The sequence below is a fragment of the Euprymna scolopes genome, chromosome 46 (genome assembly GCF_053919585.1).
Source record: "Euprymna scolopes isolate OS-2025 chromosome 46, ASM5391958v1, whole genome shotgun sequence".
In the NCBI taxonomy this organism is placed as follows: domain Eukaryota; kingdom Metazoa; phylum Mollusca; class Cephalopoda; order Sepiida; family Sepiolidae; genus Euprymna; species Euprymna scolopes.
Genome location: NC_136527.1, coordinates 64989519 through 65042018, shown reverse-complemented (window position 1 = coordinate 65042018; position 52500 = coordinate 64989519). Strand labels below are relative to the sequence as shown.

Below are 52500 nucleotides of genomic sequence, written 5' to 3'. Positions count from 1 at the left end.
TTGGGTGATAATGATGAGGGTGGAAGGAAAGAAGAAACAACAAAATGCCACACACTAAAAGTATTTAGTTCATTGTGACTGTGTGACGACCACACATACACACACATGGGGCCAGCTTCGCTTCTATTGCAGCTCAAGGGAAGACAGAGAGGCGACCTCCATGATGCTGGCTCATTGGACTGCCGTGTTTTCATTTTTTCCAAGCTCACCTTATTGTCTATCCGACTGATATTGCCTTCCTCTGCCATTGCTATTAAGCTCTTCTGTTAAGATATCATTGGTTTTATAGCTTTCCTTCATCTAGCCTTTTCCTCAAGGAAAAACCCTACAAGGCAGCAGCGGGGGACTACTTACACCAGGAAGGAAGAAAGCAAGCAGTTAGGAGGAAGACGCTGTGGAGGGCTTAAGTTTAGCTTAGCCTGAGATGCATGCAATCAGCGAAGGTATTCTGATAAGGTGGAGGTTTCACTTCAAGAACCTTCTCAATGCCTAAGCTAACATATCAGACTACCTCCTGCGAATGACCACCCTCCAACATCCTATTCATCACTGAATAGCACTACCACACTCCATCCAGGACTTCAACAAAGCTCTTAAATGCATGAGACCTGCCAAAGCCCCATGACTCGATAACATTCTACTGGAGCTCTTCACTAATACTAATCCCGACATAAAGCACTGTCTCATGCTCCTTATATTGAAGATTTGGGAGACATGGGGGGGGGGGGAAGTGCCAGGGACTGAATGAGATAGAGGAGAACAATAAACGTTATCAGACTTTAAGAAAAAGATGAGGAATTGCACAGTGAGGAGAAGAGAATACTGTAAACTACTGTCGCCTCCCTTACTGTGTCTGTAACTATTCAATCACTAACACCAGTCATGTCAAACAGAAACGTCAGCTGTGAAGATTGAGTCTTATGACAGAATCCAATACTCAGACATGGATCTGCACTGACAATATATATATATATATATATATATATATATATATATATATCTGTGGGAGAAACACATACTGTATTGAAAAATGAACTATTAAGTCAATTCATTCATCAATTATTATAGAAACAAAATATTGAATTATGACAAAAATCATTCCATCAAAAGTTTTTCTACAATATTTAATTTTTGAAAATCAGAATTTATATAAAAATGTGAATTCATAGAAAAATGTGAATTCATATAAAAATGTGAATTTAATTTTTCTCCTAAAATAATAGAAATTGTACAATTTTTCGAATTCATAACATGTTTTAAACATTTAAAAAAATTTATCGCAATGTATGTTCCTTTTCTTTTGTTTTTACAGATATCCCAGTTAAAAAATAAAGTTTGGGAAAATTCAAATGCTTTGTTATTTTCTAAATGAACAGGCGGACATGAAAAATCTCGAACATTTTAATAAATAAAAACTTATTGATTTTAAGGCTAAGAATTCAATCTTTCAAATACTTGAAGTAATTAAAACGTTCTTATTACTATATCCATGACCTTGAAATTTTAAAGCAAGAACAAGAATTACATTTCCAGTTTTTTTTTATCAAAGGTATATTCTAGTGTATGTTGCAATACACACACACGCACATATATATGTGTATATGTATGTGTGTGTGTCTGTGTATGTATGTGCACGAAATTTGTTTTTTTAAATTAACACTGAAGAATGAAATCATATTTTTAGCTCCAAGCTATTGTTCCTTTTGCCAAACTTTCACGAAAAACACTCATCTAACTGAAACCACTGTCAATTTCCCACTCTTTATCTGTGCCTAAACTTAGTGTGGCGATTATGAACAAAGAACTTCTTAGAACTGTACACCTGTAGAACTCTCTTCTGTTTTCCTGCTTTCCAACTGGTCGTATTCAAGTCCGATGTAAACAATCTCTTGAGGAGCTTAAGTAATCTAATTTACCACATTTCCACTACTAACGATTACTACGATATTGTTACATTATCTATCATACACTCATTAACCCTTATTCTTGAGTGGCTTAAGGACCTTGATAATTGGTGACATTTTTTTGTAAAAAGAGGATCATGGACAAATACCATAGCTTTTATGTTCTGACTTTACAAGAAAGAGAATAAACATCCTCTTAAAATGTCAGAGAAAGCAGAGATTACGGGGAAGACATTTTCTTGTAGTATATGTGAACAAACATTTTCTCAAAAAGGTACATTAAATCGACATATGCGAACACACACTGGAGAGAAACCATATTCTTGTGAAGTCTGTGATAAATTATTTTCAGAGAAAGGTAATTTAAATCAACATATGCGAACACACACCGGAGAGAAGCCATTTTCTTGTGAAATTTGTGGGAAATCTTTTGCAGGAAAATCACATTTCAAAAACCATATGAGAATACACACAGGAGAGAAACCATATTCATGTGAAAAATGTGGAAAATCATTTTTGCAGAAAAGCAATTTAAACCAGCATGTGAAAACACACATGGGAGAAAGGCCATTTTCTTGTGACGTTTGTGGCAATACCTTCACAAAGAAGACCAACTTACAAAAGCATATGCAAATACATAGTGAAGAAAAGGCATTTTCTTGTGAAATATGTAGTAAATCATTTTCGAATGAACACCAATTGAGACAACATGTTAGAATACACAGCGGAGAGAAGCCACATTTTTGTGAAATCTGTGGTATGTCTTTTTCGGCGAAATGTAATCTAAAGCAACATATCAGGACACATACTGGCGAGAAGCCCCATTGTTGTAAATTATGTCGATGTTCGTTTTCCGAAAAGTCAAACCTGAAAATCCATATGAGAATACACAGTGGAGAGAAGCCATTTTCTTGTGAAATTTGTGGAACGTCATTTGCAACGAATGGCAATTTAAAGAGTCACATACGCACGCATACAGGTGAGAGGCCATATCAGTGCGAAGTGTGTGACGTTTCATTTGCACAGAAATCTGTTTTAACAAATCATATGAGAATACACAGTGGAGTGAAGCCATTTCAATGTGAAATTTGTTGTTCGTCATTTGTAAGAAAATCTACCTTGCTGGCTCATATGCGGATTCATACTGGAAAAATGCTTTACCAGAATGTTGAAAGCTTATGAAGCGACACCATCATGGTTATTAAAAGGCGATACAAGCTTAATAGTTAAAAACAGGGAAACCAAAGATTCCAGCAAATATCGCCCAATATGCAACATTTGTCGGTAACTACTCAACAGATAACCCTTACAATGCAAAATCCAACAGAAGCGTATAACTCCCGATCAGGAACCCAAATACCTACAGGATCCTCTCCACAACCTTACTCTCATTATAAAGCAGATGACACATCTTCATCTCCATCAACGTGTGAAATAGCTCCCTTACCGAGAAAAAAACTCCATCTTGTGTTTTGCTTCCAGAACCAGATGATGAGCAGCTGGAAATAGAAGAAGAACTCTGTAACACAATAGAAAAAGTCAACAATATGAGCATGGAAGAAAGGCCTAGGTTACCTAAAATACAAGCCTAAAGATTCTTTAAGTCATTAATCATAAAAGTAAAAGTTACACTATAAGGCTTGTTCCCAAAGAAATAGACCTTAGGCAGCTAAATAACGTCACATACGCAGCTGGACTATACATTAGCAACAAAATACTTCCCCCGAATAAACACCAAACAAACAAAAAAACTAATGTAACTAAAGCAACACCAAAATGGAAAGTCAAGCTGCTAAAACAAATAAACACCTGTAGAAAGGAGCTTAGCCAATTAAAGCAGTTCATGAAGAATCCCACAGTGGAAGGTAGACTCAAAAACATTGTCAAAAGAATCTGTGTCAAATTTAAAACAAATTGTAAAAATATTGGAAACATAGTGAAGGAATTGGAAGGCAAAATACCAGCCATTGCCCAAAGAATTAAGCATCGCATGGCAAATATTAATGCAAAGACACAGAATAAACTTTTGCAAACAATCCCAGAACTTTCTACAGGAATCTAATAAGAGAAGAAATTAAAATCGAAGATTCCCCATGTAAACAGGAATTAGACGATTACTTCACCAGAATGTTGAAAGCTTATGAAGCGAAACAATCATGGCTATTAAAAAGCGATACAAGCGTAATAGTTAAGACGTTTCATTTGCACAGAAATCTGTTTTAACAAATCATATGAGAATACACAGTGGAGTGAAGCCATTTCAATGTGAAATTTGTTGTTCGTCATTTGTAAGAAAATCTACCTTGCTGGCTCATATGTGGATTCATACTGGAAAAATGCTTCACAAAAAATTACTAAAAGCTTAATAGTTAAAAGCAGGGAAACCAAATTCTGCCCAAAGATTCCAGCAAATATCGGCCAATATGCTGCCTAACGACGACTTACAAGCTGTTCACTGGATTAATAGCTGACAACATTTATGATCATCTTTCATCCGGAGATTATCTTGAGGAAGAACAAACAGGATACAGGAAAAACTGTCTGGGCACCAAAGATCAATTGCTGATCAATAAGACCATTTTGGAAGATTGCAGGAAAAGAAAAAGAAATCTAAATATGGCATAGGTAGATTATCAGAAAGCATTTGATAATGTGCACCATTCCTGGATACTAAAATGCCTCAAATTATACAAGATCCATCCGACCATAAGAGAAATTATTGCTGTCCAAATGAAGGAGCGGCAAACATTCATTACCTTAAACCATAACAGGGGAAAGATATCCATTGCAAATATAAAAATAAAAAAAGGAATCTTCCAAGGAGACAGTTTATCTCCTCTACTATTTTGCTTAGCAATTGAGCCTCTCAGTAAGCTCATAAAGGAATGCCAAGGTTCTTATAATCTAAGCTACAACCTCTAAAGAGAGTCTTCCAAGGTAATAAACCATTTATTTTTAATGAATGATCTTAAGTTGTACGCTAGCTCAGATAAGGATTTAGATAATCTACTAAAATTGTTCACACTTTTTCCAATGACATCAAAATGAAGCTCGGGCTGGATAAGTCTGCTAAGTGTACTTTCAAAGCTAGCAAGAAGATATCAACTGATAACATACAGAGAACTGAATGAACAGGAAACATACAAATACTTTGGCATTAATGAAAATGAGTTCATCCAGCATTCCAAGATGAGAGAGAAACTAAGCCAATTATATTTACGCAGGGCAAGGAAAATCTGTAAAACTGAAATCACAAACAAGAACAAAGTTACGTCAATTAACCAACTTGCCATCCCAGTACTAACATATTGTTTTGGCATTATTGACTGGTCTCAGAAAGACATAAATTGGTTTGACACAAAGACAAGGAAAATGTTAACCTTGTACCGAGTTATTTATTGAAATCAGTGCATGCCTCGTTTGTACCTACCCAGGCGAGAAGGAGGTATGGGACTCTTGGAAGTCAATCATCAACACAGAGCCACAATCGTCAGCATAGGTCAGTACATTATAAGCGCCTGTAACCCAAAGCTGATGAAAATTAAAGACCATCATAAAACCGAGCAAGTAGTACAACATCTATAATACAACATGCCACTGATTTTGGAAAGGATTGCCTTACAAATGATGCTGAGAACCCAAACAAGCCTGCCACTGACATAGCCCACAAAAGTCGGAAAAAATACATTAACCAGTTCCATAGTGTTAAAACAGAAGAATGGACCAACCATAAACGGGCAAATACCTACCGACTGAACTATCCCAAGAATATATTGATAGGGACTGGCTCAAAAGAGGATCCCTCCATTGCTGTCCAAATGAAGGAGTGGCAAACAGAGTTTGATATTGGCTGCACAAGACCAGGGCCTCATGACGAACACCTTCAAAAAGATGAGTGGTCGAAGCAATAATAATAAATGCAGGTTCTGCAACACTGAGGTTGAGAGTGTGCGCCACCTAATTTCTTGTTGCAACGTCCTACTTGGAGATGGTTATTATACAGATCGCCATAATGGAGTTTGCAAATACCTTCATTGGAAGATATGTAAGAAACTAAACGTTCAGTGTAGTAAAAATGTCCTGGGAACATATACCCGAACGAACAGTTGGGAATGACAACTACACCATTCACTATGACTACATGATCCCTACTGGTACATATCTAGAAAACGCAGTTGTTAAACCAGATATAGTGATTTTGGACAGAGCAAACAAAAAAGCGACCATAATAGAAGTCAGTGTACCCAATGATACAGGGCTTAACATAGCTGAGAGGGAAAAGATAACAAAGTATCAGAGACTTATGGATGATATGAAACGAAATTGGAAATTAAAAGACGTTTCAATTATACCAATCATCATAGGAGTAACTGGGCTTATGAAAAAGAACTTTAAAAAGTACATAGCAAGCATACCCGGTGAACCAAGTGCAAGTGAAATACAAACGATTGCACTGTAAGGGACGGCTAGAATCCTGAAAAGATCTCTTGGTTGGACTCACTAAAATAGGGGTAAATGTTAGACATCTGGTTGGATGTCCCATCCCTAGAAGAAAAAGATGAAGAAAAATACCAGTGTGAGTCATCTGGTATCAAGGTGCTTTTGGGGGATGGCTACTGTACAGCGAGACATGATGGAGTATGTAAGCACCTCCACTGGACCATCTGTAAAGAATTAAACATCCAATGTAACAGAAAATCTTGGAACATCAACCTGAAAGAACAGTTGGAAATTACTTATATACTATACATTACAACTATGTAATCCCGAAGACACCTACTTTGAAAATTTTGCTATAAAACCTGACAAAGTTATATGGAATAAGTCAGAGTGGTTGGTTGAAGTGAGTGTCCCTAATGATGGAGGTCTGAACAAAGCTGAAAGGGTGAAACAGACCAAACATCAAGGGCTCATGTATGATATGAAAAGAAATTGGAATCTAAGAGAGATAACAGTCATACCAGTTATTATAGGTGCCACAGAGCTTATGCAGAAGAATATGATTCATTTCTAACTAATATTTCTGGTGTACTAAGTGCAAAAGAGATCCAGACAATTGAACTTAAGGGAACAATAAGGATACTAAAAAGAGCTCTCGGTTGGTTTCAATAAAAAGCAGGGCAATGTTGGCAGCTGGTTTGGCTGCCCCATACCTAGCATTACAATCTTCAAAGAAAGAAAATTAAAAGAAAAAGAAAAAATGATTAACCACGAAATACATTTCTGTCTGTTAATGTTTTACTTGTCTACCAAGAGTATTTATTTCATCATGGCCTAATGATATGCTTTGAATGTGTACCTCTGCATGCTGTACAAATTGTCAATAAATATGACACTCAATGCTTTTTAAAAAAGACATGGTCTTTGAATGAAAATGAACATTATACTGCTTTATATGAGAGCAATTTACATAATCAAGAAAGAATCTTTAGAAATAATCAAAGTTTTAGCGCAATAAAGATAGCAACATAAAGTTATAACATCCATCCTTAAAAGATTCATTGGATATAAATTAAAATTCTAATTAAATCATTTTCTTATTGATGTTGTTTAAATAAACACACTTGTATAGATTCCTCATCACATTAAACGAATTTTGGAAATCTCAAAATCATTAACAACGATATGATCTCTGATATATATAAAGAAATGTCTGTCAACATATTAATTGTCTATTAATATTCAGCTTTTAATGTCCAATAGTTTTTCCTTCCTTGCCCCCCCCCCAATGGATTTATAAAGTCATCAAGTGTCATACACTACCGTCTTTAAAAGATATGGACACTGAAAGATAGAAACATATAAGTGTTGGTTCCAAGTGGAATCCTCTTGTTTTTTTTTAGTCTAACTGAAGTACAAAAGTGAGGAAAAAAAAGAAAAAAACTTAAAAGCAACAATTAAGAATACATATTAAAAACATAATGATGACAAGAAATCTTGTAAAGTATGTGGTACACATTTTCATGTACATGCACAAGTACACACTGGAAGGGATCAGGATAGAAATAGCACGATGTCTAGCTGTTGAAGATCGGCCCAGACTGGTTAAAATTAGTATGAATAAAGCCTTTGAAGTGCTTGTTTCAAAAGTTAACGATGCCCTTGAAAGAATCACTCCGATTAACGCACCGTTTAGTGAAATAAATCATACAACATACGGGGCAGCATGGTTTATCCAATTAAAACTCTTACCCAAACACCAGCAGAGTAAAAGAGAAAACATGAAGGCTAAATCATATAACCCAGCCTGGAAACGTAAACTCCAGCAGAAAATAGACAGACTCCGAAAGGAAACTGCCCAGATATATTCATTCCTATCCTGTGAAACCCCAGGCAAAAAACTAAATAAGAAGGTGAATAAGTTAAAAACTTATTATTCCCTCCAAGACCAAGCACAGCTAAGAGCTAAGTTGGCAGAACATCAACATAAAGCCTTTACTGCACAAATAAAAAATAAAAGCAAAAACTTTGAAGCAAAAAGGATAAATAAACTTTTTACAACAAACCCAAGAATTGTCTATAGGAGCCTCGTTAAAGAAGAAATAAAGGTAAGCTCCCCACCAACACAAGAAGAAGTTGAAAACTTCTGAAGGTCACTCTATGAGTACACTAAAGTACATAAAGAAAACAACTGGATAAATTCCATCAAAGAGGAGAACCAGGAGAAGGAAAAGATGCCAGCTCTAAAAATTACCAAGGAGGCTGTCTGCAGGAAGATAGTTCAATGCAGCAACTTCAAGACCCCAGGAATAGACCAAATACCAAATTTCTGGCTGAAAAAACTGAGCGCACTTCATCATCACTATGCCAAGGCATTCAATAGAATCATCAGTGGAGATGAAGAGCCGCCAGATTGGCTTACCGTAGGCAGTACATCACTTATTCCCAAAAATGAGGACACCCACATGGCTAGCAAATATAGAACAATCTGCTGCCTCACAACAAGCTCCTAACAGGGATAATCGCTGATGCAACATAGGACCATCTGATTGCTGGTGATTACCTTGACAGTGATCAGAGGGAGTGTACGAGGAAAAAGCTAGGCATATAAGACCAACGCCTTGTAAACAGAACCATATTAGAAGAAGACAAAGACAAATGCGCTAAGTGCACCATAAAGAAAGGACAAAAGACAAAATCAGAACATCTTAATCTTGACAATGGCTCTATTGGAGACCTTGTAAAGGATGCTGTCTATAAATACGTGGGAGTAAAGGAGAATGAGACGAACATGGAAAGATGAGAGAAAAAGTGCAGGGAGAATACTTCAAGCGACTTTAAAAAATTCTCTCATCAGAACTATCACCAAAAAACAAAATTACTGCCATCAATCAATTGGCAATACCCGTTGTCTCTTATTGCTTTGGCATAATCAATTGGCCACAAAACTGCATCAATAGCCTTGATGTAAAAATTCGGAAAATGCTGGCCCTTCATAAAGTCATTTACAAACATCAGTGCATTGACAGGCTGTACTTACCACGGAGAGAAGGTGGTTTAGGCCTCACTGAAATAAACCATGCATACTGAGCTTCAGTGGTAAGCATAAGCCAATATATCAAAAGTTTTTCTGACCCCAAAATAAAAATGGTGAATGAACATCACACCAAATGTTTGCCCCAGCAGACATCAACTACAAAGCTTAGTGAAAATTTCAGCGGTAACATACTGGACAACACAATAGAAGAATATGACAACCCAGCAACCCTAACCGCCCGAAAGAAGAGAAAGGAGTATACAAAAAGAGAACTGAAGACAAGACTAAAAGGATGGCAACAACATAAGAGAGCAGGCTGGTTCATGGAATAACTGAACCAGAGCTACATTGAACTACAGAGCTACAATGGCTTAAAAGTGACAAATTTCTATTTGATGAAGAGCGATTAATTATAGCTGCACAAGACCAAGGCTTACTCACAAATGGATTTAAGAAAATGGCTGGTCTGCAAAACACCGAACAATGCGGATTCTGTCACTCGGCTGTTGAAAGCCCAAGCCACCTAATGTCTGGATGCAAGATCCTTCTAGCCGATGGTCATTACACTGTCCACCACAACAAAGTATGTAGATACTTACATTGGAAGATCTGTGGAGAGATGTAGCTAGATAGGTCGTTGAACATTACTGAATTCAATCATGCATATCGAGCCACTATAGTAAGCATGGGTGAATATATTAAAAGTTCAACAGACATGACAAGGGGGTGAAAGATCATCATGATCACTTTTCTCAACAAACCTCAAGCTGAAAACTTTGGAGAAGTCATACCGGAGAACACTGTTGATGTACATGATAACACCGACACAGATTGCAAGAATCAAAAGAAAAAAATACATCAAAATAGAGACAGAGACAAGAAAACAAAGATGGAAACAAAATAAGCGAACAGGGAAGTTCCTAGAGGAGCTGAACCAGGAGTACATAGATAAGGATGCTTTACTCCAATGGCTAAAGAGTGGGAGACTTCCATTTGATGAGGAAAGACTCATTGTAGCCGAGCAAAATCAGGATTTACTCAAAAATGGTTAAAAAAAAATGGCTGGCCTACAAACAAATGGCCAGTGTAGGTTTTGTTACTCAGCTATTGAAAGCCCAAGCCATTTAATGATCTTATTGGCAGATGACCTTTACACTGCCCATCACAACAAAGTATGTAAGTACCTCCATTGGAAGATCTGTGGAGAGATGCAACTTGACAGATCGCCAAACATCTGGGAACATGAACCACCACCAATAACATCAAATGGAAAAGTGACCGTGTTCTATGACAAAGACATACAGGCAGGCAGATACATAAAAGACAAAGCCATCAAACCAGATATTGTAATATGGAACAAGCCCGAAAGAACTGCGCTCTAATGATGTCACAGTTCCAAATGATTTAAGCCTCAATAGAGCTGAACGGGAAAAGATAACAAAATATTAGGACCTAAAAAATGATCTAAAAACGACAGCGTCTATGATAGGAATAAACATTATACCGGTTGTGATAGGAGCAACTGGTTTAATAAAAAAGAATCTCCAGAAATATTTAGAAGCAATCCCTGGAAGACCAAGCTGTAACGAAATACAAATAGCAGTCATAAAGGAAACAGCATCTATTCTTAAAAGAATCATATATATATATATATATATATATATATATATATATATATATATATATATATATATATATATCTAAAAATTTATATAAATTATATAATTTTAAATCATATATAAATTTAAATCATAACAGAATCAAATGTTAGCTCCAGGAGGGAGCCTCTTGATCTATTAAAACTTACTGAAGTAAAATGAAGGAGAATTCTAAAATACTGGTTAATTTAAAAATCTATCTAAGCAGAATTAAGATTTATCTAACCAATAATCCTGGTGAATCATATGCAAGAGAGATTGAGACAATTGCACAAGGGGACAACGAGAATCCTGAAAAGAGCTCTTGGCTGGAGTAAAAAAAAAAGGCGGGTGAATTTTGGCTGCCACATACCCAACTTATAATGCAAAAATAAGGAAAATAAAGTTTTCATGCCTACTAGACATGCACCCTGATTGTTAAACTCTGACCAATAATCAAGAAACATAATACTCAAAGCCCAAATAAAACAAAACATTGGCCCATACAATGAGTGTCGCACTTTCTCCTAATTGTGTTATGTTCTTAAAAGCACTTCCAAGGATACTCCATCCCACCAAACAACTTCTGGTTCTGAAATTCGGAAAACCAAAGAAAAGGCTACAATAAATATATTTTAACGATCAAGTTTAGCGATCAACTTGGTAAAGTAAAATGGAGAATCACTTCTGGGTCAGCTTTTAGAGATGAAAGAGAAATCTGTCAAAACTTGGATATCTGTGTATTTCATATGGGAATTATGCTTCAGGAAGCAAACCTTTATTTCTGGGATTTAACTCGAGTGACACAAAAGAAATAAAATGCTAGTAATGCTGAGAACTTGAATGAAATTATTCTAAAGGTATTTGTTTTCTTAAAATAAGGATATTTTAACCTACTGTTAAACTCTGTCCAAATATTAAAAATAACATATTATTTGAGCATCACATAAGACCAGCTTGGCATGGTGAGAGACTGACATATGGTGCCCCTTTTCTAATGAAGCAACTACACTAAACAGATTAAATAACCAGTTTTTGTTTTAAAACCTAACAGAACACTGCAAAAAGAAAAAAAAAATGCTACAACATATTTATGCTGTTTATTGGCAAAGAGAAACTTGTAGCAAGTACGCCAGAACCAAACTTGACAAGGAACATTTTTTAGAAGTCACCGTTTCCGGTTCTCAAAAAAATCACGTGACAGGAAATAAGAGACTTCTCCCTTCCTCTTTAGAAGGCTACAGTTCGACGTGGTAGGACGGGTTTTCCCTTCGTGGCACTAAACAAAGCCTTCACCACGTGTGTACAAAATATGTAATTCTCCAGGACTAAGACGCCCAGAAAAAGGACCCTAAAAAAATGGCAATGCTTACAGCTAACGTAAGGAAAGCCCCACGGCATTTTCTTGTTGCAATTCGTAACGAACAAACTTTTAACTACTCCCATGAACTCTTATTTTAAAAAACACGTGTTTTCAACACATGCTCTTACCATAAACTCTAAACCCATGTGGATTTTAACTATTCTATGTGTTCCTCTTTTTAATAACCTTTACTCCTTAAACCAGCTATAAAAAAAAACAATTTCCTCAGTCAGAAGGATTTCTACTCTAAGAACTCACTAGATAATAAACTTCTACTCCATGTAACTCTCCGATAAATAAATCTACATCATTATTTTTTTACGTCAATCTGACGGTATTTTTTATTTATTTTTCCAAGAAATATTTGTAAGTGATTTGTTGCCACTTTATCTCCATCACCGGTAACAGGTTGCTTCAAACTAATTTCTACTGTTTTATTTGCTTTAAGTTTCTATACAAATAGTGTAGATGGTTATATTAAAATTCAGATATCAATATAAACTCATGAGGAAAACAAATTTAAGATGAATAATATAGATGGTTATATTAAAATTCAGATATCAATATTAACTCATGAGGAAAACAAATTTAAGATGAATAATATAGATGGTTATATTAAAATTCAGATATCAATATTAACTCAGGAGGAAAACAAATTTAAGATGAATAATATAGATGGTTATATTAAAATTCAGATATCAATATTAACTCACGAGGAAGTCAAATTCAAGACAAATAGCGTAGATAGTAAAATTAGAATTTTGATATCAACTCATGAAAAATCAAATTAGAGACTAATAATGTAAGTGATAAAATTAAAATTCAGATTTCTATATTAACTCATGAAGATATCACATTCAAGACAAGTGGTAAAATTAAAATTCACATATCGCTATTAAGTCATGATGAAATAAAATTCCATACAAATAGTATAGATATTAATACTAACATTCAGATATCAATATTAACCCATGAAGAAATCAAATTCAAGAAAAATAGTGTATATTGTAAAATTCCAATCGACATTACCTAAAAGAAGAAATTTAATTTAAGGCAAATAGTGTAGATCATGAAATTAAATGCACGTATCAATATTAACTCATGGCGAAATCACATTTAAGGCAACTAGTATAGATGGTAAAATTGGAAAAAATATATCGACATTTCTCATGTAGAAAGCAAATTCAAGACAAATAGTGTAGATCGTTGAATAAAAAATCAGATATCGATATTGAATCATGGATATTAAATCATGGATATTAAATGATATTTAATATCTAATAGAAGTAGTGCAGATGGTTGAGTTAAAATTAAATTAAGAAATCGATGAAGAAATCAGATTCCAGAAAAATTATATAGCTAAAATTCAAAACATTATATAGCTAAAATTCAAAACATTATATAGCTAAAATTCAAAGCATTATATAGCTAAAATTCAAAGCATTATATAGCTAAAATTCAAAAAATTATATAGCTAAAATTCAAAAAATTATATAGCAAGAATTCAAAAAGTTATGTAGCTAAAATTAAAAAAAATGTATAGCTCAAATTCAAAAAATTATACAGCAAAAATTCAAAAAATTATATAGCTAAAATTCAAAATATTATATAGCTAAAATTAAAAAAATTATGTAGCTAAATTTTAAAATATTATATAGCTACAATACAAAAAATTACATAGCTAACATTCAAAATATTAAATAGCTAAAATTAAAACAATTATATAGCTTAACTTCAACATATTATATAGCCTAAATTCAATAAATTACATAGCTAAAATTATAAAAATTATACAGCTAAAATTTAAAAAAATTATATAGCTAAAATTAAAAAAATTATATAGCAAGAATTCAAAAAGTTATGTAGCTAAAATTAAAAAAAATGTATAGCTCAAATTCAAAAAATTATACAGCAAAAATTCAAAAAATTATATAGCTAAAATTCAAAATATTATATAGCTAAAATTAAAAAAATTATGTAGCTAAATTTCAAAATATTATATAGCTACAATACAAAAAATTACATAGCTAACATTCAAAATATTAAATAGCTAAAATTAAAACAATTATATAGCTTAACTTCAACATATTATATAGCCTAAATTCAATAAATTACATAGCTAAAATTATAAAAATTATACAGCTAAAATTTAAAAAAATTATATAGCTAAAATTAAAAAAATTATATAGCAAGAATTCAAAAAGTTATGTAGCTAAAATTAAAAAAAATGTATAGCTCAAATTCAAAAAATTATACAGCAAAAATTCAAAAAATTATATAGCTAAAATTCAAAATATTATATAGCTAAAATTAAAAAAATTATGTAGCTAAATTTCAAAATATTATATAGCTACAATACAAAAAATTACATAGCTAACATTCAAAATATTAAATAGCTAAAATTAAAACAATTATATAGCTTAACTTCAACATATTATATAGCCTAAATTCAATAAATTACATAGCTAAAATTATAAAAATTATACAGCTAAAATTTAAAAAAATTATATAGCTAAAATTAAAAAAATTATATACCTAAATTTCAAAAAAATTATATAACAAAAATTCAAAAAATTACATAGCTAAAATTCAAAACATAAAATAGCTAAAATTAAAAAAATTATGTAGCTGAAATTGAAAAAAAAATACATAGCAATAATTCAAAACAATACATAGCTAAAATTACAAAATTATATAGCTAAAATTAAAAAAATTATATGGTTGAAATTCAAAAAATTATATAGCTAAAATAAAAAAATTATATAGCTAAAATTCAAAAAATTTTGTAGCTATAATTTAACAAATTATATAGCTTAAATTCAAAAAATTATATAGCAAAAATGATAAACATTTTATAGTTAAAATTAAAAAAATTATATAGCTAAAATTAAAAACATTATATAGCTAAAATACAAATAATCAAATAGTCTTTCAGCTATTTTAATGTTTTGAATTTTAGCTATATAATTTTCTAAATTCAAATTCAAAAAATTTTATAGCTAAAATTCAAAAAATTTATATAGCTAAAATTCAAAATATTTTAGCTATACAATTTTCTGAATTTAAATTCCAAAAATTATATAGCTAAAATTCAAAAAATTATATTGCTAAAATTCAAAATATTATATAGCTAAAATTCAAAAAATTATATAGCTTAAATACAGAAAATTATATAGCTAAAATTCAAAACATTATATAGCTAAAATTCAAAAAATTACATAGCTAAAATTCAAACAATTAAATAGCTAAAATTCAAAAAATTATATAGCTAAAATTAAAAAAAATTATATAGCTTGAATTAGAAATAATATAGCTAAAATTCAAGACAGTAAATAGCAAAAATTCAAAATATTAAATAGCTAAAATTCAAAACATTATATAGCTAAAAGTCAAAAAATTATATAGCTAAAATTCAAAACATGATGTACCTTAAATTCAATGAATTATATATCTAAAATTTAAAAATTAAATAGCTAAAAGTCAAAAAATTATATAGCTAAAATTCAAAACAATTATATAGCTACAATTAAAAAAAATTACATAGCTAAAATTCAAAAAATTATATAGCTAAAAGTCAAAACATTATATAGCTAAAATTCAAAACATTAAATAGCTGAAATTGCAAAAATATAATTTTCTGAATTTAAATTCCAAATATGATATAGCTTAAATTCCAAAAATGATATAGGTAAAATTCCAAAAATTATATAGGTAAAATAAACAAAATTATATAGCTAAAATTCAAAATATTATATAGCTAAATTTCAAAAAATTATATAGCTTAAATACAAAAAATTATATAGCTAAAATTCAAAACCTTATATAGCTAAAATTCCAAAAATTATATAGCTAAAATTCAAAACATTAAATAGCTAAAATTCCAAAAATATAATTTTCTGCATTTAATTTCGAAAAATTATATAGCTAACATTCAAAAACTTACATAGCTAAAATTAAAAATATTAAATTGCTAAAATTCCCAATATTATATAGGTAAAATTCAAAAAAATTATATAGCTAAAATAAAAAAATATGTAGCTAAAATTCAAAAAATTATACAGCTAAAATTAAAAAAATTATAAAGCTTAAATAAAAAAAATACATAGCTAAAATTAAAAACATTATATAGCTAAAATTCAACAAATTATATAACTAAAATTAAAAGAATTACATAGCTTAAATTAAACAAATTATATAGCTAAAATTTAAAAAATTATGTAGCTAAAATTACAAAAATTATACAGCTAAAATTCAAAACATTAAATAGCTAAAATTCAAAAAATTATTTAGCTAAAATTCAAAAAATTATATAGCTACAATTACAAACATTATATAGCTAAAATTAAACTAATGATATAGCTAAAACTCAATAAATTGTATAGTTAGCTATTCACAAAAGTATATAGCAAAAATACAAAATATTTAATAGCCAAAATTCAAAACATTATATAGCTATAATTCAAAAAGTATATAGCTAAAATTAAAAAAATTACATAGCTAAAATTAAATTAATAATATAGCTTAAATTCAAAATATTGTATAGCTAGAATTCAAAATATTATATAGCTAAAATTCAACAACTTATATAGCTTAATATAAAAAAATATATTGCTAAAATTCCAAAAATTATATAGCTAAACTTCACAAAATTATATAGCTACATTTAAAAAAATTATAGCTTTTTTTAAAAAATTATATTTCTTAAATTTAAAAAATTGTATAGCTTATATTAAAAAAATTATATAGCTAAAATTCAAAACATTATATAGCTACATTTAAAAAAATTATAGCTAACATTTAAAAAATTATATAGCTTAAATTCAAAAAATTATATAGCTAAAATTCCAAAAATTATATAGCTAAACTTCACAAAATTACAGAGCTACATTTAAAAAAATTATAGCTTTTTTAAAAAAATTATATTGCTTCAATTCAAAAAATTATATAGCTTATATTAAAAAAATTATATAGCTAAAATTCAAAACATTATATAGCTACATTTAAAAAAATTATAGCTAACATTTAAAAAATTATATAGCTTAAATTCAAAAAATTATATAACTAAAATTCAAAATATTATATAGCTACAATTCAAAACATTATATAGCAAAAATTCAAAACATTATATAGCAAGAAGTAAAAAAATTATATAACTAAAATTCAAAAAATTATATAGCTACAATTCAAAACATTGTAGTGCTAAAATTCAAAACATTAAATAGCTACAATTCCAAAAATACAATTGTCTGAATATTAATTCAAAATATGATAATTAAAATTTTGCTATTTACTGTTTTGAATTTTTGCTATATAATTTTTTGAATTTTAGCTATATTGTTTTTAATTCAAGCTATATAATTTTTTGAATTTTAGCCATGTGATTTTTTGAATATTAGCTATATAATTTTTTGAATTTTAGCTAAATAATTTTTTTAATTTTAGCTATTTAATGGTTTGAATTTTAGCTATAAAATTTTTTTTAAAAACAAAAAAATTAGATAGCTAAAATTCAAAAAGTATATAGCTAAAATTAAAAAAAATTACATAGCTAAAATTCAAAACATTAAATAGCTAAAATTCAAAAAATATATAGCTAAAATTCAAAACATTATATAGCTAAAATTCAAAAAATTATATAGCTTAAATTAAAAAAATTTATATAGCTAAAATTCAAAACATCACATAGCTAAAATTTAAAAAAATTATTTAGCCAAAATTTAAAAAATTATATAGCTAAAATTCAAAAAATTATATAGCTAAAATTAAAAAAATTAAGTAGCTAAAATTAAAATAATTATTTAGCTTCAATTCAAGAAATTATTTAGCTAAAACTCCAAACATTACATAGCTAAAATTAAAAAATTATATAGCTAAAATTCAAAACATCATAGCTTAAATTCAAAACATTATATCGCTAAAATTCAAATAATTTCATAGCCAAAATTCAAAATATTAAATAGCTAAAATTCAAAACATTATATAGCTAAAAGTCAAAAAAGTATATAGCTAAAATTCAAAAAATTATATAGCTTGAATTAAGAATAATATAGCTAAAATTCAAAATATTTTATAGCTAAAATTCAAGACTGTAAATAGCAAAAATTCAAAATATTAAATAGCTAAAATTCAAAACATTATATAGCTTAAAGTAAAAAAATTATATAGCTAAAATTCAAAACATTATGTACCTTAAATTCAATGAATTATATATCTAAAATTCAAAAAATTATATAGCTTAAATTTAAAAATTATATAGCTAAACATCAAAAAATTTATATAGCTAAAATTCAAAAAATTATATAGCTACAATTCAAAACATTATATAACTAAAATTCAAAACATTAAATAGCTACAATTCCAAAAATACAATTGTCTGAATTTTAATTCAAAATATGATAATTTAGATTTTAGCTATTTACTGTTTTGAAATTAAGCTATATAATTTTTTGAATTTTAACTATATTATTTTTAATTCAAGCTATATAATTTTTTGAATTTTAGCTATGTAATTTTTTGAATATTAGCTATATAATTTTTTGAATTTTAGCTAAATAATTTTTTAAATTTTAGCTATTTAATGGTTTGAATTTTAGCTATATAATTTTTTTAAAAAACAAAAAAATTAGATAGCTAAAATTCAAAACATTAAATAGCTAAAATTAAAAAAATATATAGCTAAAATTAAAAAATTATATAGCTAAAATTAAAAAAGTATATAGCTAAAATTAAAAAGTATATAGCTAAAATTAAAAACATTATATAGCTAAAATTTTAAAAATTATATAGCTAAAATTCAAAATATTATATAGCAAGAATTCTAAATATCAAATAGCTAAAATTCAAAACATTTATATAGCAAAAATTCAAAACATTATATAGCTAAAATTAAAAAATTAAGTAGCTAAAATTCAAATAATTATTTAGCTTCAATTCAAAAAATTACATAGCTAAAATTCAAACCATTAAATAGCTAAAATTCAAAAAATTATGTAGCTAAAATTCAAATAATTATATAGCTAAAATTCAAAAAATTATATAGTTGAATTAAAAATAATATAGCTAAAATTCAAAATATTTTATATCTAAAATTCAAGACAGTAAATAGCAAAAATTCAAAATATTAAATAGCTAAAATTCAAAACATTATATAGCTAAAAGTCAAAAAATTATATAGCTAAAATTCAAAACATCATGTACTTAAATTTAATGAATTATATATCTAAAATTTAAAAATTAAATAGCTAAAAATCAAAAAAGTTAGATAGCTAAAATTCAAAACGATTATATAGCTAAAATTCAAAAAATTACATAGCTAAAATTCAAAACATTATATAGCTAAAATTCAAAACATTAAACAGCTTAAATTCAAAACATTAAATAGCTGATATTGCAAAAATATAAGTTTCTGAATTTAAATTCCAAATATGATATAGCTTAAATTCCAAAAATTATATAGGTAAAATTCAAAAAAGTATATAGCTAAAATTTAAAAAGTAATATAGCTAAATTTCAAAAAATTATATAGCTAAAATTCAAAAAATTAGATAGCTAAAAAAAAGATTAGATAGCTAAAATTAAAAAAGTATATGGGTTAAATTAATAAAATTACATAGCTAAAATTAAAAACATTAAATAGCTAAAATTCAAAAAATATATAGCTAAAATTCAAAAATAAAAATTCAAAAATTAAAGAAATTATATAGCTAAAATCCAAACATTATATAGCTAAAATTCAAAACATTATATAGCTAAAATTCAAAAAATTATATAGCTAAAATTCGAAAAATTATATAGCTAAAATTAAAAAAATTATATAGCTAAAATTTAAAACATTAAATAGCTTAAATTAAAAAAATTATATAGCTAAAATAAAAGAAAAATTATATTGGTAAAATTCAAAAAATTATATAGCTAAAATTCAAAATATTATATAGCTAAAATTCAAAAAATTATATAGCCTGAATACAAAAAATTATATAGCTAAAATTCAAAACCTTATATAGCTAAAATTCCAAAAATTTTTTGAAATTAAATGCAGAAAATTATATTTTTGGAATTTTAGCTATTTAATGTTTTGAATTTAAGCTATATAGCTTAAATTCAAAACATTAAATAGCTAAAATTCCAAAAATATAATTTTCTGCATTTAATTTCAAAAAATTATATAGCTAACATTCAAAAACTTACATAGCTAAAATTAAAAATATTTAATAGCTAAAATTCCCAAAATTATATAGCTAAAATTAAAAAACTTATGTAGCTAAAATTGCAAAAATGATACAGCTAAAATTCAAAACATTAAATAGCTAAAATTCAAAAAATTATATAGCTACAATTCAAAAAATTACATAGCTAAAATTCAAAACATTATATAGCAAAAATTAAAAAAATTATTTATCTAAAATTTAAAAAATTATATAGCTTAAATTCTCTAAAATTACATAGCTAAACTTCAAAACATTATATAGCAAAAATTCAAAAAATTATATAGCTAAAATTACAAACATTATATAGCTAAAATTAAACTAATGATATAGCTAAAACTCAATAAATTTTATTGTAAGCTATTCACAATATTATATAGCAAAAATACAAAATATTTAATAGCCAAAATTCAAAAAATTATATAGCTAAAATTCAAAAAGTATATAGCTAAAATTAAAAAAATTACATAGCTAAAATTAAAAAAAATAATATAGCTTAAATTCAAAAAATTGTATAGCTAAAATTCAAAATATTATATAGCTAAAATTCAACAACTTATATAGCTAAATTAAAAAAATTATATAGCTAAAATTCCAAAAATTATATAGCTAAAGTTCACAAAAGTATATAGCTACATTTAAAAAAATTATAGCTTTTTTTAAAAAATTATATTGCTTAAATTCAAAAAATTATATAGCTTATATTAAAAAAATTATATAGCTAAAATTCAAAACATTATATAGCTACATTTAAAAAAATTATAGCTAAAATTTAAAAAAATTATAGCTAAAATTTAAAAATATATATAGCTTAAATTCAAAAAATTATATAGCTAAAAGTAAAAAAATTATATAACTAAAATTCAAAAAATTATATAGCTACAATTCAAAACATTATATAGCTTAAATTCAAAACATTATATAGCTAAAAGTAAAAAAAATTATATAACTAAAATTCCAAAAATTATATAGCTACAATTCAAAACATTATATAGCTAAAATTCAAAACATTAAATAGCTACAATTCCAAAAATACAATCGTCTGAATTTTAATTCAAAAAATATGATAATTAAAATTTTGCTATTTACTGTTTTGAATTTTTGCTATATAATTTTTTGAATTTTAGCTATATAATTTTTTGAATTTTAGCTATATAATCTTTTGAATTTTAGCTATATAATTTTTTGAATTTTAGCTATATTATTTTTTATTCAAGCTATATAATCTTTTGAATTTTAGCTATATAATTTTTTGAATTTTAGCTATATTATTTTTTATTCAAGCTATATAATCTTTTGAATTTTAGCTATATAATTTTGTTGAATTTTAGCTATATTATTTTTTATTCAAGCTATATAATTTTTTGAATTTTAGCTAAATAATTTTTTGAATTTTAGCTATATTATTTTTTATTCAAGCTATATAATCTTTTGAATTTTAGCTAAATAATTTTTTTAATTTTAGCTATTTAATGGTTTGAATTTTAGCTATAAAATTTTTTTTAAAAACAAAAAAATTAGATAGCTAAAATTCAAAAAGTATATAGCTAAAATTAAAAAAGTTACATAGCTAAAATTCAAAAATTAAAATTCAAACATTAAAAAAATCATATAGCTAAAATCCAAACATTATATAGCTAAAATTCGAAACATTATATAGCTAAATCTCCCAAAATTATATAGCTAAAATTAAAAATATTATATAGCTAAAATCCAAACATTATATAGCTAAAATTCAAAACATTATATAGCTAAAATTCCCAAAATTATATAGCTCAAATTAAAAAAATTATATAGCTAAAATTAAAAAATTATATAGCTTAATTAAAAAAAAATTATATAGGTAAAATTCAAAAAATTATATAGCTAATATTCAAAAAATTATATAACTAAAATTCAAAAAATTAGGGAGTCAAAGTTTAAAAAATTATATAACTAAAATGCCAAAAATTATATAGCTAAAATTCAAAAATATTATGTAGCTAAAATTTAAAGAATTATATAGTTAAAATTCAACAAATTATATAGCTAAAATTCAAAAAATTATATAGCTAAAATTCAAAAAAATTATATAGTTAAAATTCAAAAAAGTTATATAGCTAAAATTCAAAAAATTATATAGCTAAAATTCAATCTAAACCCTTTAAGACATAAAATTCAAGAAAAATAGTGTAGATTGTTTCAAAACTATCTAAATATCGCTAATTCATGAAGATATCAAAAGGAAGACAACTAGTGTAAATGGTTAAATTAAAACTCACATATCAATATTAACTCATGAAGAAATCAAATTCAAGAAGATGGACATTATACTGGTTGATATAGCAGCAATCTTAGAGAGTGGGGGAAATTATTTATAATCGATTATTTTTGTGAAGTTTGACATGAAAATAACGATAAGCAGATATAAACTCGCTACGTCTCTTCTGTGGGAAAGAGGTTGCCGGGAAGAGATATATGGACTCATGAAGAAATAAAATTCAAGACAATAATGTAGATTGCAAAATTGCTATTTAGATATCAATTTCAAGACAAATGGTGTAGATGATTAAAATTAAAATTCACACATTGAAAACAAATACAAAGCAAATAGTGTAAGCCGTTAAATTAAAGTTCAGATACTGATAGAAACGCACGAAGAAATACAATTCAAGACATGTAGATTAAATTAAAATCCAGATATTTATATTGGATGCTAAATAAATAAATTTTTTTAAATTTTAGAAAGAGCATATTAGTTTTCTGGGTTTATTTAAAGATAATTAGAAATTAAAGTCCTAAGATATTGACTTAAATAAATAAAAAGCGCCTGGTTTGTACAAAAAGAACTAAATTAGACCCCAAAAGCAAGAGATTCTAGCTTTGTTTAAGCAAACGCACGTGGATTCTACGTGTGGATTCTACAGAAGCCCAAAGTGTCAGAATGTCAAAAGGCTGTCTTAAAATGACGTCAGGTAGTTTGAGAGTGGCAGTGAGCATTTTTTTTTTCAGACGTGAATCCGTATATTCCTATCATGAACGTGTCTATATTTTTTACCATTTTTTAAATCAATTATTTTTCTGTGTTCCAGCTTTTTAATAAAAAAATATTTTTCAAGATTATATAGAAATTATGTTATGCTGAAAGTTTGAAACAAGAAAAATATTAGAATCTTACATATAAAAATTACATGAAACATGTCATCTAAAAAAAGTAGAAATATTTTTTCAATTATATTTTTTGTGTAAAAATATTAAATAAACAATGCTTAATTCAATGATTATATAATATAAATTAATTTTATAATATAAATTAATTTTATAATATAAATTAATTTTATAATATAAATTAATTTTTCTTCGAGTTATATTGAATTCATTAATACAGACTTTAGAGGCTTTTTCGTAAAGTTCGTTAAAAAAAAATTTTTTTTATTGTTACAATTTACAATGCTTTATTTTAAATTAAAAAACTTTTTTTTAATTGTTACAATGTACAATGCTTTATTTTAAATTAAAATTTTTTTTTTAATTGTTACAATTTACAATGCTTTATTTTAAATTAAAATTTTTTTTTTAATTGTTACAATTTACAATGCTTTATTTTAAATTAAAAATTTTTTTTTTAATTGTTACAATTTACAATGCTTTATTTTAAATTAAAAAAATTTTTTTTTAATTGTTACAATTTACAATGCTTTATTTTAAATTAAAATTTTTTTTTTAATTGTTACAATTTACAATGCTTTATTTTAAATTAAAAAAAAAATTTTTTTAATTGTTACAATTTACAATGCTTTATTTTAAATTAAAAAACTTTTTTTTAATTGTTACAATTTACAATGCTTTATTTTAAATTAAAAATTTTTTTTTAAATTGTTACAATTTACAATGCTTTATTTTAAATTAAAAAATTTTTTTTTAATTGTTACAATTTACAATGCTTTATTTTAAATTAAAATTTTTTTTTAATTGTTACAATTTACAATGCTTTATTTTAAATTAAAATTTTTTTTAAATTGTTACAATTTACAATGCTTTATTTTAAATTAAAAAAAAAATTTTTAATTGTTACAATTTACAATGCTTTATTTTAAATTAAAAAAAAAAATTTTTAATTGTTACAATTTACAATACTTTATTTTAAATTAAAAAAAAAAATTTTATTTAATTTTTACAATTTACAATGCTGTATTTTAAATTAAAAAACTTTTTTTTTAATTGTTACAATTTACAATTTACAAAAGCAGATTCATTTATTATTTTTATTTTATGCTCCTGAAAACCATAACTTTAGTAAACGTATTTTTGTTTAAACAAACTAATAAATTTTTACTAAGATCTAAATAAAAATAATGAGTTTATTATATTCCATGATCATTATTTGATAAATACTGAAAATTTCATTAAAATTGATTAATTTCCTGATTTTTGGTGAATTTTTAAATAAAGGGAAGGTTCAAAATGTTTATACATTTTGAATATCGGCATTCATTTTGCACGCACCTAGTATTTATAAATAGCTATATGAAACATTTATTTTACTTTTTTATTAAGTAATGGCGGAGAATCCCTGCTATTGCATTTTGTTCGTTAAATGTTGTTTCTCATTGAAATTACTTATTTGCATATTTTTTTCAATTTCGTTAAAAAAAATGTTCATGTAATCATTTCCCCTTTGTATTCTTACTCTGTATCGTAACTTTGTTTCATTATTCTACTCATCATTTTAGCGTCCTAAATTGCGTGTGGCAAAACAAACTTATTTTATTTGTAAATGCAAGATATCTTATACAAATCGTGTAGTAATTTGGGTACCATTTGGATTATTTAAGGGACGGCTAAACAAGAACTTGTTTACACTGGGCTTGAAGGCTACCATGCTATAGTCGGTTGGGAAGCAAGAACAGTGTTCCAATCCATAGGCGAGCAGTTCTAGGAAAGAAGCTTTGTCATGGAATCTGCTTTCAGAATCAGGCACAAATAGAGAGTGGAGGACGTTAATGATAGTGGTTATAGATAGTCGAATGTTTTTTGTCATGTTTGACAAGGAGGGTCAAACCAGTGATTATTGCCATGAAAATAATGATATAGCAGATATAGATCGCACCGTCTCTTCTGTGGGGAAGAAGTTGCAGGGAAGAGGAAAAGTCTGCTAGTTTTTCGAAGCCGGTTTTGAACTTTATCAAGGAAGGGTAGATTAGCCAAGTAGCTATTGCTCATATGTGGCAACAGTACTTTATTTTATGACCTACCTTGCTCTTATGCAGATATAGATTTGCATTGGCGGTGTGGAATTAATTGTATTTAAAAAAAATTATTTTAAAATTTTACTTGTACATTCTTGTAAAGAAAGCATTTAAGTGTTCATTGAAAATTAATTTCCAACAATTTATGAAAAAAGTTATGGTGAGACTTGAATGAATAAAAGTTCGAATTTCTCCAGATGTTTTTTCAGCAGTGTTCATTAAAAAATATAGTATATTATTCTATTAAACATTTTACTGTTTAAAATTAATTTTGCTCGTCTTATTTTTAAAAAAATTGTTGAAGAACATGTTTCACTCAGTAATGAACTGTGGCAGATAATGAAAAAACTACATTTGCCATTATTATATCTGATTGCAAAATAACTCGCAAATGCGAATTTCACTTGCAACAAGCATATGCAATTCCCTCTTTACAAAGATTAAAAAAAAAAAACGGAATCAGCTCTTCCTTCGCTAACATTTCATTATATTTTGTTGGATTATCTTTTATTTTTGCAAATTTCTTATCTGATCGCAGAACAATTCATGAAACCTTTTGCTGTCATTTATTTTTCTTCATCAGATGTCAACTTGATTTTCTTTCTCACAGATATATCACAATACAGAAACACGTAAATATAATTAATACTTTCCATTACCTGCTCAGTTTTTTTTTAATATTTTTGAAAATCAGATTCTTTTTTTTTTTTACCTCAATGTAGAATAAGTAACTTTGTTTCTCAACATTAAATTATTTGAGTCACGTATGTCGTGATAATACATACTTTGGAAGCATTGATAAACAGACTCGAAGGTGGTGTAAAATGCGTTCTTTATTGTCTAGTAGTAAACGTTGCACTGAGAAACAATGGCGGACGAGATTCATACGTCACGGGCCAAGGGGCATAACTCTAGGCGACTAATAGTCTCTTAGCCTATATTATGACATCCCTTCCCTTCCATATATATGTATATAGTCCAAGGGCGATATTTAGCCTTTATCTGATTAAGGGATAACATAGTCTCTAATATATTATTTAGCTTGTCTCCATTGTTCTAGGGTAATGGTATTGTCTCTTTTTTTTAGGATAGTGTAACCTATAAGTTCAGTTTCTGAGGAGCATTCACTCGTCTCTGAGATCTTCTTAATTCGGGGGTGAGTTTCTCAGTTCGGGTGTGAGGCGTGCCGCTGGAGTGTTGTTCGGTGGTCGGCTGTTCGATTTGTTTAGGGGGGGGGCCTTCCTTCTGGGTGGGATCCGGTGGAGAGTCGCTGGGGCGAGGTTGGTCGGATCTATTTGCGGTTGTTGATCTCCTCCCAGCTGGTCTGAGGAACTGCCTGTTCCTTCTATAGGTGTTACCGTTCTCAGATTCAACTATGTAGGATCTGGGTGTCACGCTGGAGCGCTGAATTTTTCCAGGCTCCCATATCTTTGCTTTTTCCTGCTGGACATAGACATTCTGTCCTGCATGTAGGTGGGAGTGGTGTCTGTTATGTTTCCTGTCATAGCAGACCTTAGACTGATCTTTCTGTTTCTGTATGGCTGTCCTAGTCTGCTCATCGCCAAGTTGTTGAGAAGAACACCCTCACGATACAAAGACTGACCCCACTCCACAAACCAATGACATGACCTGTCACAAAAACAAAACCCAAAACACACACACACGCACACACACAATGAACTAAACAGGGGGGATGCACTAAACCAATTACCTCCCTTTGTATAGATGTAACCTTACCGGCCTAGCTCTCGTGCTTAATAAACGTCATGTTAACCGCTCGTCTGCTCGGCTCTATTATAAATAGCACCCCAATAAGTAACACTTCAAATATTAACATAAATTTATGCAATATTTACCTTCTTGTATGGCCGTTTTTGTTATTTAATTTGATTTATGAATAAATTGATGGTGGACGTACATGAGTGAGGCCCCTATTGTGAAATACGCACTGACTACAATATTGTACGTGGCGTGTTGCAGGGAACGTTCTGTTTTTCTTTTGTTTTTTTGCCGCTGTTTTCTCACATCAAAAAACAGTGAAATTTTTATTTTCTTGAACAAAACACCCTACATGAGAACACGTTTTTGTTTTAATAATTATTTTTTATTCAAAATAAAAATTTCAATTTAGCTTGAACTTTGCGATTTTCAAATAATTTTGTTACTTTCTTTTTTGTTTTTATTTGCCGGATTTAACAAACAAAATTTAAACAACAAAAATTGGTGCTTATGCAGTTATGTTACCATGATTTTTTTTTAATGGTTTAAATGCCTTCCCCAATATTTGAAGTGTTTCTAATTGTTTTTAAATATTTGGAACTTGTGCCCAAACTCTTCACCGTTCGCCCGGTCACAAGCATATTAGGGATAATTTTAGTAGATACCCCCCCCGCTAATAAATACAGTATATAATACGGATTTCACATGTACATGTGAAATCACAGAACCGATGAGAATTGTTTGCACTTATGTCGGAATTTTATCTTGCTTCCAGATAAATTCGGCGCTAAAGTAACTAACCTGAAAAAAATGACAGCATGGAATAAAAAGTGGTATAGTGTGCACGAATAAAAAGAATAAAATATAAAGGTCTTGCTTTGAAACGAAGAAGAGATTTTATTCACAATAAAATTAGTTGCAAATTTTTCCCTTTGCGGGCATTAAACTTATGAAACGCCAAGGTAACATATAATTAAAAAATAACACTGGTTCTTATAATGAAGATGTCGTATCCAAGAACGAATACAATAATAAGATTCAAAATAGTAGTGTCTAATCACACTCTCTTATGTAGTAAATTTTAGGAACGTACTCACAAAGTGAAAGCCAGTCAGGCACGTGCCTTTTTCTTTTTTTTTCTTGTTTAAAGTCCTTTTAGAATTTTCTCTCCCTCCATGTTTGTGTGCAAACTGTAGACACGCAGATGGATTTCAGAAGTATGGCCGCATCACATATCCGGGTTTTCTTTGCCGGATTTTCTTCTTTGTAGAAGGTTCCAAAATTCCTTGTCATGTAAAATAAGGTCTTTTCTTAAAATAATTACACGCCTTCTAATTACGTGCAAAACCATAGTTTTCAGAAGTATGCCTCGTCGCATACTTGCCGGGTTTTCTTCTTTGAAGGAGGCTCGTCAAAATTTCATTTTCAGCGCCGGGCAATGAAACGAACGTCCAATCTCCACGTCGGCGGAATTTCAAAAGAGAGCAAATCTTGTGCTGGGCTCGTGACGTCATCATGGAGCTAGCATTTCTCTTTTCTCCAAATTAAGGGGAGTTTCGTACAAACCCAAAATGTACAAAACTAAAAATCCAAAAAGATACAAAATACAAAAAAAATCAAATACAAGAACCAGATAAAAAAATAATAATACAAAAATAATAATACAAAAAAATTCCAACACTTATTGATTCGTGCTGAAATAATAACGTCATTTAGAAAGCCATTTTTAACATGGGAACCTAACAATTTAATAAAAACAGAGACTAATTTTCCTGTTAATAATTACCTATAATAACCATAATCTCCGCCCCCCCCCAATATCCGGCCTCCTAAAAAAAAACAAAAAACAAACATATTAACAAAATAATCCGAAAAGCGCAAAGGTCCTTTTTTTTTTCAGAACAAACACGGAACGCTCCCTCCACAACAAATCGATTTCTTCATCCAAACACAGTAAATCTTTGTTATTTATCCCCATTCATAATAAAAGTGTTTTGATTTTTCATTTAAAAAATTTGGTGTTTTTTTTATTGTTAAAAACATAGTAATAAAATTTTTAACAATGAAAATCGTAATATTTATTTCAAGAATACATCACGACAAAAAATAATGCAGAACTAGAAATCATAATAAATAAAAATAATTATTTTAATTTTCTGCGAAATTGCTTTTCCGGTCGCCATTTTTAACTTCACGCGTCAAACTCGTCTCGTTTGAATTAACACATTTTATTATTGTTTCTTTGTTGAAAGCAGATTGCCAAACAACAAGTAAGTGTCACTTGAATTTAAATACTTTTAAATGTTCTTTTTTATTCCAGAGGCGCGTCCAAACTATTACGTTTCCTTTTTGCTTTTGAGTCAGCATTCCGTGTTTGCGAATAAACAAAGAATGGTAATACAGAATTCTCTGCAATTCGATATATATATATATATATATATATATATATATATATATATATATATATATATATATATATATTTCAATCATGAAGTTTAACTCATTCTTATCTGCAATAACATAAACCGGAAGTCGATCTACACTGTGATAGAATGATTCTCGTATCCGTTCGTAACAATTCCGACTTCTTTCCTTTCAGTATTGACTTTAAATATATTCACCTTATTTATTTATACATTGTAAATAAATATAATAGATAGTTTAGTGTAACGGGGAAAAAAACAAAAAAAAAAAAATAAAAAACGTCCCGGTGCAAATAAAAATCGATGTAAGGTGAAAATCTCACATCAGCCTAAAAATGATCTGCCATTTGACCACGACGAGACCGGGTTGCAGGTTTTAAGTTAAAAATAAGTAATAATCGAAACGTATTGATCAAATTTTATTTAGAAAAAAAAAGTTCATAGGTAATAATAAATAAAATAATATTGTATAACAGTTTTTTTCACTGTTTTGAATATTCTTTATTTTTATAAAATAATATTTATGAAATGTTGATTTCTCTATTAAAAAATAGAAAAAATTGTTTTGTTTTTTATTGTTTCAGTTTTTCATAGTTTTTTTTCAGTTTTAAATTTGATTTTAGAATAACAAGTATTTTTTTTTTATTCTTAAAGTAAAAAAAAAAAAGAACTAGGTTTGTCAGAAACTTTGTTAAAAATACTGATTAATTCCACCCTGTCTTTCCAAGTTTATAACTCCTCGAAAAATGTAATTCAAGCCTTAATTCTTTTTTCAATTAAAGGAGCAAGGACCATGGTTTAATTTAAAAAATACAAACAAACAACGTGTTTAAAAAAAAAAAAAAAAAAAGGTTTTAAACTTCGGACTTTGCCGGTAAATTTCCAAAAAAACTGTTCTTTTCTTTGTTTTAAATTTGAATATATTATTTATTGACCTTTATCTTCAATTTGTGATATATAACACTTTGGTGAGTAAATTAATTATTTACTTTTTAATAGATATTTCAAAATTGAAGGCGTGAATTAATTTTACCCCCTGTCTTTCCAAGCTTATAATTACTCGAAAAATGTAATTCAAGCCCTAATTTTTTTTTTTTTCAATTAAAGGAGCAAGGACCAAGGTTTTATTTTAAAAAAAAACAAAAGAAAAAACAAACAGCGTGTTTTTTTTTAAAAAAGGTTTTAAACTTCAGACTTTACAGGTAATTTTCTAAAAAACACTACTTTATTTTGTTTTAAATTTGAATATATTATTTATTGATCTTTTATCTTCAATTTGTGATATATAAATCTTTGGTGAGTAAATTAATTATTTACTTTTTAATAGACACTTGAAAATGGGGAGGGTGAATTTAAAAAAACGTTTGTCTAAAATATTATATTCTGTTTATTGGAAAGAGCATAAAATTTCACATTGACGCTGAAAATATCGTACAAATTGAATCAATAGAAAAATTTTGATAGATTTTTAAAGTTTAAAAATTGAAAAATACTGAGCTCGTAAAATTCAATTAATTTCATTACTGTTTTAAAAAAAAATAAAAAAAAAATTCTTTTAAAACAACTTTAATAGTTTATTTTGGAAATATAATCCATAAAGAAAATAAACAACCCACTTTTAAAAGAGAAATTACGAGGTTTTATATTTTATTCGCATTCGTGTTAGTGGTGTCAAAAATTCCTACAAAAATTCTGATAGTGCTCCATTCTACCAACTGAAGACGCCTCAACATTTTCTAATAAAATGACGACTTTTACAGATTTTCAGATATACTGAAACAACTATCGCAAGAAAAATTAGCCCAGACAAATAGTTTTTGAGATATAAATGCCTGTATTATGCAATGTAATTTCTAGAAGTTTGAATTGGCCGCCACCTTTGTTGTTTCAATGAAATAGTCCAGTGAGCAGTCGCATGGTTCAGTGAGCAAGCACAGTGAACTGTAAAGTTAATTTTATGAAATTCCAACGTGCTGAGAGTATTTGCATATAGCCCTCCACGCCACCGTTGACTGAAGGTCTTACAGCAGTGAAGTGTGAACCCTGGCTCCAAAAGCAAGAGCCATAGATGATGAAGGAGTATGCAAAGTGGATGAAACCCTGATAATCTGCCAGAAATACAACTGAGAATCCTTAGCCAAATTTGGTTATTTGGCAGAATCGAGTGGGTTTTGAAATGTAGATTCCGCATAGCATTAACAAGATTGAAATGTAGATTCCTCATACCATTAACAGGAGCCGAGGATAGAAGGGACAAGAGAACTTTACTCCCATCAATACAAAAGCTTGTTCTACTGCGATCAATAATTGCTGCCATAATTGCTGGAAAGCATACACGAATCTAAGCAAATATACAGGCATCACACAATAAACCATTCACAAAATTTTATTGAATAATGATTCTGTGCACACGCAGAATATTGAGTGCTTGTTGCTTGATATAAAACAGAGAAAAATCCAGGTTGTCCTCGGCGGTCATACATTTAAACAGTGTGATATAAATGCTGGAGTGCCTCAAGGGTCTATCCTTGGACCTCTATTGTTCCTAATATTAATGACCTCCCTGACAAAACTGCCTCTGAGATGGGTATATATGCTGATTACACCACGCTCTATAACAGGCATGACAGGAAAACAAATGACCACATAACTAAAGAAATGGCAAAAACAGTAGAGGATCTGTAGTGGAATGGGGACATAAAATGGATGGTCACATTCAATGCTGCCAAGACTAAACTGGTTTCCTTCAATAATTACAAGAAACCTTCTCTGCCACCAATAGCAATGGCCAGTGACTCCCTGTCTGAGAGTACATCTTTCAAACTGCTTGGCCTAACGTTCACAGGAAACATGAGTTGGAACAATTATATTGAAAACATTGCCAAGGCCGCTGCGAAAAAGGTAGGCTCTCTCTACTGTGCTAGAAAACTACTGACACCTGAAAGTATCCTGTAACTCTATAAGGCCACCATTCGCCCATGTATGGAGTATTGTTGTCACATTTGGGCTGGTGCATCTGCTGCTAGTCTCTCGCTCCTAGACAAGGTTCAAAAGAGAGTCGCCAATCTGATAGACCCTTAACTGGCATCTAAGCTTCAGCCTCTCTCCCATCAACAAAACGTCGCATCCCTCTGCCTGTTCTACAAGTATTTTAATGGTGAATGCTCTGAGGAACTGCAGACACTTGTGCCCCCACGACGTAGACACCCTCAACAAACCTGACAGGCTGCTAAATCCCACCCCCACACAGTAGAGATCCCTAGATGTAAAAGATCTTTCTACTCCAGTAGTTTCTTCCCCAGAACCGCTGGACTCTGGAATTCTATTCCAGTTCCCTGCTTCCCTAACTGTACTGACATGCAGAAGTTCAAGTGTAACATGAACCGACATCTTGCTGCCCAAATCCCAACATAGTGTCCCAGTAGTTGCTGCCCTGATAGTAGCCCCCTACACCAAAGTGGCAATGTTCCTTGTTTGGGGTGAAAATATAATTTAAAAAAAAAAAAAGGAGGGCTTGCATTTGTCTGGCATATATTTACCAATACCTGGACAGTGAAAAAAAAAAAAAGTGAAAGTGACACCACAAGGTTACTCCACAAAATTTTGGCTCGTTTTATAATCATAAGCTGGATTGGAAACCAAAGAAGAACTTTTTTTCTTGTATTAAATTTTTTTTTTTGCTTCCTTCCTTACTCAGCAATAATGGCTTTGATTTTCTGTTTTGTTTTTGCGCACACGTATGGAAGCGGTACACCAGTTTAGTATTTGTTGGAAAATCTTTACAAAAACAATGTGTTCTATAATAATGCAGAAAACTGAGGGTTTGCCACTTTCATAAGCGGCCTATTCCAACATGGCCGCCAGTGATTTACATTGGAAAATACAGGTATTTATATATAAAAATTATTTGTCCGCGCTTATTTTCCCTGCAATATTCGTTTTCAGCATACCCAAAAATTTATAAAAGTCGTCATTTTAGAAGCATCATGCTGGTCTACAAAATTTTTTGAATGGTTTATAGTGTAATGCGTGTAGAATTTGTTTAGATTCATGTATGCTTTCCAATAATTAATATATTATTGATGCCAGTAGAACAAACTTTTATATTAATGTGATAATGTAATAATAAAGTTAGCTTGTCCCTTCTATTGTCTGGTCCTGATAATGCTCCCACTCAAGTTTGCCAAATAACCAAATTTGATGATGGATTCTACCTCAGTTGTATTTTTGGCAGAATATCAGGGTTTCATCCACCTCAACGCATACTCCTTCACAACTTATGCGCTCTTGGTTTTTGAGCCAGTGTTCACATACTTCACTGCAGTAAAACCTTCAGTCTACAGAGGCGTGAGGGCCATATGCAAACACTCTCAGATCGTCCTATGATCCCAATGATGGTTAAGGAAATGATTAGCAAAAATGACAACTTTCCAAGCTGGCATTCATGTGATAAATGTTTCAGAGTTTTCACTAGTGCCAAAGTTGCAATATTTCCGTTTCTTTGTTTTCGGCACTTTTAGCCAGATATAGTTATCCTTGTGAAATGAACACCCTCTTTTGCATCTCGGGCACATTATACTATTCAGTAAAACTCCATGGTTTCTGAGAAACTTGCAGCTCCTTTTCTCTTGTTTATTACATTCCAACATTGCGTTAATGTAGCTGCATTCACAGGTACAGACACAGGACATTTTTTTAATTATCTTGCAATTAAAATTATCTTTACTTGAAATTTTCTTGAACTTGGTATTTACTTGAAATTTACTTGTAATTTCCTTGAATTTAATGTTTTGATGGAATTAGCTTGAAATGACATTGAATAAATGTTGAATTTCATATAATTAACTTCACCGATAGTCTGCGCTTGCTCACTTAACCATTTCATTGAAATAAAAAAGATGGTGGCCAATTCAAATTAATAAAAATTAAATTGCATAATACAGGTATTTAGTAATCAAAAACTATTTGTCTACACTAATTTTCCCTGTGATATTCATTTTCAGCATACCCAAAAACCTATAAAAGCCATCATTTCATTGAAATATTTTGAGGCGTCTTCAGTTGGCATAACAGCGCACTTTGATAGAAACCTCTATGAAAGAATTTCACACAAATTTCTATATAAAATGTTGCCAAAATAAATTTTAACTCTGCGATGCCTGAGGAACTCCTACAGGTAACTGCTGAAGTTTTGCGTACTAGTTCTTTGTATCGATCAAAATTTGTTTTGGCAATTGTTTCATGAACCTTCCACGTGATTCGTATTATTTTTGTAAAATATATTTTTCTAAAAATAAAATTTTGATCAAAACCTTTCCATCATTATTTTTTTTAACTAAAACATACAACCCGACGGTCTCATCGGGGTTAAAATGGCGGAACATTTTTAGGTCAATGTGAGTTTTTACTTGCACCAGGACGTTTTTTTTCCTTTGCAGCAAAGTATCTATTATATTTACTTACAATATATGGATATACATACATAAATAAACGTGAATATATTTAAAGTCAAAACTGAATCTTTTTCTGTTACATTAATAGGTTTCACACATTTAAAAATATCTCGATTTTAAATAATTTTTCCCTTCAATTTTTAAAATATATTGTCTTAAAAAACGTTGCTTCAATTTTTAAAATATATTGTCTTAAAAAATTTTGCTTCAATTTAAAAAAAAATATTTTGTCTTAAAAATGTTGCTTCAATTTTTAAAAGAATATATTGTCTTAAAAAGGTTGCTTCAATTAAAAAAAAATATTGTCTTTAAATAATTTTTTGCATCAACTTTTTATAAATATATTGAATTTAACTTTTTTCAATTTTTTAATACATTTCCTTGATGAATGATAAAACTTTCGTTTGTTTAATCAGTCTAATAATTCTGAAAGTAAAGTTTACGTATATTTATGAAAATATTCATATTTTTGAACTTGTAAAAAAATTCATCAAAATGTTACTAGTGCCAAATAATAAGATCTAAATAAAAAAAGGATCACAAGTTTAAAATGAAGAATTGGATGCAGCTTTGAAGATTTTCATTTCAAATCAAAACCAAAAGACACACTTAACACATGATAGGATACAATTCATTTCAATGATTTATTTTGTTATGAAGACAACACTTCTGTATGTCGTGGAATGAGTGAAAGCCTGTCTTCTCTATGTGTCAATAAAATTGTTAAGTTTGGTGGTGGCAGTGGGATAGGCTGGGGAATGACTTCGTCTGAACGAGTTGGTCCATTGATGTGCATACTTGGCAACATAAATGATTCGATTTACAAACGGCTTAATCAATAGCATAAGATTACGTCATCATTTTTATGAATCTCTTATTTTATTGTGGCAAAGTGACAGAAGGGTAAGAAGGTTGCGACTATGTTAAGAAGAAATAAACATAATGAAATTTAAAGTGCAGAACCCGACCAAAATCCTATCGTTTTGAAGAATCCTATGTTTGGATAAAGGGTGCAGAAAAGAAACCCAAAAAAAAAAAAAGAAAAAAAATCAAGATTCCTCGTTGGAGTTATTATGAAGAGAGAATTATTTGGATACATCAGATTACTGTTCTCATCTTGAGTGTGATTTTCACAACGTTTAGGTTGATGTAACCTCCGACCCTCTTCAGGTGTATCTTGTTGAGTTCAGGAATGTTTTTGTTGAACTCTGGAATTTCTAGTAGAACCTTTTATTTACTTCATGGACGTAGCATGCTCTTATTTCGTTAGCCATGACTGTATAGAGGTCCTAAGTAAGGAAGGAATTACTGTTGAGTTTTTTCAGGAATAAATTAGATCATGTGGTCGACAATGCAAAAAAGTCATGGGAAAACGTTCATGATTACCAAATATGGTAGCAAGATGACATCATTTTTATGAATCGCCTATTTTCATGCAGCACAATGCAAATTAACAGAACTTCAGAAATTTGTGACTATTTAAAGAAAGAAATATTCCTAATGATATTTCGAGCACAGAGCTCCTAGCCAAATTTAATATAAAATGTTTGGAAGTTAATTGAATAAAGACCTTGGAAATGAAACCCCAAAAAATCAAGATCACATGTTGGAGTTATAAAAATATGAATAAAAGAGAATTAATGCAGACTTTTTTTTTCAATAATAAATTAGATCACGTGGTTGAAGATGCATAGAAGTCATGGAAAATAATGTAATTCTTACCAAATATAAAATTTTGTTGATATGTTGTTTACAATCAAGTATTAACAGGATCGTTCCTTAACTTTTGTCCAATAGTTTTTTTTATTAGATATTGCTTGAGACAAGCCACGTGATTATAGAACTAACAAGATCAAAGATGATCATTGCAAAGACAGGATATGCCTATTGATCTTAGTCTTGAAAAGACCAAGGCCGTAGGAAGAAGGAAAACAGTGAGCAGGAAAGGAGTTCCACAACCTTGAGGTTATTGGAAAAAAAAACTACTGGAATATAAAGCTGTATTACAATGGGGTATTAAGACAATGAACTGATGGAACCCACTAGATGAATGAGTCAAACATGCTGGAGAAATAGAAAGTAGGAATCAATCTGAAAATTCTGAAGAAAACCATAATAGTATTTATAGAAAAGACAGACTACCAACATCATGTCTTTGAGAAAGTGCTTGAAGTAGAGAAGAAAAGGTTGTGACCAATCAAATTACAGATACGTTTCTGCAAGTTACTAAGAAATATATAAATATATGATTTATAAGAAAGATTTTAGAAGACAAAGACAAATTTTAACATTAATCCTCGAGAGTAGAGCCACCGATAAGAATCTCAGGAAGAAAAGGGACATGTATACGATTGAAAGACAATAGCTGAGTCTTAAGATTAAACGAAACAAGATATTTTTCACCCCAATTTATAACTGAACTCACATCAATTTCTAAACCAGCTGCATATTTCAATTGATCCAAGGAGAATGTCATTTATATAAAGAAGAAACGGTGTTGGGACTAGAATAGACCTCGGCATTGATAATAAAAAGAAAATGTAGATAAGCATTGATCAGTAAGAAAAGATCTAATGTCAATAACGATGCCAACAATATGATAATCTCAAAGTTTATGTAGAACCAGGATGCCACACCTTTTTTGAACGCCTTTGAAATGCCAATGCCTCTACCCTCTCCTGAATTATTCATAATTGGACAGAACCATTAAGTTACAACAGAAAATAGATCAACTATTGAATGAAAACTACAAAAGCCAATAAAGAGGCCCAGACTTTCAAGGATATAAAAAGCTTGTCGTTGAACAACCTATAAAACATTTTGCTAATAATAGAAAGAAGACTAACAGGAAAATATTTTATTTGGTTAGGCCGATCACCAACATTTTTCAAGATAGACACAACAGAAAAATCTTTCGAACAAGAAGGGAAACAGGACTGAGAAAAGCAGATTGAACCATTTTGAAAGGATAGAAGAAAGTTTAAGATCACAAATCAGGACTAGTCAAGACCAACAAGAATTCTAGCAACCATTGTTGGATTAATAATTACAGAATCTAGAGATTGACTACTTTCGAAAGTACTTTTGCAAGAACAGCATAAGAATCACTGAGAATTGTCAGCAAAAAGATGTGCAAAGAGATGAGATTTTAGTCGTAGAAGTTTATATTGGAGACCATTAAAAGATAAAGGCAATAACATGGTTGCAACTATTAATAACACTATTATAGATCCTCCAAAAATCACAAGGGCCAATCTTTTGAAATAAGGTAGAGCACGAATATTTTGAAAATAGCTAGACAGATGTTGCTCCTTTGCAGAGATTGCTAGCTCTTCTGTAGGATTGCCTTAGAATTATTACAACGATACTGATTGAAGCAGTGATTAGGATAGTCAAGGGTAGAAGCAAATACAGATGAAGACCGGGGAGGAGAATAAGGTTTGCTTTGAAACTCATGATGAAAAATAAAGGTATCAATTCCAAACAACCCAGCCAGTAACCTCTTTATTAGCAGCATTTGGAGAGATACCAGAAATAGGACCCCTTTGAATGTCATATAGGAACTGCAAAGCACATCTCAATCAGCTTTACTGTAGTTAAATGTTTTCCTGTGAAAGAAATGATCAATTGAAGTCTTAGAAAAATCAATCTCCAACATCAACAACAGCATAATGATAAGAATTAAATGAACAAGAAATACAAAATGCTTCAAGACCAGAAGAGAGAAAAAGATCAAGTAAAGACTGTTAATGAAGGTCATTATTAGGAAAGTATTTAGGGAAGGTGACAATTTGAGACTATATATGTCAGCCTATGTCATGGTAACATATATTGAGCGAGTTTCTAACAGTATTTTGCATAGTTTTTATTTTTAATTCCTTTTCCCAAACTTACCGTGTCAAAGAGAGAGTTGGGCGCCATTTTTTAATTTTCCAATACACTAGTAAACGCTGTGTTTTTTCGAGCTGAATAAACATGTTACATTAAATAAAAACACTAAAAACATCCAGTTAGGTAGAAAAGTAACTTATCTTTCCTTTGATAACGTTTATTTGTTCTATATTTGTTTTGTGACAACTTTTTCGAATCTATGTGTAACAGTAAAACAAACCCAAAAGTAAATTTTTGGTAATTGGGTGAAATTGAGATCAGTAGGTTCCACAGACAAGCTTCGTTTTGACAGTAAAAAAAATTAGGCGAAGCTACCGAAAAGTAACCCTTTTGAGTGAAGATGGATATAAACAACATTTTTTAAATTAATTTCTTAATTTTATTTAAAAACAAAATATAAACATGTATAAACAAAATATTTTAGAAAATAATTTAATTTTAAATAAAAATTGATTGTAAAGAATTTAAAAAAATAATTATTGAAAAATATTGTAGTGTTTACATAGCTGGTTCTTTTAAATAATAGGGGCGCCTGAAACCTCTCTTCCAAAACAAAAAAAGCTTTAGCGTTTTTACTATTTTAAAGTGTTTTTTTTTTCTTGTGGCTAGTTAACTTAGAACAACAAGTGCGCATGGTGGAAATTCTTCAGGGTTTAAATGTATTATAATGCTTTTATGGTGGTAGAAAAACGTTTTTCAGTCGCCGTATTACTTCCTATTTACTTGCCTCCCCACGAGGGCAAAGTTAGACACAAGGTTGGTTTTTAATGTAGAGAAGCATTTATTACTAAAAACGAAATGGTTAAATATAAAAGCAAATTAAGCTAAAAGTAAAAAATAATTGTTTTTTAATTCCAAGAATTCAAGAAAGAAAAAAATTCAAAGAAATGTCGAACATTTATTATTAACAAAGAAGTGAAAATAAAAAAAATAATAATTGCAACCAAAGGCAAGATAAGTCAATGTAAAAAGGAAAACAGATTTTTTTTAAGCAGCAAAGTTTATTTATTTGCATAAAGCAGGTCAACGAATTCTTTTTTAAATAAAGAAATATTTTTGTAAATAAAACAATTCAGAGAAGTTAATTTACTTTCTATATCCATTATTCAAAGGATCAATAATGGTAGAAGCACTAGTGTCACATTTCATGTGACCTAACTGTTCAGATTTTTCAGAACGAGGCTCATCGGCTGGGCCTACTTATCTCAGCTGCACCAATTGAACTTTGCTTGTTTTATATTTTTTTTAAATATAAAGGTTGACAAGACATTTTTCATTTACTAATGAGATTTTTCGTTCATTCACTAATGGAAGAGTGTCAGTAAAAAAAAAACTTGCCAAAAGATAAGCGTCCTTTTTTTTTAGTCACCAGTTGGAAAAACCACTGATTTTTAACATGATTTACTCGGAATGAGAGCACTGTAAAATCTTTTTTCTCTAACGGTCAAGTATTCATCAACTTTTTCATGGACTTGACGCGTAGTTAGGCTGTTTTATACATAAATAAACTTCGTTCACAAATGAAAACAATGTTAGCTCGTGGCCCCTAAAGTTTCAGCACAACAGTGCAAACATAACTAATCATGAGCCTCGAAGTTTCGAAACAGACAGACAGTGCCTATATATGTGATAGAATAAGAAAACTCATTAAGATTACCTCTTAAGTAGTTAATAAAATTCTTGTACACCATATTAAATATGTTATGAAAAGTTCTATGACGTTTTCGTACTTCTACACTTTATTGCCGAAGCTGGAGACGCCAATTTATTTCACGCACCTGTCGTTGAAATCCAAGGAAGAAATCAGTATTTTAAACTATGACCGAAGCATGAAATAAACAAAAAAATTAAACTAGATAATGATTTTTTGGTTTCATTTAAATTAATTTGTTGTTGACCTTTTAAAGTTTTTTTAATTCAAAAAACAATGCTTCATTAAAATTATTCATTTGTTTGAACAAAAACAACTAAAAAAAAAAATATTTTGTAAAAATCCAATGTTGCTTTCATTACAAAACTGTTTTATTAAAATCATATTTTCTTACGCAAAATTTTCAATAAATGTTTTTACGATTATATTTTGATAAATTTTTATACAGGAAATATTTTGGTTTTCAAATGGTGCTCGCCCAGTTTAGACAATTATGAATTTTATGAATTTTCATTTTCTGTTTTTTTTTTAACTATATATATATATATATATATATATATATATATATATATATATATAACTACTTCATTTACTCACACAAATTTAATATACGAAAGTATAGATTTATGCGTAAACTTTAAGTATTTACTTCAAAAGTGCTCAATATGTAGGTAGAGCTAGTTAGTAATTTATAAAATATATATGGCGATTAAGCTACACTGAATATTCTGCGTTTCATCCACTGTAGGATTCGTCAGGCTGACAAATCCTACAGTGGATGAAACGCAGAATATTCAGTGTAGCTTAATCGCCATATATATTTTATAAATTACTATATATATATATATATATATATATATATATATATATATATACATTTCAGGAAAAACTTTCCTGTTTTCATTAATAAAATTGAAACATTTCTAATCAAACAATTACGGATATATGTTCTCTTTCACTTTCTTTATTTACTTTTTTTCATAATTCTTTCCGGAAGTAATTAATATCTAGTTTAATTTTTTTGTTATTTATTTCTAACTTCGGTCATAGTTTAAAGTACTGATTTCTCCCTTGGAGTTCAACAATAGGTGCGTGAAATAAAATGGCATTTCCAGTTTTGGTAATAAAGTGTAGAAGTACCAACGTTTTTATCATAAATTTTTGACAGCATTAATCTCACTTCAAACAAACAGTTCAACTTAAAAATATAAGAGAATCGTAATGAAAGAATCGTAAATCTAAGGTATTTTTTACGATGCAATTCCAATTCCAATTCTGATTCCCCCTAAAATATATGATTCTTAAGATTAACAATTCCTATTCCAATTAATCGTCCCACCACTAATACTTATTTTACCTTAAAAATCTGAATGAATCAAATATTAGTACAGTAATACCAGACAAGTTTATCTTCCAGTGAACTTCATGCCACGTCTTGTCAAATAATTATTTGCAATAGAATGGGATGATCTAAATTTCTTTGTATAATAGTATACTAACATTAGCTCCAATAGTTACAATAGTTTGAAAAAAGTGAGATTTGCTGTGGAATTCATACTGAAGAATGGGTTAGGGTTGCTGTATTTCAATAAACGCATTGATAAAATGTTATTTTTAGTAATAACCCTTCTCTTTGGAAGTGGATGGCTTTATTCTATGTCAACCATTCTAATTAGGAGATCAGTGTTTTTCAAATGAGATATTGGCATCTGCTACACAAGATTCGAACCGGGTTGTTATAAATAAAGAAATAAGGCCAGAAAAGTGGGTTTTTGTAAAGTATTGGACAATCGACCTATTATTATACTCTCATACACCTATCTTATCAGATGTTGCAAATTGTCTTTTGCTTATAAGGTAGTCTCAAAAGAAGGTTGTACACTCTGATAAAGATAAATTATCATAATATCTTGGATAATGTAATTTAATAATATGAATTGTTGCTAAAATCTATTTCAGAAAGCTATATCTGTGTTAATTTATATAATACTGTTGACAGTGATACAATTGTATATCATAATCTATTTTTATTTTCTGTTCATTTTACATATACTCCAATTATAAAAATCATTCTTAAAGATTTAAATTGATTACAATTTCTAAATGTAAACCATACAGAACTTAAATGTTTGAAATGCTGTTAATTTGAAAGGTTAATAATTAAATTTTTAAAATAAAGAGATAAAGATGTAATCTTAATTTACTCATATGCCAATCTTTCCAATTAATGGGATATTTTGTCGTAGAACCGTTTGAACATGCGACAACATTTGCTACTGTAAGTATATAATTGTACACTTAAAAGAAGCAATTTTGTTTGCATTAATGTAATCTTTTAGTCTGATAGAAGTCTTATTTTTTATTTTCAGAGAAACGAAGATTCTGCTAAAATGCTGAAGTTAAATTTGGAAGAAGGAGCATTTTCTTGCGATGTTTGTGGAAAAGGATTTTCACAAGAATATATTTTAAAACAACATATTCGAATACACATCGAAGAGAAGCAATATACTTGCGAAATATGTAGTAAATCGTTTTTGGAGAAAGGAAGCTTAAAAATACATATGGGAACACACACTGGGGATAAACCATATTCATGTGTAATATGTGGTAAGTCTTTTTCAGTGAGTGGGAATTTAACTGACCATATCCGAATTCATACTGGAGAAAAGCCATATTCTTGTGATGTGTGTGGAACGTCATTTTCACAGAAATCGGGCTTAAATACACATGTAAAAATACACACTGGGGAGAAGCCGTATTCTTGTGATATATGTGGTAAATCATATACAGCTAAAGAGAATCTAACCATACATATTCGAAGTCATTCTGGAGAGAAGCCATATTCTTGTGATGTATGTGGTATGTCCTTTACACAAATGACAATCATGAAAAGACATATTAGAATACACACTGGAGAGAAGCCATATTCTTGTGACTTATGTGGGATGTCATTTGCACAACTGATTACCATGAAAAGACATATGAGAACACACACAGGGGAAAAACCATATTCTTGTGAAATATGCAACAAATCATTTTCCGAAAGTGGGAAATTAACTAAACATATGCAAAGTCACACTGGAGATAAACCATACGATTGTGAGGTGTGTGCGAAATCCTTTACACAGAAATCATCATTGAATAGACACATTAAAATGCACACTGGGGAGAAGCCATATTCTTGTAAAGTTTGTGGTAAAGCATTTTGGGAAAGAGGGAAATTAAATAAACATATCGAAACTCATACTGAAGCGAAGTGAAATTTTTAGGATTTCTTTGACACTTTTGTCAACTTTAAATACAAATAGTAACAAACACACAAGTGAAACTCAAAAAGCGAAATGATATTCTTATAAAATATGCAGTACATAATTTAAAAAAAGGAAATTCAAATAAACATAAAAGTATATAGAGATCGAATGCTAGACATCAATCTATCTGTACAATTGTTTGTTAGAAAATCTTGACATGAGGATATTTTTCCTTAGAAACAAACTTTGGCTAAACATTCATAAAATGACGTTTACCATTTGAAACCTGCACTTGCTCATATGAAGAAACTAATGTTACTTTTAACGTTTATGCATGACTACATAAATATTTTTATGACTACATGATCATATAAAGAATGGAACGTTGATCCATCTTGTATTGATTTTAATACAAATTGAAACACTAATCAAGATATTCAATTAAATCAAATAAATGTTAATAAGAAATGCAGATGAAGACGTAATTGAAAAAGTGTTGATTTTGGAAGAAATGATGTGATTTAAAAGTAAAAAAGTATAGAAGCAATATGAAGTCTTTTATATTCTTGTGGATTTCTGAATTGCCCAGAATTGCCCTTTTGGATCCACCAGATTTTTCCTTTAACAAAAAAATCAAAGACAATGTTAACAAATATATATCGCCCTCCATTTTCTTTTGCATGTTACTTGCTACAATTGCTAACTCACGCACATTAACAAAGCATGACACCCATCAATGTATTGAATGAATTAGCTGTTATTTGCTTATGTTTATTGTAAAAAAAATGTAAAACATATTAATTTTAATACTCCTAACATTTCTTACTAAACTTTTTCTACATTGAAAACCATGGATATTAAATGAACATTACATCAACCATATCCCATTTTATTAATTACTAGAACACCCATAACGCATTGGATCAAAGAAAGCTTTAATGTATATCTTAATAATAGGGACGATAAAACTTCAATTTGCAACATTTTTTATACAATTTGAATGATGTAAAACACCTTTATGTTATCCTTTCGCTAGTTGTCCATGTTGAAAGATAGGTAAGCTAAAACTTTCTGTAAAGTCTATTATTGACACTTATAGTCAGAGCAAATGCTAATTGTATAGGAAACTAAACTTTGAAAGATGGAATATTGTCTCCTTCAGATGAAACAATTTTCCATCTTGGAATTAAAATAATTTCTCCCTCAAACTGTGATGCAGTAAGTTTAGCAACAATCAAATTATTACAGAGCTTACACTCCTCTATTTATAGTCTGTATACGTGTTGGATCAATATTCCTCATACAAATGATTGGAATTTCTTTTTTGAGTTTATGAAGAGGTAATCCTGAAACTTGAGCGAATCGAGAAATTCTCTTCTGTCTAACTTCAAGAAAAGAATTAAATGTCAAATATTCATGATTTGCTCTGGGAATTTTCAGTACACTTATGATTTATTATTCTAGGTGTATCATTAAATGGTACTTATATGCAATTTTCAATAACATTTCAAAGCAGGTAAAACTAAAGCTAAATGTATTCAAGGCATTGGTCAACATTATTAAAGCTTCAGTTCAATCTCACCATTTTTTAAAAATTTTGTTTGCGCCATATAGGAACCTATTCGTGACCAGACACACACACACACATACACAGGCATTCAGCTTTATATATATATACGGGTGTGTATATGTATTATACATAAACCTACACACACACACACATATATATATATATATATTTATTCAATATATGCAATTATATGTGTAGTTTTTTTTATGTATTCGACACGTATATATTTTTGTATTTTATACATATAAATATTTATATATATATATATATATATATGTTCATGTGTGTGTTTGTGCGTGTGTGTGTGTGTGTTCATCTTTAGTCGGATTCGTTTCTTTTTGTTAATTTAATCATTTCTTGCTCGCATTTCTTGTGTATGTTTGTTTATTCGGATATAAATTTAATTTCTGCACGCATATTTCCAGATCGTTCTAAGAAATGTTTGCTTCATTCATCGTGTTTTACCTCCAATAAGATCGACCTTTGTTTCTAGTCTTAATCAGATTATTTGAATATCTACACTTTTTGTTTGGAATGTGTTGTTCCATTAAATTTTTTTCGTGCAATTATTTAGAATAAAAACACAGTTTGATGCAAAATCGCTGTTGTTCCTTCCCGTATGTTAACAGTGTCATTATATATAGAGTATTTATTGTCGTCTTGAACTCATGTTTCGTTTTAAATTAAATTTCTTAAATTTATGCCACAAATACGATTTGTTGAGGCAAGCATTGTAAATGTCAGTATCATTTTCTCTCTTGACTGGTATCAGTTGCCTAAAGTCACTACTGCACACCGTCAATATCCCCCGAATGTTTCATTGTTTTCACATATATTCTTGAGAGATAGTCTCTTAACCCTTCCCTCTTATCATTGGGCATTTGTCACAATTATTTTTGCTGCCCTTATCGAGTTAGCTGTTTCTGAATGTTTATCAAAATTGCAAACATCATTTTCTCTTATATTAAGAGGAAGTTTGATTCTGGAATGAGCAGTTCGACTACCAGGCATCAATGTTGATGCTATTTGTCCCAAGCTCCTTTCTTTTCAGAGAAGTTTTATTAAGAATGTCCTTCCTGTGTATACTGGAGCATCGATGAAAATCAATGGAGAAGAGTGTTTGTCTAAGCAACTGCATATTAACTGCATAGATGTTTGATTGTTCCTTATTTAATGAATGTTGTGTTTACATATGTCATTTTCTCTGCTATACTCCAGCTTTGCTCATCCATTAAACAATCTAAAGTCTTGAAGTTATTTTCCTGCCAGAAGTTTATCATGTATATACTTCAATGTGTTGTCAATGACATTTTATTGACCATATTCTGAACGGTGACTCGGATTTGCATTGCATTGTAATAGAGTTGGAAAATCTTTCCCACAACACAAACGGATTTGAACATTCTGTGTTTAAGAGTATCACAATAAACAGATCCCTTATCGCTCTTGGCATTCTTGTTCTCTCTGCATCCTCCATTGTTTGTATCCAGCGGTTGTCATCAGGCACGTTTTATTTTTAAAATTCTACAAAGAATTAAATTTGAATTCTTTTTCTTTAATGTTGTTTAACAGCTTACGAATAATTTTAAATCTTAAATGTATTAACGAAAATTGATTTGATGTATGTCAAAATATGACCAAATATCTTCAAGTATTTGTTAAAAAAGATAACAAAAAAGCAACAACATTATTTAGACAATAATAGGAACATATGTAATTACCGATCCGGATTTTGGCTCATGCGTGACCAGCAACTGATATAAAGTACTGGAGTATGTCAACCTTTGATGAGGTGGAAAAATCTTCAGTAATGTAATTATACACATGTAATATTATACACATGTAATTATACACATGTAATATTATACACATGTAATATTATACACATGTAATATTATACACATGTAATTATACACATGTAATATTATACACATGTAATATTATACACATGTAATTATACACATGTAATATTATACACATGTAATATTATACACATGTAATATTATACACATGTAATTATACACATGTAATATTATACACATGTAATATTATACACATGTAATATTATACACATGTAATATTATACACATGTAATATTATACACATGTAATTATACACATGTAATATTATACACATGTAATTATACACATGTAATATTATACACATGTAATTATACACATGTAATATTATACACATGTAATATTATACACATGTAATATTATACACATGTAATATTATACACATGTAATTATACACATGTAATATTATACACATGTAATATTATACACATGTAATATTATACACATGTAATATTATACACATGTAATTATACACATGTAATATTATACACATGTAATATTATACACATGTAATATTATACACATGTAATTATACACATGTAATATTATACACATGTAATTATACACATGTAATATTATACACATGTAATATTATACACATGTAATATTATACACATGTAATATTATACACATGTAATTATACACATGTAATATTATACACATGTAATATTATACACATGTAATATTATACACATGTAATATTATACACATGTAATTATACACATGTAATATTATACACATGTAATATTATACACATGTAATATTATACACATGTAATATTATACACATGTAATATTATACACATGTAATTATACACATGTAATATTATACACATGTAATTATACACATGTAATATTATACACATGTAATATTATACACATGTAATATTATACACATGTAATATTATACACATGTAATTATACACATGTAATATTATACACATGTAATATTATACACATGTAATATTATACACATGTAATTATACACATGTAATATTATACACATGTAATATTATACACATGTAATATTATACACATGTAATTATACACATGTAATATTATACACATGTAATATTATACACATGTAATTATACACATGTAATATTATACACATGTAATATTATACACATGTAATATTATACACATGTAATTATACACATGTAATATTATACACATGTAATATTATACACATGTAATTATACACATGTAATTATACACATGTAATATTATACACATGTAATATTATACACATGTAATTATACACATGCGTCTTTTAATAAATTGGAAGAAGAAAAAGAAAGGTTTTAATCACACAAATATATGGTCAAAGAAAATATTTTTTTTAAATTACGTAAATTGATCGTTTTTTATTGCTTTTGTTTTAAATGATTCTCTTATCGTTATTTGTTTTTAAGTAATGTGTTTATACTCCCAGATGTGACAAACTTGCGGTTGATTCCTTGTATTTCGTAGCCAGTAGCGTAGCAATGAGGGGGGGTCTGCTCCGGGTTGATGTATTTCACAGGGACCAAATGAGTGAAGTGTTGCGCTATGTAAAAATTGACGAAAATAAAGTAGCAGTGGAGGAGTCGTTTCTCCGCTTCATTGAGATGAAAGGTAAAAGCATGGAGGACATTTCAAAACTGATTTTAAAGGAACTGGAGAACGATGGGATTCAGATTGGTGACTGTATTGGCCAGGCATTTGACAATGCTGCTATTATGGCAGACCACCGATCGGGTGTGGAGAAACGAATCTCTTTGTGCCATGCACTAACCATTCTTTAAATCTGGCTTGTATACATGCGCTTCTGTAGCAGTTCACTTTATTACATTTTTGGCATACTTGACCAGTTATTCTCGTTCTTTTCTGCATCTACACATTGCTGGGACGTCTTGATTAAGTTGACCGGTCTAAGTATCAAGCGGACTGTGGAACCTAGATGAGAGTAGTCGTGCAGATGCGATAAAAAAATTATTGGAAGTCGTCATTGCCCTGGAACAACTCACAGAAGAAAGAGAAACTGCACCCATAAGATCATATGCATCTTTAATTCTCAACTAGGTATTGTCGTTTCCGTTTCTTTTATTTCTGAACCTTTGGGAAAATATTCTCCTAGAAATCAATGATGCCCAGAAATATCTTCAAGAAAAGGGGCTTGATCTGCAACAAAGTTCTGTCAGGCTGACGGCGTTTGGAGATTTTCTTCAGAATACAGAAAAGATGGTGTACACTGCAATAGACGAGTATGCTCTGAAATGTGGATAAGCATGGAGTATCGTATCCGCAAAAAGAAACGAATGTGTGGTGAACAATTGACTGATGCAACACTGGGGTTTGATACTGAGTTGAGACGGTAAATTCTGTTTGTCATAGGTTGACTGAAGAAACATCTTGCAGATTTTAGCAAGTTCACAATCTTGCAAGTAAATACGCTTTTTGTACACCGTCAAATCTCCTTGATGATAATTATAATTGTCAGCTTTGTGATGTTGACAAAGATGTAGATAAAGATAATTTTTTTGCTGAAAGGAAGAGATTACAGTATTTTTTAAAGCTTCAGAAAAAGTCAAAATCAATGGACCTCTTGAACTTTTGAACTTTATAAAGAGATTCCGTCCCTAATATTGTGATCTTGCTGCGCATTTTCCTTATTTGAGCTATTAGCATTGCCAGCTGTGAGCACACTTTCTCGAAACTGAAGCTCATAAAAAACTACCTTCGATCAAAAATGAGCCAAACAAGGCTTACAGACTTTGCAATCCTCTCCATAGAGAGGGAACTTGTCGATAGAGTGAATTTTGATAGAGTTATTGATAACTTTGCTGAAAAAAAGCGAAAAGTACATTTGTAAATTTTCAATCGACTTGATCCCTTGTAATAGTTCTCTCACAAAAAATAAATTTATAGCCTTATTTTCAGTTTATAAATACATTTATTGAAAAAAGTTAAAACTATATTTAAAAGGATTGAAATTAAATTTCATGCTTAAACCGAGCGATGACACACACGGATACAAGACGATTTTTCTCTTCGGAAAGCTCGACCTCTTAATAATAACATTAAGAAAACTACATCGGACTATCCTATGCTTGCTACAGCCATGTTTTTTGTGAAATTTTGGAAATAACAACAATAAAAAAGGAAATAAAAATGATTTTATCATTTCTTAACCTTTTTATATTATTATTTTATTAATCAAAACAGTAAAGTAATTAACGAGTAGAAAGAAGAAAAAAACTTAAAACAGACCAGGATCTGATAACACCAGGGAAATTATCAGCAAATTGTGAACGCCACCCTTCCGACCAATAAAGAGGAAGAAAAAAAAACTTATAATGATGAAAAATGGTTATTCTTTTTTTTTTTTTTTTTAAAAGAAAAGAACTGAGCTAATTTTAACGGTGGAAGGGAGGTAACTCTTATGCCTTTGCATAAGATTGCAAGTGACTAATAACGAAAAATAACGAACGTCTTAGCATTTAAAACAACAGACAACACAAATATTTGATAAAGTGTAGTTTAGTTCATAAAAAATTAAATATACTGAAAGAGAATTAGTATTTATTCTTCCTTTTATTATTAGAGAATGAGAAAATTTTTTAAAACTCACTAAAAATTAGGAGCAAGTATTGCAATATTAAATGCAAGCCAGCTAAAATAATCTTAATAAGCCGTCAGCCACCATGTGGCAATTAAATTTAATTTCAATGTAATGGCAGAACGTTTTGTTTTTACTAATTACAACAATATTGTTATATCGTATATCCCTCCATATTTACATGAATAAACTAAAAACCAGCAGGAGCAGCGACAGTGATAATAATGGAAACGCTAAGACAAAGCCCGTTTGTCGATACAACGTAAATGATCATACTAAACATGCGTGACAACATGAAAACCTATTTTTTATGTAACGAAATAACTCGCACCTCGCCTCAACAAAGAAAACCACCAGAGGAAGTCGTTCCTCAAAAGAAAAATCAAAATACAAAACACAAACATTACAGCAAATGCAACTCCAGCAGCATATAAATACGAATAATTATCTCATAAAACACAACAACAGTATAACATATCCACAAGTTTCTTTGCTTTAAATTGCTATAACACATGTATACAAAGATAAAACAGACGACTACATTAAAACACAAAAACAAACACAAATAACAAACGAAAGTGACGACCAGTGATGAAAGCCATCTTTGTCTACAACTACGCCCACAACACGAGTATAAAAACGACAACCTTTTCGACAAGCAAGCAGATTGGTCCAGCGTGTGAACCTCATTTCATCACCAGCCAGCAGCCGTTAACAACAGCTATTAAGATTACTATGCTCTCACCGGCCCCGCAGCCGACACCACCCCACTGCTGGATAGCAACCTTAAACACTACCCCTCTTTCGCCGTCACCGGCACTAAATCAACACAGTTCGTCAAACAGCGAAGGTTGTCCGGCAATAGCAGCAGCCACAATCACCAACCCTCCATCAGCAACAGTTACTATTAAGCTTACTCCTCTTTTGCCGTCGCTGCCAACCCCCTTGTGCTACCGGACAACAGCTTTTAAGACTACTCTTCCTTCACCACCGCAACCGTATCCCAGACACCAGAAAATATGAGCAACTTTCCTGCCATCTTCACCCCCGCCTCAGCCTGATAATAACACTAGATCATCGCCGAGTCATAGCAACACCCGACCAGCATTCCTACCGATGTCCCACCGCCGCCTGGCACACAAAGTAGTTTGTTTCACGATCGTTTTAATTTTAAACAAACAGTTTTAACTCAACCTTTTTTTTTTTTCTCAAGTTTTAACTCAACCTTTTTTTGCTTCCATACGCTCAGTTTTGTAATATAACAAGATTA

General features: G+C 29.4%; 1 long non-coding RNA gene across 1 annotated transcript; it reads left to right on the top strand.

Annotated features, from left to right (window-relative positions):
- The first annotated feature begins 29710 nt into the window (after window positions 1–29710).
- LOC145270816 (uncharacterized) lies at window positions 29711–44675 on the top strand. The gene is made up of 2 exons (XR_013865580.1): window positions 29711–29802; window positions 43320–44675. It is a non-coding gene; the product is annotated as an uncharacterized LOC145270816 (long non-coding RNA).
- The last annotated feature ends 7825 nt before the right edge of the window (window positions 44676–52500 follow it).